Source organism: Eucalyptus grandis, chromosome 8, assembly GCF_016545825.1.
Source record: "Eucalyptus grandis isolate ANBG69807.140 chromosome 8, ASM1654582v1, whole genome shotgun sequence".
Classification (NCBI taxonomy): domain Eukaryota; kingdom Viridiplantae; phylum Streptophyta; class Magnoliopsida; order Myrtales; family Myrtaceae; genus Eucalyptus; species Eucalyptus grandis.
The window spans coordinates 54604465-54674537 of record NC_052619.1 but is presented as its reverse complement, the minus strand read 5'-3'; the positions used below and the strand labels follow the sequence as shown (position 1 = coordinate 54674537).

At 40.5% G+C, this 70073-nt stretch overlaps 7 protein-coding genes and 1 non-coding gene across 10 annotated transcripts in view; 4 read left to right on the top strand and 4 right to left on the bottom strand.

The window, feature by feature from the left end:
* The window catches only part of LOC104438155, a 2730-nt gene extending 1295 nt beyond the window's left edge, over positions 1-1435 (bottom strand). For both annotated transcript variants that reach the window (XR_005545801.1, XM_010051240.3), the window contains exons 1-2: positions 1308-1435; positions 1-883 (exon numbers count right to left, since the gene is read on the bottom strand). The exon at positions 1-883 is cut by the window's left edge. Coding sequence is in view for 1 of the 2 variants with exons in the window: in XM_010051240.3 (XP_010049542.2) it covers positions 1-883 (883 nt within the window). In the remaining variant the exon portion in view is untranslated. The remainder of the gene's footprint in view (positions 884-1307) is intronic.
* A 5023-nt stretch (positions 1436-6458) lies between these two features.
* On the bottom strand, positions 6459-8846 carry LOC104438154 (phenylalanine ammonia-lyase). Its single transcript, XM_010051239.3, has one exon. The coding sequence runs from the start codon at positions 8746-8748 to the stop codon at positions 6637-6639; it is 2112 nt and encodes a 703-aa protein (XP_010049541.2). The 5' UTR covers positions 8749-8846; the 3' UTR covers positions 6459-6636.
* Positions 8847-13910: 5064 nt separating this feature from the next.
* LOC104438152 (PHD finger protein ALFIN-LIKE 4) lies at positions 13911-24880 on the bottom strand. 2 transcript variants are annotated; one of them, XM_039300473.1, is made up of 6 exons: positions 24865-24880; positions 18267-18424; positions 18060-18092; positions 15505-15733; positions 15226-15361; positions 13911-14406 (listed from the first exon to the last, which is right to left on the bottom strand). In XM_039300473.1, exons 2-6 carry the CDS (start codon positions 18361-18363, stop codon positions 14143-14145), a joined length of 759 nt encoding a protein of 252 aa, XP_039156407.1. In that variant the 5' UTR covers positions 18364-18424; positions 24865-24880; the 3' UTR covers positions 13911-14142. The 2 variants fall into 2 exon arrangements, with proteins under 2 accessions (XP_039156407.1, XP_039156406.1); XM_039300472.1 differs by lacking the exon at positions 24865-24880 and having other exon boundaries at positions 18267-18710.
* Positions 23932-24713, bottom strand: LOC104438151 (E3 ubiquitin-protein ligase EL5). The gene has a single exon (XM_010051236.3). The coding sequence runs from the start codon at positions 24523-24525 to the stop codon at positions 24037-24039; it is 489 nt and encodes a 162-aa protein (XP_010049538.2). The 5' UTR covers positions 24526-24713; the 3' UTR covers positions 23932-24036.
* Positions 24881-36883: 12003 nt separating the features above from the next.
* On the top strand, positions 36884-38578 carry LOC120286690 (mechanosensitive ion channel protein 10-like). The gene is made up of 3 exons (XM_039299078.1): positions 36884-37424; positions 37502-37704; positions 38276-38578. Exons 1-3 carry the CDS (start codon positions 37134-37136, stop codon positions 38448-38450), a joined length of 669 nt encoding a protein of 222 aa, XP_039155012.1. The 5' UTR covers positions 36884-37133; the 3' UTR covers positions 38451-38578.
* Positions 38579-41252: 2674 nt separating this feature from the next.
* On the top strand, positions 41253-45881 carry LOC104431806 (mechanosensitive ion channel protein 10-like). The gene is made up of 6 exons (XM_039300136.1): positions 41253-41712; positions 42140-42938; positions 43243-43366; positions 44162-44455; positions 44534-44736; positions 45674-45881. Exons 1-6 carry the CDS (start codon positions 41253-41255, stop codon positions 45879-45881), a joined length of 2088 nt encoding a protein of 695 aa, XP_039156070.1.
* Positions 45882-48427: 2546 nt separating this feature from the next.
* On the top strand, positions 48428-56024 carry LOC104440238. Its single transcript, XR_005545360.1, has 6 exons — positions 48428-49953; positions 50269-50392; positions 51245-51404; positions 51487-51683; positions 55024-55186; positions 55908-56024. It is a non-coding gene; the product is annotated as an uncharacterized LOC104440238 (transcript).
* A 266-nt stretch (positions 56025-56290) lies between these two features.
* On the top strand, positions 56291-59419 carry LOC104431805 (mechanosensitive ion channel protein 10-like). Its single transcript, XM_039299077.1, has 5 exons — positions 56291-57078; positions 57393-57516; positions 57707-58000; positions 58078-58280; positions 58912-59419. Exons 1-5 carry the CDS (start codon positions 56453-56455, stop codon positions 59117-59119), a joined length of 1455 nt encoding a protein of 484 aa, XP_039155011.1. The 5' UTR covers positions 56291-56452; the 3' UTR covers positions 59120-59419.
* Positions 59420-70073: the final 10654 nt, after the last annotated feature.

Genomic DNA, 70073 nt, shown 5'->3' with positions numbered 1-70073 from the left:
CTGAATCCTTGTTCTCTTTCTTCTTCAAGTAACCCCACTTCCTCAGCACCCACACACATAGCCTCACCACATTCCCCATGAATACAATTCCCATCAGGCACAGCCAGCACACCACCGACACATCCGTCACGTCCTTCAGCATCCCCCGTGTGTCAGCCGGCGACATGTTGCGCAGCGCTATGAAGTAGGTGATCGCCTGCCCCGTGATCGCCAGCCACATGATCACCATCTGGGTCCACATCCAGCGTCGCCGCTTTATCGGGAGCCCACTCAAGAGGAGCAGGATGATGCTGAGGGAGGACAGGAAGGCCAGTGTGTTGAAGATCATGAACTGCCCATAGGCGATCCGCTGGATGTGGGCCATGATGGAGGTGCCTGCCATGTGCGGCTCCTTCACCGGGTTGCCATAGGCATCGACCTTGTAGTCGTCCTGCCAGACACCTCCCGGTGGAGTGGTTGCAGCTTGGAACGCCACCGTCGCTAGCAGTGAAGCAACCACCATGAGCGAATTTCTCTTCTGGCTCAGCCAATCGGCTTCCACCGGGGGCCTTTTTAGAGCACTCAGTTTCTTTGACAGGGGTTTCCTTAAACTTCTCCATTTCTTTGATGGGGCTTTCTTGGTGGAGAGTGATGGGGAGTTTTTAGGTGATCTTGAGGTGGTGATGGGGGAGGTCATTCTTGGTGCGTCAAGAATTGGATCATAGTGATATGGGACTGACTGGATGTCTCTGGAGAGTGAAGCTCCTGAGCTTTTAAGGGCGGTCTCAATTTCAAGGTCTCTCAAGCCTCTGGGACTCTGCTCAAGAATGTCTAGTGCTGTCAGGCCACTTGAGTTTGGCGTGTTCACTTCAAGTCCTGGGATTGTAAGCAAGAACTTTATCATCTGCACAGGGATTTTTGGGGACAAATTCTTTGTCAAAATGGAAGTAACTTCTGATGGCCATAAATGCAGAAATCTCAATTGAATTGATATACAGGAAGCTTTCATTTTTCCCATTTGAAAGCCATCTGAATGCTGCGCTAAAAATGGTAACCTTTCTAAGACATAAAGATCTGTCTGAAGTGAATTTTACTGATGATACATGATGCTTATTCAACACAGCTCACACTCAATCTCTAACATCAAGCTTGCCGTCAATTTAAATACGTTTCAAGATGTTTGTCATAGGAAAATTAGCTCACGAAATACGGCAAAAGATTACCTTAACTGGGAAAATGGATTGAATCTTTAAGAAATTTCTCTACCTAAACCTATCTTTGGATCAAGAAAATTCCACTGGCCAGCGAGTTCAAGCCAAAAAAATCACCTCAACTTGCTTCCTGGCCACGGCGATGTGCAGAGCCGTGTTCCCATCACCATCCCTCCTGTTCACCAGCTCCTCCACAACCTCCCTCCCCGCCTCCTCCACCACCGCCCGAAGCGCCTCCACCCGGTTCCTCCCCGCGCACACGTGCAGCACCGTCTCGCCCTGGTCCGTCGCCGCCCGCGCCGCCGACCCGGGGGGCCCGCCCTCACGATCCGCCGCGCCGCCTCGGCCCGGCCCTTCCCGCCGCCGCGTGCAGCGGCGTCCTCCCGTCCCCGTTCCGCCGCGTCGCCATCTCCGGGTCGGCCGACAGCAGCATCCCGACGATCTCCGCGTGGCCCCTGGCGGCCGCGAGGTGGAGGGCCGAGTTGCCGTCCGGGTCCGTCTCGGAGGCGAGCTGCGGGGTCCGGGCCAGGAGGGCGCCCACGAACTCCGCGTGGCCGAGCATGGACGAGGCGAGGAGGGGGTTCCGGGACGTGCATGAGACGACGATCTTGTCGAGAAGGAGCGGGTCTTGATCCAGCAAACCCAGGAGGGTCGTCACGCTCCCGTTCATCGCCGCTTCCGAGAGCTGCTCCTCCATCTCTCTCTCCGCCTGCATGCTTGGATCAAGAATCGCCAAGAACCCTGCTCAGGCCACGGGAACTTCTTTGGAAAGTCAACGAAGTTGAGAAAGAACGCAGCCGCCAGGCCAGGTATTCTGGAATCTGGATCGAGGATTGGAGGAAGCTTCTGCGGTCGTCATCGTTTGTGGAAATCAACGAGTCGAATCATTGAAGACGGAGAAGAAATTGTTTATCGCTTGAGTCAAACGCTTCCTTCTCAGAAGCTTCCCACGCGGAGTTGACTTGTTGACTTCCTGTTCCTGTTCCTGTTCCTGTGTTATTGATCTGTAATCTTAGCCGTTGGTTTGTGCTACCCTGATCATCGAACTCATTATTTAACGGCTGCGATGGAAGAAATGCCGACAAGCTAGTAGGAATGCTGACAGGCTACCAGTTTATTAGGACGAAAGAACGAAGAAATTCGACCAGATTCGTTGGGCCGTGGAGATCAAAATTTGATCCGCCCTTATTTGCATCCGAATGTTTGGTGGAAATTTTCATCTTTATCACAATATGATAATTTTTTTCCTGTAATTTCTTTTAGTAATCCAAAGACTCGCGCGTGAAGACTTATCTGCCCAGACGCTAGTTAGGAAATACCCATCAGGCCCATAAATCGGTTTTTTTTTTTTTTAGTTAGACCATAAACCGGTTTAAAATGTGTTTAGTTGACCTTGCTAGAATGTAAAGTATATAATTTGTGAGATTTTAATAAGAGATCTCCAATTTCGAAACTTGAAACCTCTTGACATCCCATTTAGCGGTACCAACCCTAAAAGGGTTAATAAAGATATTTGCAGAATTTCTTAAAGACGTGATTAGAGGCTGGTGGCATAAGCAACCCGGATCAAAGATCACCTAAGGCTAATGATATCCCAAGCTCAGGTAATTTGCCCGAGCATGCCCTCCATCCATAGAATGAAGCTAAACTTTCTTAAAATTTGATCCGATTGGAAATTAGATCTTTCTTAAAATAAGTTCTTTCATAATCTAGGACTCAACCGCAAATGCTCAGTTCTTTTTCGCTATTGCCAACAATAAAAGTAGAGAAGCTTATAATAACTATTACCATTTATGACCATCGATCAATTCCCAAAGAATTAGTTTTGATGGAAGGTCTCCTAATAATCTATTCGGAAAGGAGAGTAACATTGTGGAGCAGTTGAGTCTCTCTCTTTCTCATGGTCACAGGATTAGGTGAGTCTAAGATGACTCTTCATCTAAACATTCCATTCGACGTGATTATCCAACATCAGCTGACGTCGCTGTTGGCTTCATTAGATCTGGCGAACACTCTCTGGTGTGTAAGCAACATTCATTGTGCTCCTCTTGAATCACATAAGAAATTTCAGTGCTCAAGCGGTCTTATGTTCTTCAATGGAAAAGGTCAGGGAAAGTTCTCTGAACTTTCTTGACTCTTGAGTTTGAGACTTCTTGGTCTACGTGGTTGCAGATGACAGAGAGTCGAAAAGTTGGTAATCTGCACAGGCTGCTGACAGAGGGAGTCGGTGAGTTTTGAAGACGGTCTTCAGCTTGGCCTCCGGCTTCCAGTCTTCCATAGTCAAGCCACCCTGCACATATAGGAGCTAAGTCAAGTAGACATGTTTAAAATTCAACTTAAAGAAAGCCATGTACTAATTAATTAAGATTTATCTACCCGCTATTCGTCTTAGAGACCTCTTCGAAATGTGACTGACAAGCTCCTCTTCTGAGTCAAAATGTCTGCTGTATATTGGCCGACAATCTGGAAGGAGCATCCAATCAGGTAAGAATGTGTTCCCTGAATAACCACAAGCCAATACTACAAAGATAGAAACAGCGTATCTTAATGGCCAGCGTCTGGCCTTTCTTAGCAGTGTCAAACTGGTGTATGATTATTTTCTAAGGAGGCGATCTGACAGACATCGATGAACTCTGCCTGGAGAATAAAAACTGGAGTAACCGATCTGTCCAGGAGAGATGAAAGATTAGGTACTTAAGCACAAAGCTGTGCACTAAATTCATGAGATTATCTTTGAATAAATCTCCTGGCGGATCAGACTCTGAACTGTACCTGTAGTCTTTCATTCCGTCACTGAAGGTACATAAATTGATGAAAGAGGATAAGGGAATGAAAATCTGCAAGCAAATGCAAGAAGATTAAAGTTCTATGTTCTTCTATTAATCTAGGCCTTGGAAAGAATAGGTCAAAAGAACAAGAATGTTTGATTTGGTCGGACTGGTTTGCGGACGATTTGACAAACTCCCTTGAATGCTCAAACTGTAGAAATCAGTGTCAACTCAGTTCGACAATGTAATTTACAATTCTTGAAACAGTGAATTCTTATTTGGGATTCGACAATATCGAACTTAAGCTAAGCCAGGTCCAGATGACATATCAGAAGTGAGGGAAAAGAGAGAATTTCCCTGCCTCAATGATGTTGATCCTTCTCACGCGATTGACTCTAATTGATTCGTGTATCATTTTTATGTCTTTCGCGTAATTATTTCCGACTTTTCCAACAGCAGTAGCTATTGTTTGTACGCGGCCCACGCCACTTCCCTTCCTCCTTCCTCAGTCTCTTCTCATCTTTTCCTTGGCCTCCTTGCGTCTAGCGAGCGCCCCCTGCTCACATGCTTCGGCACTATTCTCATGGCATTGACCTTTGTTTCCCGATTTTCTTCTTTGAGAACAGTTGCCGCCGCCGCTTTCTTCTCCTTTTCCTTCTCTTTTCTTTGCTTCTTCTTAGAAATTTCTGAGGAGTCTTTCACTTTCCTCGCTCACTAAGCAGAGCATCTAGCATAGTCAGAAGGCGATTCTCTTCAACATTAGTGAACCGAAGTCAGAGAAGACTTCAAAAAGAACTAGAAAGAAGAACAGCGATCGTGACGGCAGTTTCCCCACAAGTACTGGTGTCGGCGCAACACGGTGCCGTGCCTTAAAGTACGTTCTCACTTGTATTCCGTGGTGAAACAGTTGCGGCCACGGCGGTCAGTGCTGCTTGCAGAGAGATGGCCGAGACCGAGGGACGGAGACGTCATGTGGAGGAAACCTCTTAGGCATTGAGAAGTTGAGAATCACGCCGGAAACTGAGAGACCGGTCATCTGCACAACTTGGGCTATGAGGCTTGTTTGTTGGGTTTCCGATGTGTCAAGCGATTGGGCTGGGTTTTATAATCAGGACTCCTAACCTAACTAGGAAATCTACAGGGACTAGGAGACTTCTTGCTCTTCCTTCAACTTACTCCATAAGACTAGAGAATCCTCAAAAACACCAAAATCTGTAATCTTTCTTAATCTCATAATCTGTATCTGATCTACATAATGAATGATAATTTTTCTTGTATTGACTACGATGGATTGGTAAGGTGCAGTGATGAAGATTTTGAGCATGAGCTAATTGTCAATGCGAGAGAAGGATAAAACACAAAAAAACCGACGGTCATGCTGGGTTACACCGTGTTATAAGTCTCAAAACACTTAAAACTGCAGATGAAATCAGGCAAAACTACATCTAGTAGAAGGTATTGCGAGACAGCCCGAGGCAGAGAAAAAATTTACGAGGTATGCTCCGAAATTCGTCCTAGAAAGTTACCCAAAAAAGCAAGAAGAAAAAGATTTGATTATTAAGCAAGAACAAAGGATGGGTTCGTGTTCGCGTACAGCGAATGACGACGTGGAACAGCCTCTCCCACTTACTAGATAGAAAAAAGGTGAGGATGGGCCATGTCCTTTCTTGCCTAGTCCATCACTTTCCTTTTTATGGGCATCTTCTTTTGCTGATTGGTTTCCAGGTAATTCAACTATATTTTTAGGTTGGATATTTAATAAGGATAAGTGCATTGGAAGGTTTAAAATTTATCATGAAAATGTAATTAAGTCCTATAACTTTTAAAAAGTACAATTAAGACCTAATACTTGTCACAAAATACAATTAAGTCCTAAATTTTCAAAAAGTGCAATCAAGTCATAAAACTTGTCAAAATAATTCAATCTAAGTCATTCCATTAATTGTATTTTTTGAAAGTTTTAGGACTTGATTCACTTTCGAACAAGTTTTAGGATTTTATTCGACCTTTTGAAAGTTTTAAGACTTAATTAAATTTTTCATGACAAGTTTTAAGATTTAATTGCACTTTTTGAAAGTTGGATGACTCAATTGCATTTTTATGATAAGTTTTAGGATTTTTAATACACTTATCCCTATATAATAATATGACGAGCCAGACATGAAAATCTTCAATAAGGTCAAGTTTGCAGTTTAGATTCTTATGGACGCTGCAGATTTTTGGCTGCTGGGAAAACGCCACTGATGATCAAGTGACAGATTCTCCTGATACATGCGCATCAATTGTTGTGGCTTGGCATGCCATTGATTCAGTGAAAAAAGCTCGAATTGGATCAGCAATTGGAGGCCAGCCTTTATTGGCCTGATTGCTTGAGCTTCAGGACAGAATTCTTAATGGATACAGACTAAAGAGAGAAATAAGCGCATTCTCTCTCTGAATCAGAGGTTTTTACTTGAGATTCTTATGGGAATATGCAAACTCTTACACTCATTGACAGATGTGAATAGAATTTGAAATCTCATCATTTCGTCAATCATAACATCATACAGATTCCAGTTCCGATATTCTCATTAAGATACCAACACCACACAGATCAATACTTTAAGAAAAGAAAGGAAAAAATAAAAACTGGTAAATCCTGATGAATGCAATTTGACCTACTTCGAGAACCAGCAAGTTCATGAACTGCAGTTCTTGAAGCATTGCATCAGAACATCTCCTAGTTTTCCTTCATTGATGGCCTCGTACACCTTCTCTATTTCCTCTCCGGGGCTCACCTTCTTTGCACCACTCAGAAGCTGAGTCCTCATGTCACTCCTCACGAACCTGTATACAGGATAAGTCCTGCAGTTCTTGATCCTATTCTCGACGCCAAATTCCCCACCGTCGAACCTCTCCCTCGCTTTCGGCACCTCCTCCTCAAGCCTGGCTTTCAGTTCCTCGATGAATATCGGGATCCGCTTGAAGATCGAGTATCCATTCTCGCTTGCATCTTCGGTCTTTGGGTCCTTGAGAGCTCTCGTGACAAGTACTTCTTGCAGTTTGGGCAATAGAACGTAGGAAGGATTCGCTGGGTCGTCTAGATAGGAGAAGACGGGCTCATGTTCAACGACCTGCAAGAGCTCTTTCTCGCAGAATCGCGATTCAAGCAGCAAGCCATCTTCTGACATGTAAAGTGTTTTCTTCACTGCTTGGAGGACCGAGCGCTTCACGGCCTCTCTCATGTTCTCCTCCAGGTGCCTGAGGTCAATTGCCTGACAAAGTGCCACCATGTAAGTCGCAGACATGAGCTTCAGGATATCGATGGCCTCTGCACTTTTTCGCGCTGAAATTAGGCCAAGAGAGTTCACATCCTGGTTGTGTTGTTCCGCGCTTTGCACATGCGTTGTGACGGGATTCGCCAAGTATTGGAGCTCGGAGCAGTAAGCTGCCATGGCGATTTCCGCGCCTTTTAGGCCATAGTCGAGGCTGGGATTAGGCCCCGCGCTCAAATTTGAAGGCAACCCGTTGTTGTAATAGTCGCAAACGAGCTCAGAGAATTGTGCAAACAAGAGCTTTCCTATTGCGGCCAGGGCGATCCGGAGATTGTCCATAGAGACACCAATTGGAGTGCCCTGGAAGTTCCCTCCATGGAGGGCAAGATCACGGGCGACATCGATGAGTGGATTGTCGTTCACGGAATTGATTTCTCTCTCGATAGAGTGAGTCGCGGCGCGAATCACTTCGACTTGCGGCCCAAGCCACTGAGGAGAAGTCCGAAGTGCGTAGCGGTCCTGCTTTGGCTTCGTGAGCGGGTCTTTCTCGTGGCGGAGCTTCGCCTCCTTCATGTATTCGCTCCCGTTTAGGAGGTATTCCATGAGGGAAGCCGCTTCGATCTGGCCTGGATGGTGCTTGAGCAGGTGAGTGAGAGGGTCCGTGAATTCGGGCTTTCCGTGCATTGCTTCACAGAACATGGCGGAGAGAGTCTCCGCCAAGAGGGCCAAAATGTTGGCATCGAAGCAGACCGTGGCGGCCACTGCCGACCCGACAGCGGTCCCGTTCACAAGAGCCAAGCCTTCTTTAGCTTGCAGCTCAAATGGACCCGAAATTCCGGCCCTCTTCAATGCTTCCGCTGCTGAAATCTCTTCTCCTTCTGGCGTGACGACCTTCGAGTTGTGCCTGCCGGTCAGCAATCCGGCAATGTAAGACAACGGCACGAGATCGCCCGAGGCGGTGATGGTCCCTCTCAAGGGCATCTTGGGGATCAAGTTCCGGTTCATGAGCTTCGCCATTGCGTCGAGGATCTCCCACCGGATGCCTGAATAGCCCTGCATGAGCGTGTTTGCCCGCACCAGCATCGCCGCCTTGGCATAGCTCGGTGGGAGATTCTCTCTCCCAATCACCCCGGCGTTGAGGAACCGGATGAGCTCGGTCTGCAGGTCCGAGGTTTTGGTGGTCCTCCGGTTGGACGTGGAGCCAAATCCGGTGGTGACACCATAGATGTCCCGGCCGCAGGAGATGGTCTCAGCAACCCAATTGGCGCTCCTCGACACGCGGTCTCGGGCCACGCCCTCGTTGAGCTGGACCTCGACCTCGCTCCGCCGGGCCACGGCGGTGACCTGGGCCACGGAGAGGGCCGTGCCCTCGATGTCAACAATCCGTGCGTTCTCAAACTGGGACAACAGGCTCCTCACCTCCTCGAAGTGGGTGCACCGGAGGGACTGAGCGGCCTTGTCCCAATGGACCGGGGTCGGCACGAAAGCATCGACGACGGCCTCATCGGCGCAGGCATTTCCAACACAGGCGGCCATGTTACAAAGATGGAAAGCTTAAAGATTTGAGAGGAGCAAAGAAGAAGATGCAAGATGGAAAGGGGTCTTTCTCCTTCTTAGAGGAAGTGAGATTTTGATTTGCTTTGAGTTTGGGAGGGAAGTGGGGAGGGAGTGAATGGTATTTATAGCAATGACAACATAGAGATAGAAGAGAGAGAGAGAGAGAGAGAGAATCAGTAAGTGTGAAAGGGGGCTGCGTCACTGTGGTCAAAAGTCATGAGGGAAGGGAGGTGAGAAATTGTGTTGAGTGGGAGTGGATCAAATGAGAGAGCATTGTTGCTTGGAAAGTGAGGGGAAAGTGGCATTAAATTTCTGTGGGGGTCCTCCTAGTCCTAGCTTCCATACTAGTGGACTTACTTTGGTTAGGTTGGGAAAGGAGATGACAGGTTTGACTCCAGAGGCATTGCCACACTCCATTCTGGCACTCCCTCCCATCCATGCGATCCATGCCCATGCCAAAGGGAACGAAAGCACACGAGATGCACGTAGTTTAGTGGCCGGCAGGGGGCGTGCGCTTCGCCGGGACCTTGCCGGCCCAGAGGAAAACAATAAAGAAAGAACAAAAAAAATTCGAAGAAATGTTAAGATATTTCGAAAATTGACTACTTCAGTATTGACCGAACATGTTCACATAGGATGTTTGACGTCTACATTAGTGATTTCTAATCGAAATTGACCGGATGACTCAAATGGCGAAAGATGAAATTGTTTAGGACTCCATTGACAAAGTTAAAAGGGTTAAGGACTAAATTGAAAAAAAAAACGTGATAGGTTTAGACTTTTTTGACAATTTCCCTGGTAGTTATTAGGTTCTTGTAGTTTTGTCCGTAGATTCTTGGGCAGGTCCATAGACCATTTGACCAAATTCTCATAAATCATCTGTCCTGTCTATAAGTCTCGAATTAAGTTTCATTAACCTCGGTCCATGGTCATCCATTGACCATGTAATAATCGCTAGTTTGTTTTAGAAACTGCGTCTCGAGCATGAACCGGCCCCAATGATCAAATCAACCCCGGTTCGTGACTCTTACAAGATAAGGCTCGTAACCTCTGTAATTCGACGTGAATTGCTCGTTTTTTTATCAGCCCAACATATTTTTCCGGTCTTGACATCGAAAAATCGGCCATACGATCTTCTACCGTACTTCGCTCGACGGACAAATTAAGTGTCCTCTTGGTTTGCGCACGGCGTCCGCGTAGAATCAGCTCGCCAAAGTAGTCGAATTTCTACCTGTCGAGCTTCGAACGAGGCTCACGGGATCTTCAGCCAATTGACCTCGATCGCGATAATCACGTGGACCGACGCACATTAGTTGGACGTAATATTATCTGGGCTTAGCTTAACTGACTATTCGTTGACTCAGTTGTAAAGTAAAGGAGACTTGGGGCGGGGGAACTTCCGGCGAAACTGTCTCAGCTCGATTTATTCACTTTTAACCCTTCCTAACTTTTGCAAGTTTTTCTAGTAGTCCCTTTCGTGGGACTTCCATATCTCATTGGGGTGTAATTCTCACTTCCCATGTGGAAAGCACGCGGGTCTTACTTACTAGTGAGCAGGTGGGGTCACGGGGGCACCATCCCGAGTCGCTACATAGATTTTATAGTTTGAGCGCAAATTTTATTCGCAATTTAAACTTGGGCCATGAATAGCTTCTAGGTATATATAATCTATTTTTTGGTAATTGATGATTGTAACAGAAAGGTGCAGACTATGAATTACAATTGAATCCCCATTGCCCCGAATTTAAAGGTGAACTAAGATAAATCTTGTGTCTCGATTTCTTTTTCACTTTTACTCTTTATTTCGTTGCGTTTGAGCACCTAATCCTAATAGTCATGGGACTTGCTTAATCATGCATTTATGGTATCCCTCTTGTGGTGAGACTTCCTAACCCCCGACATCTTCATGAGGCTACAATGACACGCCCACCAACCCTAGATATTCGGTTTGAGGGTGGTGTAGGGTAGCCATGGCTCGAGCCAAACATTTAGTAGTCAATGTAAAGTGTTAGTCGTCTCTCTCCACCCTTTGAACTAGTAGGAAAGCAAGCATCTATACGGCACCATCTTCTAGGGAATTTGGCCCCGGCCCGTCGCCGAGGATGCTTCTCCATACTACAATTCGATCGCTGAGAGGCGCTCGATTCTCATCCCAGGCTCTTCCCGGTTCTCTCGCCATTAATTAGGTTAAAATTCTTGTCAATTTGATTTCCTTCCGCTTATTAATATGCTAAAACTCACGGGTAGCCCTACTTGACCCAATTTCGCGTTGGTAAAGAGTAGATTAATGGAGCGTGCACATGAGCAGCACGCACATGACATTGACGTGGGAACCTAAACTCGTCAACAATCAACTACTTCATACAGTCAGCAAAGGTCGGAGCTGACTGCACCTCAAATTTTCTAAGACTTGCCCTCCTTGGCAAAAGACCCCTGTCCTAGAATAATCTTTCGACCTTGACCGACCTCACCTAACGCGAGGCCACGCCCGCACCTTCCGAGTACTCAACCCGAGAGGGGAAGTCGTCGTTTACCAACAGTTCCCGGTCGCGTGCCTCGTTTGGTCGAGTGTGGAATACGTTGGTGCTGCGTTAGGACAAAAACGGGCCATTGTCACTCGGCTTTTCGCTCGCCCGAGAACGTAAGACTTCTCTCAACGTCGCGGAAATGAAGGGGAGACAGGTGGAGATTCTTGTATGAATCATGCCACTGGAAAGTGACGGCCTCGATTATGGTCCGCTCGAATTTTCCGTAGTCCTTTTTAATTTTTATCGAGCGAATGACTATAGCTTTAAATCCGTATCTAATTCTAACATGACCTGTTATGCATTTAGTTACGGCCTTGTTAAGGGGGCCAATAAAAGGATGTTGGCCTTCCCAAGTGAAGTTGGGAAGAGTGCCCCGGGATGTTAAAGAGTTATTTTCATGAGCTTGTTTTAATCCTTAGTTCTTTTTCTTTTACAAGTAGGGTTAGATGACATTACTAACGAATAGATTGAGTTTCAAATATAATCTCTTCTATAAGACTCGGTCCAACGAGGGCAGGAGTGATCGCCAGGGCCAAAGAGAGCTCGAACAAGATGCAGCTCCAATTTTAGGATGGCATGGAGATAGGAATGAACCGAATCTCACATCACATGAATGTGATAAGATAATATGCTATATAAGAAATAGCAACAATCTTAAATGTCAACAAGGTCTTTTTGCTTGAAGTCCAGAAAAACAAAACCATACAGGCTCCGGCTTAAAGCAAACAATATTGTTGGCAAGTGGGGTGAGAGATCAACCCTTATAATGATATCGAAGCCAATAATCCTATAACAACCCAGTCCAACGATGGCGGGAGTGATCGTTGGGGCTAGAGAGGGCCCGAACAAGATGCCACTCCGACTCTAGATGGTGATCACCTAGGTGTGGTGAGATAATGTCCTATATAAGGAGTGACACTAGTCTTAATCGGCATTTTCTAATCAAAGCTCAGAAGAACAAAACCATGTGAGCTCCAACCCAAAACAAACAATATCATTGACAAGTGGGGATAAGGGTCGCTCCTTACATCTTCCATCATTGAAAATGTATTCTTGCTACCAATGAAATCAATTCCCAACAAGACGGGTTTATAATTGGAAGAGTTGTCCCTAGGCGACAAAAATAGGTACTTCTCTCTTCCAAGACCAAACACCACTAATTGTAGAAGAGCCCCAAAAGATATTTCCACCTAAGTTATACCACTCCATACAATTTCGCCACGTGTCGAGACCCGTCTCGTTTCAATTTTCTTTCGGGTTTTCCTTCCCCTCTTTAGACCATTCTCTGTTCATGAGCCGCTCCTCCCAATGAAATATCAATCCTCCTCCGCACATCTCAGCAAAAGGCCAAAAGGGCATCCCCATTTCTGGGTTACTTCTATTTGCATACGCAATTCATGAGGTGTTATCTCCCAATCGATCCAAAACTCAAGTCATTACGGGCACGATATTCCCATCTGGTGAAACCATCACGCTCGCTTCTATTCGTTTCGATAACTTTGCCATGTGATGATCGACCTTGAATGAATGGAGACGTACATCGTATGCAGTGGCTGGAGATCTATCTTTTGTGTACGAAACCCTCTTCCAGCCAAAAGCCGCCGAGTTCCAGTAAAGTAAGCATAAGAATGGATTCTCTCCTTTTCGATCGGGATCCATGATTGGTTGCGGAAGCATACACGATAAGTCACATTCAAGGAGCGAATCCAAGTGAAAAAATGCCGATGGCTGAGGGCTTTTGAACTTGAAGCGGATATTAGTTCACGAATCCACCAACCATCCCGCACGATGCTTAATGATGTCCGCTATTGACCCATTTGTTAAGCAGCCCTCTGCTTTATATTTTAGTAATAACCCCCAGCAAGTGATGATAAGGCACTTTGTTTTTGTCGTCACGAGATTCGCTATGGTCCTCGTAATGATCGAGGGTTCGAACCTGACGAGCCGAATCTGATCAGATGCTGTGATCCCAGGACGGTAAAACCCATTCTGTTGACTTGAATTGCGTCCTCCGCCATTGTGGCTCGGTGGAAACGAGAATTTCTGAAATGTGCTTCTGGTGCATGACGTTTATACGCTTAGAAAGCTACTAGCTCGATAATGAAGGATACAAACCTTGACTCACTACACCATGCCAAGAACGTCGCTAACAACATTAAAATCACCGGAACCATGCGTTTCATCAGCCCAAATGAAAATTGTAGACAGATCCCTCACATGTTCTGCACCAAAACATGTTTGGAACATTTATTATCACCAACATGTTTCTCCAACAACTCAAGGACGAGGAGTACCAATCGCGCCGATCTAGACAAGGAAGTGGGACCATCAATCATCGTTGAGAAAATAACTATAACTGAGAACCATACCATGTTTATCGACACAGGACATTGACACGGATTCCTTGCCGCATTTAATGTTTTTCCAATGTAACATGCCTTGCGCACATATAATGTGAGTGCCATGGACAATCTCGTAAGGGAATGTACGCCAATAAGACGAGGGAAGATAATTTCATGGGTGCCCACCTCATATTACAGGTTGTCATTGGAGAACCAGCACCAGAAAATATGCGTGTGTGAAAGAGAGAGAGAGAGAGAGAGAGAGAGCATGTTACGCAATGGAAGAACAAACTGTTTTCCAACTGAAAGTACAAATAACTCCTAATCTAGAATTAGGTAAATGCTTAAATCCTGATACCTACAAATGTGAACCACGATGACAAGGTTCCCAACACCAAATGTTTGGTACGATGTGAAAACTTGACGACCTGACAGCAATTAGCATATACCAACCTAACGAAACTACGAGGGGGAGAGAGCTTATGGGCACGGCACCAGCTATATCAAGTACGCACTCTCTTATTGCTGCAGGAGGGACACTTGTACTGCTTGATGTGCTCAGCCCTGGCGGGAGTAATTTTCACGCATTTCCCATGGAACCACTTCTCGCACATGTCACAACAGATCCAGAACTCGTCTGAAGCATAGTTCTCCCCACAGGCCCCACACAAAGTATCCCCGTGCTCTTCTTCATCTTCTCCGTCCACCACGTCATCTTCATCCTTTGCTTGGATAGTCCTTGTGAATTTGCCTGAATCTGATCCTCGCTGTTCCATTCCCATGAAAGTTGGTGAGAGTCAGGTAAAAAGTTTATGTCAACAAATGAAATGATGCACTGAATCATGGAACGCAGTTTCATACATATTAACATCCCATATTTCTTTGGGTTGTAACTCACTCATACTAGGGTTAGGAGTCAACTTTTTCTAGCGGCTAGAAGCAATTTCACAATCAAATAGCAAACCTATTTCAAGCAAAGACTGCCCAAGACTCACAAGCAAGAGGGTAATACCTACAACCAAATCAACACATCCCAGGCACAAGCAAATCAATACACGATTGAAATTTCTCATGATCACCACTCCCCCTCTTAAGTTAAATATCCCCACAACTCGATATGACACTACCATACAGATGTCACAAAGAACAGATTAGAGAACATTTCAAGACCATGAGTATCAACTGAAGAAAGTTTCCAACAGATTCACTAAGGATAAAACTAAGTATAAGAGGTGAATATGGATAAATCATTATAAGTCACAGATTCAATTCACAACCCAGACAACTTACCTTGAAATTTGAAGTACATGAGAAACTAGACCTACCAAGCTAAAATAGAGATGCATATTTGAAAAGAAGATATATTTACCACTTGTCGATGATATATAGTATAATTTAATAGAATGATACTACGTTACTCTCCCTCTTAAACTAAGCGGGAACCACATTCAGTATAAAACCAACACCAAACAAGTAACAAATTGTTGCAGAACAAGTTTGGAAAAAACCTTAAAGAACCACTACAAGTTAGTGGATTTGAAAGATCTTGAAAAAAAAAAAGCGATAGGAGAAAGGAGTCATTTTACCACTTTAGAGCCAGACTTGGATTTGCTGCTACTGTGATTCGAAACCGATATCTTCTCCTTTGTCTGTTTCTTGACAGTTCCAGTTACGACTTCAAATATTGTTGGGAGATCATTAATCATGGCGAACAGGTTCTTCCTGCAACAAATAGTGTTTAGTGAAGGTAAACAAGCAGTGTGATGCAACAAACCAAGTTCTTTTATGAAAGAATAAGAATTAAAAGAAGGTCAAAATTGAAAGAGTGGTACTCTAACAGGTCTGAGGAGAAGAGAAAGACATGCCTGTCAGCCTTGTTAAAACCAAATCTAGCACCAAAATAAAAGGCCACAGAAAGTAACCATGCATCACTGTGTACAGCAACCAGGGATAACCAGTCCTTTTCTTGCATTCCATCCCTAGCAAAGTTAATGCCAAGTGCAGGCTCAGGTAGCTCTGGTGGCACTTCTTCAGCAGGCAAATTAACTTCCCATTTTTCATTAGGGAATCCATACAGGCACAGATTCTCCTTCTCTGAAAGCAAAGACGATGAATATAGGGCTGCTTAGAAGATGCGGCAACTAGCAAAGCATTTCCTCTACTATGAAAAAGACATCTAGACGAACAGTTTATATCAGAAATCTTTGATTACAACATATAGATCATGGTGGATTCACCAGACTTACACCGCCTTATATCCAAACATTAAGCAATATTAGCATGTGGATAAAATACAGTCAATATAGCTAAACATTAAGCAACATTAGCATGTGGAAAATACAGTCAATGCTTCTAAATGGCTAAGACAACAGACATGCTTCTAAGATGGCTAACTAAAAAAAAAGACATGCATTTGCCAAATGACTGCTCCAAGCACCACTCCACACTACTCTTCTGATGAGAATGCTCAAAAGCCTATGAGGCCAATGAAACATCATGGCAACATTATGCCAAAGAACATGATAGCAACTCATTTAATGACTTCCAAGACAAATTTGCAATTAGTAAAGAAAGGATATCCCCTAATGTCTTCAGTTTACTTTATTCCATAAAAAATCTTCAGCTTACTTAAGTGCAGAAGCATATAACTATATGGAGAAGTGGGAAGCTAGAAAGCTAAAGCTCAAACCAGGTAGATTGGGATCAGGGGTAAGCTCGATCGCAAAAGCTTAAACGGGTACTTACACAACAAAAAAGAAATTCAAGGAGCAAAAAATCACCAACCTTGAGTCTCATACAGATAAACATGTCGGAAAGAACAAAATTCCTTTTCAATACCAATGCCCTTGGCTACCAAAGGATAACAATACACATCAAATATATCCAGCATTACCCTTGGACTACACTAAATCAGAAGCCCAAGACAATTTGAACAATTATACCAATTAGACAATTTAGTTGGACCAAATGACCTTATTTCACCATCAATAATTACCAATCAAGTCAGAAAACTAACACATAAAAACTTTAGACAATAGTCGCGAGTTGAGACTATGTCTCTTCAGGATATGGAATGTTATAACTCAATGAAAAATGTAAAATTAATAGAACCTATCTCAAACAACGAAGAAGGAGACTCCAAAACCCAACAATTAAAAAAGGGCTGGCAGATCCAGGAGTCCAATGTAAATACCAAACATACCAGTCAGGGAGAGAAAGAAATACATCGAAATTCCTTTTTTCTAGAGGAGAATCGAATGCCTTTTGTATGGGAAATTTAAAAGCTTTCTTTTCCCTTCCCTACCACAGTTTGCAAATTTAAAAAACTGGCAGTGGCAGGTGGTTCCAAACAAATAGAACAAGGTGACACAACTTCTCATACTACTCGAGTAGCTAGCCAAATGTTTGGAAAGGGAATATATCATAGAAACCCAGTGAATGTGAAAAAATTTTGGCTAAGTGGAATATAACATCCATTTTTGAGGATTAACATTCCTGAAACAGAGCAAAAGGCATGTGCAATTATGTGGCACTGGTAAGCCCCCAGAACTTCCCTGCGAAATCCACTCCTTGCACAAACTGGGCACAAGTATGGAGCGGGGTATACCATTATATTTTATAAGCTACTTCGGTAAATTAGTACCTGATCAGAGGAAACTCTTTGCATATAGCATGAAATAGACAAAAGAGGTCCCAAGCCCAAGAAGTTTGCTCTTATACGAAGCATGATGTAGCAAAGCTGAGAGGGCTTTTCTAGAAGAACAGAGAAAGTATCAGGAGGGAACAAAAGAGGTGGCAACAGTTAGGAAGATGGATGTTCTAGAGTAGTCTAGTAGATCTATAGATAAACTATTCTAAGCAAATCAGGTTGGTAACAGTTAGGAAAGATGGATGCTCTAGAGTAGTCTAGTAGATCTTAAGACGAACAATTCTAAGCAAATCGGGTTTTCTGCCACCCAAATTTGAGAAATTCAGCAATGTCCATCTAAGAAAATTACTAGTCTCATCCGCCAACCAAAGAGAAAACCCGAACAACAAAGCAAGGGCAAGAATTCAACCATGTGAAAAGAGCCAAATCACTTGGGAGTCTGTCGACAGGCTGCAAATTCAAGCTCCTACGGAACAAAAATGCCCAACTCGCAGTTTGCACTAGAAGCTCAACTCGCACATCCCACACCAAACGTCTACTCCCAAACCCAAGAAATGGCGAAACACAGAATTTAAAAAAGACCGATCCCTCGACACTGCTTTACCGCCATAATCACAATGCAACCGTCATAAAATGGAAAACAAATCGCGTCATTAAGCTCAAGAACCAAACTGGTAAAATCCACCGCCGCAGCAAAACGTTCGACATCAAGCAACGCGATACAAGTTCAAAAAAAAATAATGTTAATTAAGCGAAGATTAGAACCCTAACCAGGATCGCACTGCTGATAGAATTCCTCAACATCTGCAAAACAAAGAAACGCAACAACACGATAAACCGTCACCGACCCGTGAATCTCGAAGAAACCCAGAAAGCGAAAACCACCAGGCCGACACTAACGCGAAATCGCAAGACGATATACACACACAAGCTAACGAGCAATCAAACGAGAGAGAGAGAGAGAGAGAGGGGGGAGACCAGTGGTCAGAGCCTTGATCATTCCAGCGCGACGGCCCTTGAAATCCCTAAACACCTCCTCCACAGTCCGAGGGTTGTACTGCCCTCCCCCATCCATCTCTCTCCAACTCCGTCCGCCCGCGCAACAACCTCTCTCTCTCTCTCTCTCTCTCTCTCTCCTCGAAGAAGCGCGAACAGGGGGCGAGCTTTTCTCTCTCGGAGAAGGCCGCCGCGGCGACGGCGAGCGGGGGGTAGATTCGGAATCTCAAAGCCCGAATTCGCGCGTCGAGGAGCGGGGACGGGCGGCGCGGCGGCGGCGGAGCGGGCGGAGGATCGGCATTTCTCGGCGGCGGCGGCGGCGGCGGCGACGGGCGGAACGGAGGAATTTCAGAGAGAGAGGGATTGGGGAAATGTGCGTTTTGAAGAGGAGGGAAGGGAAGGGAGGGACTGAGATTTTCTCTCTCTATTTTGCTTGACCTGGCGGATTAGAATCGGTCGTCAAAGTTCGAGGTGTGTTTCGACACCGATCATTAAAAAAAAATAAAAATCATTATTATTATTTATTAATTAACTTTAATCGCGAAAAATCCTTTTCATTTTTGTTGCGTAATTATAAAGACAAATTATTTACTTCATGACAGGGATCACCATATCAGGATTTGGGTTAAGCTCGTGATTTCCGTATGACGTGGCGGTCGTCGGGGTGGCTGACGTGGCGGGTGGACTTTGGGGTTTGATTTTTATTTTATTTTTCTGTTTTCTTTTAGGCGAGATGAGATGAATCTGGGCCGAAAAGATTGAATAAATTCAAGATCGGAATCAAACGGGTACGGAGGATGAATAGCTTTAAAATTTTCCTTTTTTTTTCCACTTTAATTTTATTTCTATTGATTTTCTTGGGCGACCTAAGTGCCTATGCATATACATATTCAGGCAAACATGCGCAACCAATGATCGATCTACATTTTAATATAAAATTCACAATTCCTATGTATTCGATGGCATATATTACTTAAATGATCAATCTGACATTTTATACTTTGATAATATGCAAGAGGTCTTACATCCCAGGAGGGAGTCCGTGTTGGTGATTTAAAAACTCCTAATTGAATTATCACATCTCATTTACACATGAATACGACTCGACTCATGTAGAATGAATTGAGTGATTAGACATAATGTGAAAGCAAAATGTTTTATTCAAGATGTGTGACTCTAAGATAATTTAGACTCGTGTTCAATCCCATAAGCTAGTGGCGGGGGAGGGGACATCGGAGTGAATCTTAACAAATATAGGTCACAATAACGTCTTCTCACGTTTGTTTATTATCGTTGCAATTGTCCAGCCAATTCCATGTTCATATAAGATGATGACATTGCGAAATCTCACGCATTTGAATAGGAGATTTCAAGTCCCTTTAAGTCTAATCTCTCATGAAATCGCAAGTTCAAAAATCTCTTTCATTTTCAGTCCATCCCCAAACGAAACCAAAGGTTACACAGTTGCCCAGCTTACCTAATCACAAGAATGTTGCTATTGACTCACTAGAAGTCAATTTTTGGATAGTTGATATGTACTTTCTCATTCTGTGAAGTATGGGCAGGGCCGTCAGTCCTAGTCCAGTCATCCTAGAAGTTGGATAGTCCTTTTATAATTTCTTGAAATTTGAATAAAGTTTTGAAATTTTTTTAAAATTTCAAGAAGTTGCTTTTAGTCTCTCTTCTTTCGAGTAAAAAAAAAACACTATTTAAAGAAAAAAAATAACACAAATAATTTATGAATTTTGATACTATTTGTAACGTGATCCTAAATTTTAATTTATTCAATATGATATATGAAATTTAACTCAATATATAATGTTGTTTCCGAACTAAGTTCGCGAATTTTTTTATGCATATATAATCTAGTCTCTAAGTTATATGAAAATATTTAATGCTATTCTTAAACTTGAATTAATATAATGATAACATTGAATATTTCATGTTAAATAAATTAAAAGTTAATCAACTACATTACACATTGGTTCGAAGTTTTAAGAATTATTTGTATTATTATTCCTAAAAGAAATGGGACATTTCCGGTGGACCTTAGAGGATTTGTTTTGCAACTAACCCTCCTTTTTTATTTCTAAAAGTATTAGATCACCACGCCATGTAAATTTTACTTTTTTTCATTTTTTATTACCGGGATAATTTTTTTTTTTTTACGTTTCTGTTCTAAAAAAAAAATTCTAGATTTATTTCTAAAAGTATAAGATCATATACCAATTAAGTTTCTATCTTTTTCAATTTGGTCAAATTAGTTCTAAATCCTTTGATATTTTGCCAATGTAGTTATTTCAACTAAAAATCACTAATGTAAGCATCAACCATTATATATGACATGACGAGTAGTGAAGTGAACAAATTTGTTTCAATATTTATAAACAATTCTGAATTTTTTGTTTTTCGTTTTGTAATTTTTCTTTCATTCTTTTTCTTTGTTTCTACTAAGTTTGGCACACAAAAGAAAGAAAGAAAAATAAAATAAAAAAAATTTTTTGAATAATCGATAAAATCTAAAAATAATGTAAAAATTGTCCATGTTAGTATTAATTGTGCCATGTAAGATGACTAACATATACGTCAACGATTGCCGGCCAAAGTTGGTCGAAATGATTAGCAAATTATCAAAAGATTTATGACTAAATTGATTAAATTGAGAAATTTAAAATTAAATTGGCATCTATATTATAGATTTAAGATTTATTTATAATATTTCCTTCTTCTTTTTTGTCAAACAAATAGCCGTAGTTTGTAGTTTCATTTACTCAAGAATACTTTACGTTCTTGCATGAACTTATTATTTTTCTTTGAGTTACTTTCAATTTAGAAATGGCCTACGACAGCTCGGTTTGCGTAAATCAAAACCATCAGTGTAAAGAAGGGTTATCATCCTAAAAGTGAATTAGTAAACTTTATAACCAATTTTACATAATAATTGGCTTAAGTAGCTGGAGATATTGTGCTCTAAATAAACTAATATATTTTTTATCTTCCAGATTGAAGATATTCATTAAAACATATCATATATTTATAACGGAAGATTGATCAACATATTTAACTGCTTATGACCTCGGACCTCAATGATTTAGGGCTATTTGTTAAAAATTATTTATGTTCCCTAGAACAAAATTTTCTGTTTTTTTGTTCATCGGAACAAAAAAAACAAAAACGCGTTTGTTTGCGTTTTTGTTCCAAAATTATTTTTTTTTTCCTAGAAACACATCTGGAACAGAAACAATAAACAAAAAAAAAAAGTTATTTCTTGTTTATGGAACACATTTTAAGAACACTTTTTTCTCTCTTTTTTCTTATTCTTTTCTTATTCTTTTTTCTTTCTTTTTTCTTTGGCGGGTCACCGGCCTCGGCCATGGCCGGCGGCCGGCGACCTCACCTCGCCGAGAGTCACCGACCCCAGCGAGGCTCGGCCTCGCGCCGGGCTGGTGAGCTCGATCTCACCCAAATCCGGCGATGAGGCCGAGCTCACCCGGCGGCCGGTGAGGCTCGGCGTCGCCGGCCGGCCGGGCAAGTTCGGCCTCGCCGGATTTGGGCGAGCTCGAGCTCCCCGGCCAAGGCGAGGCCGAGCCTCACCGAGGGCCGGCAAGCCTCACCATGGTTGGGCGAGGCCGCCGCCATGGCCAAGGCCAACGACCGGCCAAAACAAGAAAAAAAAAATAAAAAATAAAATAAGAAAATAAGAAAAAAATAAAAAAATAAAATAAAAATATTAAAAAATTAAAAGAAATAAAAAAAAATATACAAATTTACCAAACGTGTTTCTATTATTTTTATATTTCTGGAACAGTTTTACCAAATGCGTTTTTTTTTGTTCAAAAATTGTTCCCCGACGAAATACTTTTTTCTATTTCTGTTCTTAGAAACAATTTTTAAACAAAAATGTTACCAAACGCACTCTTAATGCTGGTATTAGGGCAAGACTATGTGAACTTAACTACAATGTGTTTTACTATAAATATAGTCACGTATGAGAATACTGTTTACCGAGTAATGTTTGAAATGAAGGACTTTGATGTCATTTTTCTATTTATGCAGTAATTTTTCATTTCGGAAATAGATTTGAAACAAAAATCGGAAGTAAAATCTTTTATTTTTTCATTTTTAAAATAAAAATGAGAAATAAAAACTCATTTCATTGTTCGCCCTCACTACTAGTCGACCGTTGCCTGTCCGAGAGAGAAATTTTGTGTTGTTATTAAATGAATTTCTATTTCAATAACATAAATTTTATATTGTTATCAAAAGCATAATATTGTTTAGAAATTTGTCTGAGAAAAAAAAATAGAACAATCAATTTTTGGCTAAAAATTGATTTCTAAAACAATATAGTTGTAACTCATGCCTTAACCTTTTTCCCAAACCTTTTTTTTAATCAAACCTAGTCCCAAACTTGTCTCCTCACTCTTTATCGTTTTTCAAACTCAACATAATTCCATTATTGGTTTTTGATATAAGAACCCAAACCCCTCTCGTCAAAGTTGTGGGGCTCCTTTATTGAGTAAGAGTAGATTGGTGAATGATTCATGGAGCTTAGGTTTTAATTTATCTGTCAAGAAAGTCTAAAAATCGATTCAAACTTTGGTAGAGTTGAAATAGTCAAGTACATCTACTATGTAGCCAACCTAAAGACTTGCTGACTCCAAAAAAAAAAATAAAAAAATAAAGATGAAAAGGAAATCAAGTAATTAAAACATATCGGGATATTGAATTTCCTACTTATAGAATTCCAAATCCATCTCAAACCTTATAAAGATTTTGACAATTAATCTCAAACTCGCCTCATTGTTTGAAATTCATATCACGTTTATGTCCCGTATTCGATTATACCCACCCCATTTCCATCCCTAAATTTAGTGTGACATAAAAATGTTGGAAAATTGTTACAACTAACTTATAGATCTAAGATAGACATGACTAAATTCTTAAAAGGCTCGAGAGAGAAGAAATAGATGAAAGATTCGTTATGGGGTGAGAAATCCCTTAACATCACCTTTCGTATTTCCTCTCATCCTAGAAGAAAAGTTTAGATGGAAATAAAGGGATCTATCAATAGGGAAGGTAAGTATCATGTCAATATCCTGAAGCTGGTTATTGTCGGATAGTGACTAAATTAATTCTCTACGCTTAAAACGGAATAGAGTAGGTCCAAAAATCCACTCTCGAGCCTATTAAACGGCTACTCACATTCTACCATAGTCGATAGCCTTGAGCGAAGGTCAGGAAATTCACATAATTCAATACGTCAATTTCAAAAGGGTCGTTAGCCAAACAAAAGTTGAATTGATTGATTGAGAGAGGGAGAGAGGAGGGAGAGGGAGATGCATTATCCTTCTCTCGCCATCATCCTATTTTTTTCCCTTTCCCTCGTTTCCTGGGCGGGCGGGGAAAGTGAAATTTTACGAATTTTGTATGACGGGGTAAATTTTACGAATCTTTTCCTTATTTATTTCCTCAAAACAAATTCACCCTTTGCAAAAAAAAAAAAAATATTACAAATTTACTTTAATTACCGATATAAAAATTGGCCCACTCGTAACAAATAATGTGCTGTCAATTTTCTTCGTAATCATCGTTTTTAGCCCCCACTGGATTCCCATCAGCAGCAAGAAATGGACCCACAGCCGCATATCAACAATATTTTATCATTTATCGAGCGGAAAAAAAAGAACAAAAATTTCATTTTCTACAATGGGAAGAGAAAAAAGACAAAACCTACAAAAATACAGGGACCTCAAACTGACACGCCCGACTCCAACAACCCCTCCCGGGAATTCTCCGGCGCGCTCTCCAGCGGCGGCGGCGGCGGCGGCGGCGGCTGCAACCGAGGCTGCAGCGACAGCGGGTGCGCCGGCGAGCGGCAGAGCGGGCAGTCGGAGTGAGAATACAGCCACATATCGATACACGACACGTGATACAAATGCTTGCACCGCGGCAATTGCCTCACTTCTTCGCCCTCCTCGAAAGCCGACAAGCAGACCGCGCACTCGTACTCGCTCCCCGGTCCTTGAGCCCCCGCCGCCGCGTCCTTCTTGTACTTGAAGCTCGACGGGAGGTTCCGGTGAGGGTTCTCAAAGCTCCGGCTCGCTGCCATGACCTCGACGAGCCGCTCGCCTCTCCGACTGATCCGGTACCGGCTGGTGCACCACCTGATGATGATGAGGTTGTACAGGGCCAGCACGATGGCAGCCGTCCCCACCACGACTAGGCCGTAGTACAGCATCGGCAAGTTGGACTTTGAAGGCGGGGAGGCGGTGGCGGCGGCAGCGGTGGGTAGGGAGGCTGGGCATCTCGCATGGTGGTCGGGGGTAGGAAGGGATTTCGGATATGACGATGATGTATGAGGAGCTTATAAGAGTGTAAAAGCGGGTGTAGATTAAATTATATTTTTGCCTATCGTGTAGCTGATGTGGTGTTATTATATACGATTATTATAAATTTTGGTAGTTTATCTAAAAGCCGTGGTGGTTATGGAATCGTAGAATTGAGCTAAGGACAAATAAAGGTACAATCGCCAGTAGCGTGGTGAACAATGCTATGCGTGACTTTGAGAATTATCGACTCTCTCTCTCTCTCTCTCTCTCTCTCTCTCTTCTCACACATAATACAATTTTCCTTTTGTCATTTGATGGGACTTTTGCATAAAATCCAATCAAGCAAGTGATCTGGCAGCTCACCCACATCGATACTATCGTGTACAGCAAGTTGCGGATAAATGTCATTACATGAGGACAATCTTGTTTTCAAATCACAATATTATAATTAGCAAAACCAGAATCTTCTTCTTATACCATCTGCATATGCTGTAAAGAAATTGGAATTTACCTTAAGGGGACGGTTAAAGATGGCTTCGAGAAGCATAGTATTGGGTACCTATCGCCTCAACATGAGTTTTTGACTCAAGAGTTAAGATAATCAAAATTTAAACACATATGTGTTTTTTTTTTTTTTTTTTGACTCGGGAATCATTGTACAGCTGGCAGTTAGTGACGTAAACCCGAGGTGACCCGAGCGGACTCACCTCCCTCGGACCATGGGTGAGTCGCACAAGCGACCACGAGGATTTGAACCCGCTTCCTTCCGAAAGATGGGTTGAGCACAAACCACACGACCATCAATGGGGTGGGTTTAAACACGTGTTGATTCTTATACAACCCATAATTATCAATGAAAAAATGATTAGCTTGATTTATCACACCAATAAGACGAAAGAGACCATGCTAGATATCTTGTAAACACATGTGTTGATTCTTGTACAACCCATAATTATCAATGAAAAATTGATTAGCTTGATTTGTCATACCAATAAGACGAAAGAGACTGTGCTAGATATCTTGTAACTGTGAATCACCGGAGTTGAAACAACAATTTATTGCTCTTAAAGAACACTAAGCCGGCCCACAAAATTTGATTGGGGATGTTTAGAATTGAATAATTAGTCGATCAGTGGAAAATTTTCCAAGCTTAAACATTAGTCCTGTACAATTATTTTCTTGTCCTTTTGTAACAACTCGCACACATGCTCGAATTCGAGCTTATCTCAACAAAGCACAAAGGCGAAGGTTGGCTATTGCCACGTGGGTTGATTAGGTATACCTTAATGATGGGTCAATTGTGTTAAGCACAACATGAGACATTTCAAATCGTGAGAGGCCGTAAGCTAATCGAGCACGTCGCAATACTCTAATCTGGACGGCGGGTTGCCCTAATTATCTTACATGCGACATAAACTTAGGATGGCGACGTCATTGAATTTTCATGCATGCAACTGCGAGAGTGGACAAGTGTGCTGTGTTATGATTTTATGAGTTGACGTCAACGCAACGTCTCTACTGGGGACGTTCTTGTCAACGCATTAATCACCCATCGAATGGAATATGAATAGAGATGAGGCAGTGATTGGTCAAGATTTATACAATGCCGAAAATAGGTTGACTGTATTTGATGAGAAAGAGGGAGGGAGAGAGAGGTTCTCCCAAAAGCGGAGTCGAAAACTCAATCCAAGGCCACTCGAGGGCACTGTTGTAGTTCTTGTTGACAACCCAACCGGGGCAACCGTTGCATGTTATGTAAATAAAGGTAGGTCAAGATAAGCACAATTGATAGTTGAAAGAAAAATAAATTTGGTAGCTAACTTACGTAAGAATCGGTAACCTGAAATAAATGGGTAATGTAATAAAAAAATTGATAATTCTCTTAAATGAAGGTTAATTTTTTCTGTTAAAAAAGAGTTGGTAGATTTAAGGCATTTCTAATAAAAACAATAAAAGTTTGTAAACGATAGGAAAGAATTGGAAAATTAAAAGGAAATGGTCAATAAATGTTGGGAAGTAATTTGAATGAGAATTGATGCCGCTATTACTAGATGCAATGTTTTAAAACCCGTACCAAATGACATAAAGGCGAGGCGAACCGTGTGCAATTAGACCGGAATTATAAGGTGGCTTGAAAATAACTGACGAGTAAAATATTGTGTATGCCTGACAAGTCTTCACCCAAAGTTGAGTTGGTATGGTCCCATCCAATTATTTTTGAGGTCATGAGGTTGAGTCTCACCAAGTGCTGATTGAGACCTTCCTTTCAGAAAGATGAAATGAATTGTTTGCCATTTATGGAAGAAAAGCTCCTCATAGTTTTGATGGTAAAATGAATGAATAGTGTCTAAGAGTTTAGAGGTTTGAACCATGCCCTCTACAACACAACTTTTGGTGTGACAAAGTTTGATAATTATTCAAAATGACCGGTATAACCTGGTTCAAACCGAAGTGATTTGACTGGCAAGGCTAGATCTGACCTGTTTGGTTGGTTTTTGATTGGCTTTGACCATCCACAATATAATGGTGTCAACCAGACTACCACCTAGTCGGCACCGAGTTGAACCAATCAGTTTGCTTTGGTTTTTTAGAATATTGACTATATGGTAATCTAATGAGAGATAAATTGGCCAGTCAAGCTAATTTAAGTCGGTAATCTCTTAAAAGAAGTTAGAAAATATAAATAGTTGCTAACTGAGACAAAAAGAAGTTGATAACGCTAAAAAATTGTAGGCTAGTAAAATTAGCCATTTGCAAACCATAAAAATAGTAAATAATTTCATAATGTTCGGTAACTTACAAACAAGTTTCTTAAAAAACCGGCCATAGTGGTGAATTTTGAGCACATCCAATGATAAATCAACCAACATATTACCCCAAATGAGTTATTGTATTTTTTTTAGAATTTATGAGAAGAAAATTCACTCCAAAATAAAACTTCGAAATGGACTGCCATTTACTGGAATCGAAGTCTTATTTTCTGGGATAGATTTTGACCTCTTGACAGGATTATCAAGGACATGAGATTACAACAAGCAAAAACCAAATAAAAAGGAATGAGATTCCCACAAAATTCGTGACATATAATTCCCTAGCTTAAGGGGCTTTTCTGATTGATAGGGAGTAAGAACTGAACCCCACAGATAAATAAATAGATGTCATTACATGAGGACAATTTTGTTTTCAAATCAGATAAAATTATGTTTTCAAATAATGGAACTTATCTTAATGAGACAATTAAAGACAACTCCAAGAAGCATACTTCCGTATCGGGTGTGGCCCGTCACCTCAATGAGAATTTTTGTCCAGACAGTAATAATAATTATAGTTCAAAGAGTATATTTGTTGATTCTTATATAACACATAATTATTAATCAACAAAATGATTGGCTTGACTTGTCAGGTCGGTAGGACGGTAGAGATCATGCCAGCTATCTTGTAATTGCCAAAAACCGGAGTTAAAATAATGATACACACACTTAAAGAATTTCTAAACATATGAAAATTAGTTTGTATGTTAAAGTCAAGCTTATAATTCGTCGAATGTTATATACTAAGCTGGCTTACAAAATTTGACGGGGTTGTTTGAAATTGAATTATTAGCGAATCAATAGAATTTTTTCTTCTCGTCTAAACATTAATCCTATACAATTATTTTCTTGTCATCTCGCAACAACCTGCGCACATGCTTGAATTCGAGCTTATCTGATCAAAGCACAAAGGTGAAGGTTGGCTATTGCCATGCAGGTTAACTTTTTTTATTTTATTTTATAATTTTTTAAATCTAAAGAATTATAATTATTGCTCAAAAGAATATATTAGAAATACATAGACTTCCATAATGAAGAAAATCAAAGCAAAGCAAAACTCAAAATACTACAAAATAAAGCAAAATTCAGAAAACAATGAGGATTAATTGCACCTACAAGGTTAAGCATAAACTTATTTTATGAGAACGGATGTGTCAAATAAAATAATTGATGGCCAATCTCTGGATTGATGAGCACATGTGAGAATTACTTTTTCTAGTAATTATGGCATTGCAAGTTGGCAATGTGCATAAATGTGCAGCTTTTTCTACACTCTAGCCATATGGAGACAACTAAAATAGGTTAAACAAATATGACTGTAACATTTGGAAGTGAATTTTCATAGTTTAGCGAGACATGAAATTGGAGAAAAAGAACCTGTATATGAATATGGACGGGAGAGATTTTAAATCATGAGAGCCGTGAGCTAATCAAGTACATCAGGGTACCCTAATTTGGACAGCGGAGGACCATAATTATCTATACGCAACACGACAGTGTCGTCATTAATTCGTGCATGCAAGTACGAGAGAGAACAAGCATGTTATGTACAATATTACGATTTGATGTTAACGCAACGTTTGTACAAATCTGACGAAGTACATCGCTCTGTGTACCATTGTTTCTAGAGACGGACGTCCTCATTAAGATATTTATCACCAACCTAGGAGATTGTCTATGCTAGTTAAGAATATTGCGGAAGAAAGAAATAGAGAATCATGTATATTTCGATGTATTCATAATGAGGATTATATCAACCTATTTATAGATTTTATGAAATGACTAAGTAAGATAACATATCAATCAAAATATGCATAATCATAGAAGATATTTACACAACCTTAAGATATATCAAAATCATCATAATTCTCCTAAATATCTCTAATAGTGCTAATGATGGACCAATGTATATACGATGTTGAAAATAGGTTGACCATATATGACAAGGCAAAAGAGGGAGGTGAACCTTCAGACGTTACCGAGAGATTTCTCTCGCTCAAGCATGTGAGGCAAAGAGCGCTGATAAGGAATCCAGAAAGCGGGCCGAAAATTCGATCCGACGACATTCGAGGGCAGCGTTTAATTCTTGTCGACTTCGAGGGCAGTTGTTACACTTGAGGTAAATAAATGTTGGTAAAGATAAGCATAATTGGTAATCAGACAAGAGTGGTTAACCTTAAACGGATGGGCAATTTAATCAGAGTAAAATTGGTAGGTTGTTACCATTGTAGTTGGCAATTTCTAAAAAAAAAGGCAAATTTAGGGCGTTTCTGGAAATACATATAAAAATTTGTAAATGAGGAGAAAGTTTGCAAATTAAAACCAAAATACCAAATAGTTGTTAAGAAGTAACTCAAATAAAAGTTGATAATTCTGCACAGGATGTATATATTCTAAAACCTATACCGGTGGTCGCACAAGCGAGGTAAATGGTATGTTGTTCAATCAGAAAAATCAGGTGGTGTAGTGCAGAACTTGGCAAAGTATTTGCTCAAAGTTAAGTTGGTAGAGTCGCATCCAATTATTTTGGAAGTCATGGGGTCGAATCTCACCACAAGCTTGTTTGAACCCTTTTTGAGAAAGAAAATATACTATTTGCCATTAGGACAAGTGCAGTGAAAATCTTAAAATTTACAAAAAGTATAATAAAATCTTAAAACTTGTAAAGTTGATCAATCGAGTCATTCGTTAATTTTGTTTAATTCGCAAATAAAAAATACTCACATTATTAACTTTTTTCTAATTTATTGTGGCGATCACCGGGAAGGATCGATGAGGTGGGGATGGCCAGTGGGGTTTGCCAACGTCAAGTGAGGACTTGTAGGCCCCCCTTTGATTGAGTGAGAGGTTGCAAGCTGAGGGTTGTCAACCCTCACCTGCTCATTAGCTAGGGTCCTGCCCTTGATAAGGCCCAACGGCCCTCGTTGGCCATCCCCCATCGTCACCAACCCTTCTTGGTGATGGTGGGGCAGTAATGGCAAGAGCTTGCAGCCCATATCGCTTAGTTTCTCTCTCTTTTTTTTAGCTTATTTTTTAAAATTTAATTTAAATAAATATTGCATTAAAAATAAGTTTTGGACCAAAACGATATAGTCTTAGTTTTATATTTCATGATTAGTCACGTTATTGCCACGTGGGAGAGAGAAAATATTAAAAAAAAGAAGTCATGGCAGCATTTTTTGTTAGCCAAAGTGAAGGTAGAGTTAATGGAATGACTAGATTGTACTCATTTGGCAATTTTTAAGACTTATTGTTTTTTATAATACTTTCATGATAAGTTTTAAAACTTATAATAAATTTATTCTGCTTTCCATTTCTATAGTTAAAGATCCTCCTAGTTTTTAGGGTGATGTGGTGAATGGTATCTAAGAGGTAAGAGGTTCCCACTCTACAATACAATTCAGCTTTGAATAAGTTCAACAGTTATTCAAAATAGACCGATGTGACTCAGTTCAAATTGAAGTGGGTCGATGGGCAAGCTTTTTTTTTTATTGGTTCTTGACCGCCTCTGACCATCCACAATATAAAATTGTGAACTCGATTGGTCACCTAGCCGATACCTAGTTGAATCAACTAGTCCGATCCGATTTTTAAAATATCGGCAAGGTGGTAATTTATTGGGAGATAAGTTAGTGAGTCACACTAATTTAGGTTAGTAATCCCTAAATAGAATTAGTAAATTGCTAACTAAGACCGGTAAAAAAGGGTAACTCAATAAAAAAAAGTCGGTAAGTTCAAAAACAATTAGAACATCGATAATTAACTCAAATGAGAATTGGTATTGGAAAATTAGTTGATAATTTACTTTGACAAAGTTAATAAATCGCTCTAATCTTGAATAGTGATTTTATGTAACAGTTGATAAATTTGAAAAGGTGGTAAATTATGCAAATAAAAGTCGGTTAGTTAAATGCAAAATGTACTAATTTGCAAACTATAAAAAAAGTTAATAATTTCATAAAAGTTAGAAAGGTTACCAACAAAATACTTAAAAATCGGTCGTTTTCATCAACAGTATCAGTGACTCTTACTAATTGAGATTAGCTGGCATGGGAAGAAAAACCCGTATTGTTTGGGCACGGGACAATAGAATTTTGCGCCCATCCTACGTTCAAGGAGGCGAACCATACTTAGCTTGTCGTTTGTTTACAATTAGCCCGACCAATTTCAACTGAATCCCATGTGCAAATCCCATATACCAGCGGCTTCGCCAGCAAAACCACCAAACCGATAGAATCTCAAGAATCTAGGGTCCGTTTGTCTGAGGTATAACTGTTTTTTGGGAGATTGATTTCCGACCTTCCGGTATTGGGATAACGGAAAATTAATCAATCTAGGGAAAATGTTTTCAATGGACTGGAAACAACATGATTAGATTTAGAGAAAACGACTTTCCCTTTTGATAGGAAAGAAATTGCTTCCTCTCCTTACTTTCCCTAAATCACCAAATAAATAAAAATTAACCATTAATCTCCATGAAAAATACTTTTTTGTATTACGAAATTTTCAGTAAAATAAATATAGCCATACATATTGCTCTTCACCAGGCAAAACGACCAAACCATTTTCCGGATAATCTCAAGAATCTCACAATTCCATCTTCATGTTCCTAAACGAGCAAATATCCGCAAATGAGAACTGCAGTCTTGAGCGAAGACAGTGAATGAATTCCTGAAACCACGAATATTGCTCTTCTATTTCTTGTTAATTTCATGATTAGTCCACTTCATGATCCCTAAATTCTGCGTCTCATTTCTATTGTTTTGCAGCAATAGCTAAATAAGTGATTTGGCTATAGTGAGGACCTTATCTTACAGAACAATGAAAACACAAACCTGGGTCATACCAGCGAAGTTTGCGCAAAATCCATTAGAAACACTGCTAAGAAAACCAATATATTCTGATAAATCGACCAACCAGAATTGGAAGCATATCACCACAAATGACATAGCATAATTTTGTCAAATTTATGCGAAGAAAAGACGTGTGTACTGTACCTTTCCCCTAAAGTTTGTGCGAAATCCATTAGAAACACTGCTAAGAAAACCAACATATTCTGATAAATCGATTAAGCAGAATCGGAAGCACATTACCGTATCGTAATTTTGTCGAATTTATGCGAAGAAAAGGCGTGTGCATTGTACCTTTCCCTCGAAGTGTGTGTAAAATCCATTAAAAACAGTGCTAAGAAAACCAACATATTTTGATAAATCAACTAACCAGAATCGGAAGCACATCACCACAAATGACGTATTGTAATTTTTGTCGAATTTATGTGAAGAAAAGGCTTTTGTACTGTACCTTTCCCTAAAGTTTGTGCGAAATTCATTAGAAATACTGCTAAGAAAACCAACATATTCTGATAAATCCACTAACCAGAATCGGAAGCACATCACCGTAGATAACGCATTATAATTTCGTCGAATTTATGCGAAGAAACGGCATGTGCATTGTACCTTTCCCTCGAAGTTTGTGCAAAATCCACTAGAAACACTGCTAAGAAAATCAACATATTATGATAAATCGACTAACTAGAATCAGAAGTACATCACCACAAATGACGTATCATAGTTTTCGTCGAATTTATGTGAATAAAAAGTGTGTGTGCTGTACCACCGGCCATAGTAACTCTGCTTGGTAGGCTCCTGACCTTTGAAGGGAAAGGTTAGGAGTTCGAAACCCCTGCAACGCAAGTTGCAGGGAGGCTAGCAGGCCATTAGGTGATTTACGTGTGGCGTCCTAGTAGTGGGTCATAGCTAGCGTCAAAAAGTAGTTTCTCCAACACTGAAAAAAGAAAAAGGAAAAAAAAGTATGTATGGTGGCTGTCGGTCAAGTAGTTCCTCCAAGACCGAAAAAAAAAAAAGAAAAAAAAAGTGTGTGCGCTGTACCTTTCCCCTCAAGTCTAATGCACTCTGAAATAAGAGTTCGGAATGGACTGCCATCCATCGGAATTGAATTCCCATTCTTTGGGATAGGATTTAACCTCCGTGTAGGATTGTCAAGGAAATGGGACTCCAAAAAGCAAAACCCAGATATAAGGAATGAGGTTCCGACAAAACTATGACATATAGGCCTATTTGGTTAAGCTTTGCAAATGAGCTTTGGGACTCTACAGTGCTTTGGCCAAATGCAAATGCGTTTGGTTCGTTTTTTTGCGCGACTTTGACAAGATGCAATTGCATCTCCAAAGAAGTCTAAAGGCCTTTAGCCCAATGGAGCTTTTGAGGTGCATTGGCAAGTTGCATCCTGAGAATGCAAGTCGGTACTGTTCATCTTCTCCAAGCCACCGCTGATTGGAGGCCAACGACCGCCGGCCAAGGGGTTGTGCACACCGCGACATGCCGGCGATTGCCGCCTAAGGGTAGCTCGACCTCGCGACCCCGGTGATTGCCACTGGGTTTGCGCGGCCTCGGCGGCCGTCGCCTAGGTTCGCTCGACTCCGGCGACCATCTGGAGGCTAGATCCGCCATCCGGCCATCGGATCCGGTGGCGAGATGGGCGGGCTTCAAAAAAAATAAAATAAATAAAATAAATAAATAAAAATATATATATTTTTTTTAATTTAATAAAAATTAATTACAAATGCAAATTTTACCAAACGATATTTTGGCAAAAGTTGTTTCACAATGTAAATTTTACCAAACAATATTTGTATTTCGGAAAACCCCATTTGCTCAAAGGTATTTACATTTTTGCAAATGCATTCCCTAAAGCTGAACCAAACGGGTCCATAATTCCCTAGATTTGAGGGGCTCGTTTGATTTGTAGGAATGGGAAGAAGGCATGAAAATTCCACAGATAGGATTATCAAGGGAATGGGATCACAGCTAGCAAAACCCAATAAAAAGGAATGAGATTTCGACAAAGTTGTGTCATATGATTCCCATGGATTTGAGGAGCTCGTGAGATTAGAAATTTGAGTATCATTCCTCTTCAATTACTTCAATCGACTCAGGAATAAAGGAGGAAGGCCATTCCAACATCACCACATATCCTCTATAGGACGGACTAGAAGGTTTGCATCAGCTAGTTTGTAAAATTGCAGTTTTCGTAAACGAGTGGATGCAGGAACACAGGACTAGAATGGCAACGATCGCCCAAGTTGAGGCCATGGTGATCAACAGAAAGTGCAAAGTCTCTGAATTTTTTCTGCGCTCTCCCAACAGAGGGAGAGATGCAAAGTATGTGGAAGTGAGATTAAGAAGTGGAGCTTGTGCATATATAAAACACATTTTGAGAAAAGTAAGGTCAAAACAAAATGTGAGAAAATGGGACTCCAGCCTTTAGCAAAGCCATAAGGTTTTTTATTTGGCGCATTTCACAAGGCTTTTACATTTGATTATTTTATTTTATATTTTAGTTCGGCTGGGACACTGTAACATTGCAAAACAAATATAAAACACATTTTGAGACTTTTTATGGCATTCTTGCACTTAGTAACGATAACACACGTCGTAACATTTTATGGTACAACTGTTGTAGATGCTCAATATAATATTTCATTAGAATAATTCTGAAAAGTGGTTTTGAACATCCAAAATCCTCTGATCAAAAGCTTTAACATTTATTATAAATTATGTTCGGCTCATAATCTTGTAATTTCAGATTCCAACCTGAGCTACTTCCGCTCAAAGTTGGAAGGTGCTTCGAAAAGTTTTCCTGAACTGTTCCGTGTTTTTTTTACTGAAACCTTCTTAGATAAATTTCCTTTTCACTGAAAAGTAGTTTTCTCAAAGAACCGGGAAGCTATACTGAACAAGAAACCCCCTCTCATCATTGTTAATCCACTCCTTGCAAAATCCCACTCATTTTACCATGTCTTGCTCTTCCTGATTCACTCTTTTGCTCTTGCTCCTTTGCCTTCCCAATTTTTGTGTTGATTTTGCATTGAATTCAGCTAAGGCATTCACTTTCGTTACCAAGTCCATCTTTTCCCCTTAGAGAAGCTCTCAGCTGATAAGCTTCTTATATTTGCGCAGCTTTCATGGAGGTCAATGCAAGTTCGTTAGAGAAGAAAGAAGCAAATGAAGTTGTCCTTCTGATTCCAGGCGTTGAATGTCAAAGAAGAGGTTCTTCACCAAAACCAAACACTGAGCCAATAGAGCTTGAAAATCCTCCATCAAGTTCACGAAACAGAGAGTCGATCTCATTGTCTTTGCTCGGGAAGCTGAAATGTAGATTCATGGAACTGCGGCATCCTAGTGATGCAAGTGCTAGTGCATCAACGCCTAGGATATATCCAATCGGTTCAGTTCCATCACCAGCTGCAGAGGAGGAAGATGATGAGGATGTGTGCGAGACTGTGAATCCCAAGTCCCGAGTTGTGTTAGGCAAAAGGAAGGTTGTTTTGGCCCAGTGGGTTGCGTTTGTATGCATCACTGGGCTCCTGATTGCGAGTTTAACCATTCGTGTTCTGCGAAATACCGTTATTTGGCATGTGCATTTGTGGGGATGGTGTTTGCTGATGTTGGCAATCTTTTGTGGTAGGTTGGTGACTTACTGGTTGATCACATTATTAATTTCCTTGATTGAGAGGAAGTATCTGCTCAAAAGGAATGTTTTGTACTTTCTCGTTGCACTCAAGGACAGTGCCGAGGTGTTCGCATGGTTGGGTCTGGTTTTTTCAGCCTGGGTTTGGCTGATAGACCATAGAGTGAAACGATCAAGACCGACGACTGGGATTCTGAACAGGGTAACGAGGGCGCTTGCTTCTTGTCTCCTAGGAGCTGCCTTATGGCTGATCAAAACATTTCTGATAAAATTGCTTGCTGCTTCTTTTCAATGCAAGAGATTCTTTGATCGCATTCAAGATGACATCTTTCAATAATACTACGTGATAAGGAAACTTTCCAACCCCGTGGGTAAAAAGATGAGTCTCGAGGTGAACATAGAGAAGCTAACAACGATGAAGGCGGATAAAGTTTCTGCTAGGACAACGAAAAATTTGATTAAGTTCATCAAGCACCGGGAGCCATCGACTCTTACCCATTCCCTTGGTGAGGCACAGCAACAAGATAAGGAGATCACCGATGAACAAAAAGCCAAGGATGCTGCCAAAGCTATATTCAAGAACGTTGCCAAGTCAGGGAGCCAGTGAGAGCGCTAACTTCCAAAACTCTTTCCTACTCTAGCAAATGATGATGTTGCTTCAAAGCTCCAGGATTAGCGCAGTTGGTTGGGACTTTGGAGATTACCCTTTCGAATCTCACCAACTGCATGCAAATTGCTCTATATCTAGGCATTTTGCACAGGTCAAAGCCTGGATTTAATAATTCCTGGGGCTGCCTTTAGATAGCCATGTGTCCAACCCACGCCCTTGGGTTATTAAAAAAGATGTTATTGCTCCAGAGTATATTACTGATTCCTGTTTTCTACATTTTACTAGGTTTATCGAGGAGAATGAGCTTTTGGACTTCATGACGAAGGAGCACGTCGAGAAATTATTTGCTTTCTTTCCCGAAGCAAAAGAAACTCGGAAAATCAGAAAGTCATTTTTCAAGAGGTGGCTGGTAAGTGCATATCAGATCTCTTTGCTGACTCTTATCTCGCTTCCAAGCCAAATCTTCTATGGAGCTTTTTTCTAACAAACTGAAATTAGGGAGATTTTTGGAACCTGAAAGAACTGTTGGCTGGGCATGCATATTGACCGACAGACAAACATAGACATAAGGACATGATAGGAATTATATAGTTCACGTCTGCAGGTGATGTTCAGTCGTGAACAAAAATCATTCATTCGCGTCTTAAAGGATACGAAAACAGCCATCAAGGAGCTGGACAACCTTGCTTCAGCAGTTTTGCTCGTCATGGTCATCATTCTGTGGTTGCTTCAGACAGGATTATTGACGACGCAAGTTCTCATCTTTATTTCGTCGCAGCTTTTGCTTTTACAGTTCATTTTTGGGGACTCTGCCAAACGCGTGTTTGGAGCTATCGTGTTTGTATTCGTGATGCATCCATTCGATGTGGGTGACCACTGCCTTGTCGATGGGGACAAGGTCAATGACTAAGCCTATGACTATGATGACTGGTTTGTACAAATTCCATATTATTCTGACTTTCTGATTCATGACAGTTGGAGGTTGAGGAAATGAATATCATGACTACTGTCTTCCTGACAAAGGACGGTGAAAAGAAATCTTACCCAAATTCAGTTCTGGCCTCTAAACCCATCAGCAACTACAGCCGGAGCGCAAACATGAGCGAATCTTTGGAGTTCGTTGTCGATCTCTCCACTTCAGTCGAGAGCCTTGAAGCTTTGACAAATAAAATAAGAGAGTGCGCCATCTGCTTTTCCTGAATCTCCCTTTATAGGCTGTTAAAAATTTGACTGGACAGAAGCACGTTTTGGATATCAATGATAGTTTGCGGTTTGAATTTGTGCAAATATATGTGCATATGGCATAGATGAGAGTATTCAATAGATAGGTTATGGAATATGGAAATATAGTTTAATAGTTTTTATATGGAGCACATATGGGGCTAGTTGGAACGGTGAGGGAGCTAGGGGATATGCACATCAGAACATGCACAAGTTTAGCCAATTCTTTTGTCCTTTTGCAGCCACATTTCGACCCACTTTCTTTTCTTCATTAATAAGCTTTTTGCACCCCCGGTTAAGGTTAAGGTTATACCTCACTGCGAACTATTGACTTTCTTCTCTTTTTTAATAAGCTTATTCACATATGTGTCATGTGAACTCAGACCCGTCATAAACATCCTCTCTTTTTGGGTTTTGAAGCTGTTGCTTGGGGTACAAGAAACTCTGGTGTATGTGTGCATGTGCGCTTTCATTTTAGCAATGCCGAGTATTTTACGAGGTGCAAATTCTGATTGAATAAGCCTTCAGGTACATAGAAAGGAAGCCGAAACACTGGCATCGGGATCACAGTATTGAGTTTAAGGGGATTGCGGAAGTTGACAACTCGAAGGTCTTGAAGATGGCTCTCCATGTCACCCACACATTGGATTTCCAGGAGGTCATGGAAAGGACCAACGGAGATCCGAGCTCGTGCTGGAGCTGAAGAAAATTTTCGAAGAACTCCATCTCAAGTAACGCGTGCTTCCTCAGTAATATTCATCTCAGTTAGAATGGGTCAGCGGCAGCTACTGTGCATGGTTGTGACGACTCCAGGAGCGAGGCGTTCCCAGTAATCTGCAAACATACGAGAATGGCACTTCATATCTGCTTTTTTTTTTCCTGCTTTTCTTTCTTGTTTGGCTAAGAAAGCGTGCGACTATGTTCTTCGCTTGATCATAAATGACATATTGCATAAGAATTACAATGTTCCTCTATGAATTGGCTGAAAATCTATAAGAACAGAATCAAATAAGTGGAGGACTGACCAGATTTCACGATAGCTTTGCTCTGATCATTTAATTCTGCTTTAGTTTTCTCCTTAGCTGGTCAGCCTTTTAACTTCTAGTGACCAGCAAACCTGCACATGCTAATATAAAACCCTGACGAAATAAGATAGTCTAAGACTTAATTCTCGTATGAACTCGAGACAAACTCAACAACAGGAATGTTTTATGAAAAGCGATGATTGTACATGACCATGAGCTGAGTCTCCATATAAACCCCAATGCTATCCTCCCTTTGACTTTTCATTACGTAATTGACTGCACTGAGGCCGATCCAAATGGATCTACGGATGACATAAACATTGAGGCTTCCTTAATCATGTGATGTTTATTGGTACTTTACTTTATTAATTATTGACAACATGGATCGAATATTCACTGAGTTTTAGGATTGAGCCATCGTGCCCCTTTCGGAGAACGTTCGGATTGATTGCTCTTTCCAAATCTGTAGCATTTTCTTGTGGGGTCGATCTCTCTGACTTATAATTAGCAAATCAGGAGTCTTCTTCACATGAAGATTACACCATTTCTATATGCTAGTTAATGAATGGAATTCGTCTTGATATGAAGTGATAATGACACAAATGGTCCTTGAAATTATTCTAAGGAGTGCATGGAAGAAAATCAAATCAATTTTTTCATATCAATGGCGGAAAATAATTTCTAGTTCATTTTCAAGTTTCAACCGAACACTAAAAAAAAGTGTAATTTTTCTGGAAAATATTTTTCAAAAACACCACATTTTCTACTAAATGAATGGAGCCTAAATTCCATTTTCATTTTCCTAAATGAACAAATATTTCCAAATGAAAACTGCAGTCTTGAGCGAAGAGAGTTCATGAATTCCTGAACTTACAAATATTGCTCTTCTATTTCTTGTTAAATTCAGGAATCGTGTTAAATTCAGGAATAGTCCACTTCACGATTCCTATATTATGCATCTCATTTCCCTTGTTTTGCAGCAAAAGCTTCCCCGGAAAATGCATGAAATAAGTGATTTGGCTACGGTGATGACCTAATGTTTTAGAACAATGAAACGCAAACTTGGGTCATAGCAGCGAAGTTTGTGCAAAATCCATAAGAAATCCTTCTAAGAAAACCGACACATTCTGATAAACAGAGCAACCAGAATCACAAGCACATCACCACAAATGACGTATCGTAATTTTCATCGAATTTATGCGAAGAAGAGGCACGTGGACCGTAACTTTCCCTCTTATTTTTGGTTCGCTCTGAAAAGAGAGTTCGTATTGGACTCCAATTCATCGGAATTGAATTCCCATTGTCTAGGATAGAATTTAATCTTTGTGGAGGATTGTCAAGGAAACGTGACTCCAACAAGCAAAAACCCAGATAACACGGAATGAGGTTCCGACAGAACCGTGGCATATAATTACCTAGCTTTGAGGGCTCGTTTGATTTGTAGGAATGTGAAGAAGGCGTGGAATTTCCGCAGATAGGATGATCAAGGGAATGGGATTACAGCTAGCGAAACCCCATCAACTTTGTCGGAAGGTTTGCTTCATATCATCCATTGATTTGGTGATTGGGTTGCACTGTAGGACAGGACAGGAAGGTTTGCATCAGCGAGTTCATAAAATTGCAGTTTTCGTAAACGAGTGGATGTAGGAACAGAGGATTAGAATGGCAATGATGGCGCAAGTTCAGACCATGGTGATCAACAGAAAGTGCAAAGTCTCTGAATTTTTTCTTCGCTCCCAACAGAGAGAGGAACTCCAGCCCTTAGCAAAGCCATAAGGTATTTTCATTTCACAAGGCTTTTACATCTGATTACCACGAGACATTGTAACATTGCAAAACATAAATAAAATCATATTTTAAGACTTTTTATGGCATTCTTGCACTTAGTAATGGCAACGCACGTCATAACATTCTATGGTACAACTGTTGTAGATGCTCAATATAATTATTTCATAAGAATAATTCTGAAAAGTGGTTTTGAGCATCCAAAATCCTCTGATCAAATGCTTTAATATTTATTATAAATTATGTTCGGCTCCTAATCCTGTAATTTCAGATTCCAACCTGAGCTACTTCCGCTCAAAGTTGGAAGATGCTTAGCAAAATTTTCCTAAACTGTTCTAACTGTGTTTTTTTTTTCAACTGAAACCTTCTTAGATTTTCCTTTTCCCTGAAAAGTAGTTTTCTCAAAGCAAATTCATGCTCTCTTCTTTAAGAGCCCTTTAAATAGGGCCTCCCGTGAACCTATACTGAACCAAAAACCCCCTCTCATCATTGTTAATCCACTCCCTGCAAAAATCCACTCATTTTACCATGTTCTGCTCTTCCTGATTTACTCTTTTGCTCTTGCTCCTCTGCCTTTCGACTTCTTCTGCTGATTTTGCGTTGAATTCAGCTAAGCCGTTCACTTTCGTGATAGAGTCTATCTTTTTACTCAGAGAAGCTCTCGGCTGAGAAGCTTTTATATTTGTGCATCACTCATGGAGGTCAATGCGAGTCCGTTAGAGAAGAAAGAAGCAAATGAAGTTGTCCTTATGATTTCAGGCGTTGAATGTCAAAGCAGAGGTTCTTCACCAAAACCGAACACTGAGCCAATAGAGCTTGAAAATCCTCTGTCAAGTTCACAAATCTCCAATTTGACAAGCCCCTCTGCTATGGAGCTCACTCAGTCGATCCCGACTCCGAGTGAGCTTCTGAATATCCAGGCCGGAAAGTCCATCTCAAGTTCCACATACGCGAAGCTGAAATCGAGATCCATGGAACTGCCGCATCCTAGTGATACGAGTGCTACTGCATCTAAGGACGCTGTGGAACTGGAGCCGAGCACGTTTCCAGTCGGTCCGGTGCCATCACCGGCTGCAGAGGAGGAAGACAATGAGCATGTGTCTGTTAAAGAAGCTGACTTGAAGACTGTATCTGTGGCAATGCATCGCATCTGTGGCAATGCATAAGAAACGAAGAAACATTTGAAGATAATTCAAGACTGACTTGAAGAGAGAGTTTGCTCATCACACGTGTTTGCAGAGCTGGAAGACTTAAAACAAAAGTAAATACACGTGTCATAATTCATTAGAGCGGTTAGTCTGTTATATGTAAAACCGAAGTTGTTAAACCGGTGTTGAGTCGGTTGATTCGTTTTTCATCATCTTCCTTGAGTATAAAACTACAGAGGATAGCATAGATAGAAGGTGGGGAGAAAAGCAAGAAGTGTAATTGAAGAACAGATAGAGAAAGCTCTCAGTTGAATGTATGCTTTTGCTCCTTTTGATTCGAGAAGAAAAGAAATCCTTCCTCTTCATCTTGTGTTCTCTGTTCTTCATTCTCTATTCTCTGTTCTTTGTTTTCTCTGTTCTTCGTTTCTTCACAGTGTCTGAGACTTTGAATTCCAAGTCCCAAGTGATGTCGGGCAAAATGAAGTTTGTTTTGGCTCAGCTGGTCATGTTTGTGTGCATCACTGGGCTCCTGATTGCGAGTTTAACCATTCGTGTTCTGCGAAATACCGTTATTTGGCATGTGCATTTGTGGGGATGGTGTTTGCTGATGTTGGCAATCTTTTGTGGTAGGTTGCTGACTCACTGGTTGATCACATTATTAATTTCCTTGATTGAGAGGAAGTATCTGCTCAAAAGGAATGTTTTGTACTTTCTCGTTGAACTCAAGAACAGTGCCAAGGCGTTCGCATGGTTGGGTCTGGTTTTTTTAGCCTGGGTTTGGCTGATAGACCATAGAGTGAAAGGATCAAGACTGACGACTGGGATTCTGAACAGGGTAACGAGGGCGCTTGCTTCTTGTCTCCCAGGAGCTGCCTTATGGCTGATCAAAACATTCCTCATACAATTGCTTGCTGCTTCTTTTCAACACAAGAGATTCTTTTATCGCATTCAAGATGACATCTTCCAATACTACATGATAGGGATACTTTCCAACCCCATGGATCCAAAGAAAAGTCTCAAGGTGAACGTAGAGAATCTAAGAAGGATGAAGCCGGATAAAGTTTCTGCTTGGACGATAAAACAATTGATTAAAGTCATTAAGGGCTGGGATTTATCGACTCTTACCCAGTCCCTCGATGAGGCAGAGCAACAAGATGAGGAGATCACCGATGAACAAAAAGCCAAGAATGTTGCTAAAGCTATATTCAAGAACGTAGCCAAGTCAGGGAACAAGTGAGAGCTCTAACTTCCTTGCATCTAGCAAATTATGCTGTTGCTTAGCATCTTCAGGATTGGCACAGTTGGTTGGGTTTTTGGGGGGTTTCTAGCTCAGGAATAGAGGTTACCCCTTCGAATCTCACTAATTGCAAGCACATTGCTTTATATCCGGGCAATTTGGACAGGCTAACAAAGGACTGGATTTAATAGTTCATGAGGATGCCTTTAGATAGCCGGGCGTCCAACCTTGCCCTTGGGTTATTGAAAAAAATCTTATTGCTCCAGAGCGCTACTGATGCCTGTTTTCTGCTTTTACTAGGTATATCGAGGAGGATGACCTTTTGCGCTTCATGCCGAAGGAATACGTGGAGAAATTCTTCTCTTTGATTCCCGCATCGGCAGAAACTCGGAAGATCGATGAGTCGTCTTTGAAGAGCTGGCTAGTAAGTGCCTATTGGATCATTAAGGTTTTGACTTGTGCAGAGCAGTTCTTATCTCGCTTCCTAACCGAATATTCTATGGAGCTTGTTTCTAACAAGCTGAAATTAAGGAGATTTTTGGAAGTTGAAAGAACTAAAAAACCATGTATAAGGACAGACAGATAAATACAGACATAAGTGTTAGAAGAATTAAACAAGTTTTGCAAGATCAGAAGTGCATAGAAGTCAGCATCAGTAGAAAAGCCAAACCTGAAGAAGCAACTGAAACAGAGGAAGCTGAAACAGAGGAAAGTCGTGAGTTGGCGATCCAATTGAACTAATGAGCTGGCGATCCGTGACAACAGGAGTTGATCCATGAGCTGGCAATCCGTGGCAACAGGAGCTGGTGATCCATGAGAGTAAAACTGAATCACAGAAGCAGGTCAAGTGAATCAGAAAGAAGCTACACAGTCAGAAGAAATACACGTGTATTGCTTATCTTCTGTTGTAACAATTTGATAACAGAAAACAGTTGAGCTAGTGAGTTAGTATAAAAGGAAAATAGAGAACGAGAGAGAGAAGGGGGAATTCATTGTTAGTTCTGAGTTGCTGAGCTCTTTCTGTTCTTCATCAGAAGCTTTTTCTTCGTTCTCTGTATTTTGGAATTGATGAAAGATTGTGTAAAGAAGAACTCGAAGTTCTGAAGAAGAAATATAACAGAAGTCTGAGGTATTTTCATTGATTGCTCGAAGATCTTGTTCTGTATTCGATTTCTTCTCAATAAGGACATGATCAAAATTATATAGTTCACGTCTGCAGGTGAATGTCAATCATGAACGGGAATCGCTCACGCTCGTCCTCAAGAGGGTGCGAAAAACCATGGAGGAGCTGAACAAACTCGCTTCAGCAGTTACGCTCATTGTAGTCATCATTATGTGGTTGCTTCTGATGGGATTGTTGACAACGCAAGTGCTCATCTTCATTTCGTCTCAGATTTTACTTTTCACGTTTATTTATGGGGATGCTGCCAAAAAGTGGTTCGAATCCATTGTGTTTGTCTACGCGATGCATCCGTTCGATGTGAAAGACCGCTGTATTATCGATGGGGTAGAGGTGAATGACTAAGCCTACGACTCTGCATGACTGCATTGTACAGATTCCACATCTGTCTTACTTTTTGATTCATGACAGGTAGAGGTTGAGGAGACGAATACCCTGAGTACCATCTTCTCGAGAAACGACGGTGAAAGGATATTTTACCCGAATTCAGTTCTTGCCTCTAAAGCAATCAGCAATGTCAAGAGGAGCTTGACCACGAGTGACTCCGTGGAGTTCACGGTCGATTTCTCCACTTCAGTCGAAATCCTTGAAGCTTTCAAAGATAAAATAAGAGAGTGAGCCATCTGCTTTTCCTGAATCTCTCTTTTTAGGCATTGTTTTGGTTTGTGTGGAAGCGTGTGTGCAAGCGTGTGTTTGGTATTCACGGCAAAGAGCAAGGGCCAAGAGACCAGGGAATAATATAGTTTTAAAATTGACACAAACAATCTCTAAAAGTTTGGAATCCTACCGAACAAATTGAAAATTCATGGATCATAAATTAAAGCGATGATTATATTAAATAAATTAAAAATTCAAAGATGACATTACATGTTAAGTCAAAATTTAGAAATAATTTATGTTATTATCTCATACACTTTTTATCGAGTGAAAAATGGTTATAAGGCTATGAGACTACTTCGTAGGCTGAAAAGAATGGTTAATGAAAAAAAGTTAGTACAAAGTTTGAGCCTTTGAGGGGTGCGTGGGCAGAGGCTGTTTGGTCTCAGCTTTATTCTGCTTTATGCCTAGCGCTTGAAGACCAATTTATTGGCCTCTTCCGCCGCTAGAGTGGATAAACAATCTCCGCTGAGTCAGAGATTTTTAATTTTTGATTCAACAATGTTCACGGCCCTAATGTCCACCACGATACTTGCAGATATACTTCCAAGACAATAATTTCGCTAGACACATCTAGACTTTTCTACAAATGTTTTTCCTAGAATGCTCCCGAAATTGGATCAACATTTTAACACATTGATTGTCTCACCTCTCAAACCGTAAGTGTGGATACAGAAATTTGTGTACGAGGAGTTTCTCCATTATGTTCCAACGATGAGCTTGTTGACTTATGCATCATGTGAACTCAGACCCATCACAAATGTCCTCTGCTTTTGGGTTTTTGAATGTGTTGCTTGGAGTTCTAGAAATTCTGGTCTATGCGTGTGCGTGGCTTTCATTTTAGAAATGCCAAGCGTTTTACAAGGTGCGAGTTCTGACTGAATAAGCCTCCAGGTACTTAAAAAGCAAGCCCAAACACTGGCAACTGGATCACAGCGTTGTGTTTAAGGAGATTGCGGACGTTGACAACTCGAAGGTCTTGAAGATGGCTCTCCACGTCAACCACACGGCGAATTTCCAAGAGGCCCTGGAAAGGACCAAGCGGAAATCCGAACTCGTGTTGGAGCTGAAGAAAATTTTCGATGAACTCCATCTCAAGTAACGCGTGCTTCCTCAGTTGGTTCGTCACAGTTAGAATGGGTCGGTGGCCTTTACTGTGCACGGTTATGACGACTCCAGGAGCACGGCGTTCCTAGTAATCTGCAAATATGCGAGACTGGGACTTCATATCTGCCTTTTTTCTTTCCTGCTTTTCTTTCGTGTTTGGCTAAGAAAGTGTGTGACTATGTTCTTCGTTTGATCATAAATGACATATTGCATAAGAATTACAATGTATAGGCTGAACCTATAAGAACAGCATCAAATAAGTGGAGCAGTGACCAGATTTCACGATGGTTTTGCTCTGATCATTTAATTCTGCTTTAGTTTTCTCCTTAGCTGGTCAATCTTTTAACTTCTACTGACCAGCAAACGTGCACATGCTAATAATACACCCTGACTAGATAAGATAGTCTAAGACTTAATTCTCGTATGGACTCAAGACAAACTCAACAACAGGAATGTTTTATGAAAAGCGATGACCATGAGCTGTGTCTCCATATAAACTTTAATGCTATCCTCCCTTTGACTTTTCAATACGTAATCGACTGCACTGAGGCCGATCCAAATGGATCTCCGGATGACATAAACATTGAGGCTTCCTTAATCATGTGATTTTTATTGTACTTTATTAATTATTAACAACATGGATCGATTATTCACCGAATTTTAGGATTGAGCCATTGTGTCCCTTTCGGAGCAAGTTCGGATTGCTCTTTCCAAATCTGTAGCATTTTATTGTGGGACCGACCTCCCTGACTTGTAATTAGCAAGTCAGGAATCTTCTTCACATGAAGATTACACCATTTCTATATACTAGCTAATGAATGGATTTTGTCTTAATATGAAGTGATGATGACACAAATAGTCCCTGAAATTATTCAAAGGAGTGCATGAAAGAAAATCAAATCAAAATTTTCATACCAAATGGAAAAAAATATTTTCTAGTCCATTTTCAGGTATTAGCCAAAACCAGAAAATATTTTAATTTTTTTGGAAAATATTTTTCAGAAACACCATGTTTTTTACGAAAAGAACAGAGCCTGAATTCCATCTTCATTTTCCTAAATGAACAAATATTTCCAAATGAAAACTGCAGTCTTGAGCGAAGAGAGTTCATGAATTCCTGAAGTTACAAATATTGATTCCTAAATCATGCGTCTCATTCATGAACAGTCCACTTCATGATTCCTAAATTCTGCTTTTCATTCCCCTTGATTTGCAGGAACAGCTTGCCTGGAAAATGCATGAAATTAGTGATTTGGCTACGGCGATGACCTAATGTTTTAGAACAATGGAAACACAAACCCAGGTCATAGCGGCGAAGTTTGTGCAAAATCCATAAGAGACCCTTCTATGAAAACAGATATGTTCTGATAAATCGAGCAACCAGAATCGGAAGCACATCACTACAAATGACGTATCATAATTTTCGTTGAACTTATGCGAAGAAGAGGCATGTGGACTGTAACTTTCCCCCTGATGTTTGGTTCGCTCTGAAAAGAGAGTTTGAATTGGACTCCGATTCATTGGAATCGAATTCCCATTGTCTGGGATAGAATTTAATCTCTGTGGAGGATTGTCAAGGAAACGTGACTCCAACAAGCAAAAACCCAGATAACACGGAATGAGGTTCCAACAAAATCGTGGCATATAATTCCCTTGCTTTGAGGGGCTCGTTTGATTTGTATGAATGTGAAGAAGGCGTGGAATTTCCGCAGATAGGATGATAAAGGCAATGGGATTACAGCTAGCAAAACCCAATATAAAGGAATGAGATTCAGCCAAAGTTGTGTCATATGATTCCCTGGGCTTCGAGGGGCTCGTTTCATCAGCAATTTGAGTATCATTCTTCTTCAATTACTTCAATCGACTTAGGAATAAAGGAGAAATGCCATTCCATTATTGCGTTATATCATCCATTGATTCGGTGATTGGGTTGTACTATAGGACAGGACAGGAAGGTTTGCATCAACGAGTTCATAAAATTGCAGTTTTTGTAAACGAGTGGATGCAGGAACACAGGATTATAATGGCAACGATCGCCCAAGTTGAGGCCATGGTGATCAACAGAAAGTGCAAAGTCTGAATTTTTTATGCGTTCTCCCAACAGAGAGAGAGAGATGCAAAGTATGTGGAAGTGAGATTAAGAAGTGGAGCTTGTGCTAGAGAAAAGTAAGGTCAGTGAGAGGGACTCCAGCCTTTAGCAAAGCCATAAGGTTTTTTCATTTCACAAGACTTTTACATTTGATTACGGCTGGGACACTGTAACATTGCAAAACATATATAAAACACATTTTGAGACTTTTTATGGCATTCTTACACTTAGTAACGACAACACCCGTCGTAACATTTTATGGTACAACTGTTTTAGATGCTCAATATAATATTTCATAAGAATAATTCTGAAAAGTGGTTTTGAGCATCCAAAATCCTCTGATCAAAAGCTTTAATATATAGTATAAATTATGTTTAACTCCTAATCCTGTAATTTCAAAGTCCAACCTGAGCTACTTCCGCTCAAAGTTGGAAGATGCTTAGCAAAATTTTCCTAAACTGTTCTAACTGTGTTTTTTTTTTCAACTGAAACCTTCTTAGATTTTCCTTTTCCCCGAAAAGTAGTTTTCTCAAAGCAAATTCATGCTCTCTTCTTTAAGAGCCCTTTAAAATGGAGCCTCCCGTGAACCTATACTGAACCAAAACCCCCTCTCATTGTTAATCCGCTCCCTGCAAAACCCCACTCATTTTACCATGTTTTGCTCATCCTGATTCACTCTTTTCCTCTCGCTCCTTTGCCTTTCGACTTCTTCTGCTGATTTTGCGTTGAATTCAGCTAAGGCGTTCACTTTCGTAATAAAGTCCATCTTTTCCTCAGAGAAGCTCTCAGCTGAGAAGCTTTTATATTTGTGTAGCACTCATGGAGGTCAAAGTAAGTTCGTTAGAGAAGAAAGAAGCAAATGAAGTTGTCCTTATGATTTCAGGCGTTGAATGTCAAGGCAGAGGTTCTTCACCAAAACCGAACACTGAGCCAATAGAGCTTGAAAATCCTCTATCAAGTTCACAAATCTCCAATTTGACAAGCCCCTCTGCTCTGGAGCTCACTCAGTCGATCCCGACTCCGAGTGAGCTTCTGAATATCCAGACCAGAAAGTCCATCTCAAGCTCTACAAATGAGAAGCTGAAATAGAGATCCATGGAACCGCCGCATCCTAGTGATACAAGTGCTAGTGCATCTAAGGGCGCTGTGGAACTGGCGCTGAGCAAGTCTCCAGTCGCTTCGGTTCCATCACCGGCTGTAGAGGAGGAAGACGATGAGGATGTGTGCGAGACTGTGAATCCCAAGTCCCAGGTGATGTCAGGCAGAATGAAGTTTATTTTGGCTCAGCTGGTCATGTTTGTGTGCATCACAGTGCTTCTGATTGCAAGTTTAACCATTCGTAATCTGCGAAATATAGTTATTTGGCATGTGCATTTGTGGAGATGGTGTTTGCTGATGTGGGCAATCTTTTGTGGCAAGCTGGCGACAGATTGGTTGGTCACATTAATGGTTTGGTTGATTGAGGAGAAGTATCTGCTAAAAAAAAATGTTTTGTACTTTCTAATTGCATTAAAGCACAGTGCTGAGGTGTCCCCTGGTTGTGTCTGGTCATTTTAGCTTGGTTTTTGCTGATAAATCATGGAGTGAAATGCTCGAGACACACGACCAAGATTCTGAACTGGGTCGCGAGGGCCCTCTTGTCTTGTCTTGTAGGAGCTGCCTTATGGCTAATCAAATCAGTCCTGATAACGTCGCTTTGTGTTTCTTTTCAACACAAAATATTCTTTAATCGCGTGCGAGATTGCTTCTTTCAACACTATGTGATAAGGCAACTTTCCGGCCCCGTGGTTCCAAGTCTCAAAGTGAATATAGAGAAGCTTATAAAGATGAAGCTGGATAAAGTTTCTCCTTGGAAGATTATAAATCTTGCCGATTCCCTAGATGAGGCAGAGCAACGACATAAGGAGAGGACTGATGGACAAGAAGCCAAGGATGCTGCTAAAAAGATATTAAAAAACGTAGCCAAGTCAGGGAGCCAGTGAGAGCACTAACTTCCTTAAACTCTCTTCTACTCTAGCAAATGATGCTGTTGCTTCGAAGGTCCAGGATTGGTGCAGTTGGTTGGGACTTCGGGGGGTTTCCAGCTGAGAAAATAGAGTTTAACCTTTTGAATTTCACCAACTGCATGCAGATTGCTCTAGATTTGAGAAATTTGCACAGGCCAAAGACTGGATTTAATAGTTCATGGGGCTGCCTTTAGATAGCCGGGTGTCCCACCCATGCCCTTGGGTTATTTAAAAAGATCTTATTGCTCCAGAGTATATTACTGATTCTGTTTTCCACATTTTACTAGGTTTATCGAGGGGAATGAGCTTTTGCGCTTCATGCCGAAGGAACACGTAGAGAAATTATTTGCTTTCTTTCCCAAAGCAAAAGAAACTCGAAAAATCAGGAAGTTGTTTTTCAAGAGCTGGCTGGTAAGTGCATATCAGATCTCTTTGCTGACTCTTATCTCGCTTCCAAGCCAAATGTTCTATGGAGCTTTTTTCTAACAAACTGAAATTAGGGAGATTTTTGGAAGCTGAAAGAACTGTTGGCTGGGCATGCATATTGACCGACAGACAAACATAGACATAAGGACATGATCTTGTTAAAATATTTTGGATGTGTGCGCTGCGGAAGCATGATTTTGATATTAGTTATAGTTTTTTATTAGAGATGTGTGCAAGTGTATGGTATATTTTGTAGAGGATGGACAAGGGACAAGATAGGATAATTAAAGGACAAAGAACATGGGATATAATTTATCTAATTATCTAATTGATGAAAATTGATAGTACAAGATATTTTGATATAATGGAGGAGTATTTCATAACATAGAAACCATCTTAACTCTACTCCTCCACACACGGTGGAGGTCTAAACCTCGCGCACACAAATGAATGAACTACAAGCCTATTTATAAGCATGATCACTGCCTTAGTGCAACATTCTAGATTTCTATAGAATGTTGTCTATGTAGGCTTCATCTAGGAAATTCTAGATTGTAGTTCTTCTAGAGACTTCTCCTGAACATTTTTCCACTTTCTTCCAAAAACTTCATCTAGGAAATTTTAGAATTTTAGCAACTCTAGGAAATTCTAGAAAATGGATCACTATTTCCAATATATCTAAACTATATAGTTCACGTCTGCAGGTAGATGTCTATCGTAAACAAAAATCACTCACTAACGCTTTCAAGGGTATGAAAAGTGCCATCAAGGAGCTGAACAACCTCGCTTCAGCAGTTTCGCTCGTCGTGATCATCATTCTGTGGTTGCTTCTGACAGGATTATTGACGACGCCAGTGCAAATCTTCATTTCGTCGCAGCTTTTGCTTTTTGAGTACATTTTTGGAACGCTGCCAAAGACTTGCTCGAAGCTATCTTGTTTGTATTCGTGAAGCATCCGTTCGATGTGGGTGACTGCTGCGTTGTCGATGGGGTTGAGGTGAATGACAGCCTATGACTCTGCATGACTGGTTTGTACAGATTCCATATTGGTCTGACTTTTTGATTCATCACATATGCAGGTTGAGGAAATGAATATCATGACTACTGTCTTCCTGACAAACGACGGCGAAAAGATATCTTACCCAAATTCAGCTCTGGCCTCTAAATGCATCAGCAATTTCGACAGGAGCCCGCACACGAGCGAATCTGTGGAGTTCATAGTCGATTTCTCCGCTTCAGACAAGAGCCTTCAAGCTTTGAAAGATGAAATAAAAACGTACGCCGTCTCCTCCTCCTGAATCTCTCTTTTAATGCATCTAATGCTGCACCTCACACAAACGATTGCTTGTGTACGTCGCATTGAAACTGTTGCGACTTATCCTTCCCGTCCGAAGGGGAAAGGACAACAGAATTTAGGAGTATATCCTTGCCAGCCCATGACTCTCAATTAGGCGCTGGCTCTCCCCTCACATTAAGTTAGACATTCAATTTTGGACTCATCTCACTCTAGATAGCTATGTCGAAGTCAACGAGCTGCAAAAGAGAGATTATGGTGGCGGGTCTGGGTCTAGTAACAAGGAGACAACAGGCAACAACGAGCTGGGTTGTGTTCCTACGGCACACCAACAAGTGGCAAATCGGCTAATAATGATGGTGGCGACTGGCGAGGGTGTGGTAAATCTAGGGTTGTTGGATGTAAGCTTGCTGTATAAAGAGGGTTCTTGCGAATTGCAGGCTGCAATTGAGAGAGAGAGAGAGAGAGAGTGCAGAGGATCGCACAAGCTTGAAGAGAGACTGAGAGAGAGAGGTTGGTACGCTTAGGTTACGTTTGGTCGTATTAAAGTCGAATATGTTCACATCATATACATTTTTTATTTATTTATATAAATGTCATATCATTATAAATGAACCTAAATCTTCATAAATGAAGATGGTGAAAATATCTCGTAACACTATTCCTTAAATTATTTATTTTTTATTTTATTTTTCCTCTTTTTTATATTATTTTCATTATTATTTCTTTTTTTCCCTTTCATCATTCTTTAATAAAAATTTATCAAATAGTAAACTGTACTAACATATTTAAAATACAAAAATACCTAAAATATATAATAAATATAAATATTTAATATAGATTGAATGTTTATTATAAAATAGAATTAAAATTGAATATAGAAATTAAAATAAGATTAATTAAAAATAAATTTTAATTTTTTTAATTTTTATTTTCTTAAATTAGAATTCAAATATAATTTATATTGAAATATAATTTCAATTTTGTTAATTTAATAAGTTTGTTATTCAAGAAAAATAATTTAAAAATCCTATCCACCTTTATCCTACCTCCCCCATGGGATAATTTTATCCTGTTTATATCCTCCTTATATCCGACTTTAGCTTATCCCGAGTGAGCACCAAACGTAGGATAGAATAAATTATATCATATCCCGAATTTTATCCTGACTGCCAAACGGAGCCTTAGGGTCTTCCTTTTTAAATTATATCTAAAAATCAGTTCCAAAATCGGTCCGGTTCTAGTGGGTTTTCATTCGGAGTCAAGAATAGGATCGGTTCCAACCGGTTCCCAAAAATTGGAATCGATTCCCAGCCCTTTTTTTTCGGGTGATTTGGTTCGGATTTCGAGTAAATCTGGTTCGGTTGCATACCGCTAGTACCAGCGTCCTCGTCACACTGCAGGGAAGTGAGGGAAAGAGAGGAAAAGGAGGAAAGGGCTGGGCCGAGGAGAAGAAAAATGGGAAAGGGGTTGGGCCCAAGTGGGGGAAGGAACAAGGAAAAGAAGAAGGGGCTCTCCAGGCCTAACCATAGCCCGGCCCCACTCTCTTTTTAATTAATAATTAATATATAATTTAAAATAATAAAAATGAATTTTTTTAAATAAATTCTATTGCTATCGATGCAAATGTAATACTTATATGCTTATGCAATTTAATTAAAAATTGTTTTTTAGGGGTTAAAAATAAATACCTAATTTTCTATGTAATTAAATCTTAAATGAGAAGGTAAACTTGGGTGTTAATAGAAACCTGCACTGTCTAAAAAGGCAAGAATTCGGAAGAAACGCTAGTGTGGATACAGAATTTTGTGTGTGGAGAAGTTTGTCAATTATGGTTATAATGATGACTTATGCATCATATGAACTCAAGCCCATCACAAACAATCTCTGCTTTTGGCTGTTGAAGCTGTAGCCTGGAGTTCAATAAATTCTTGTCCGTGTGTGCGCTTTCATTTTAGCACTGCCACGTATTTTACAAGGTGCAATTCTGATTGAATAAGCCTTCAGGTATTCACCTAATTTTAGGATTGAGCCATTGTGTCCCTTTCGGAGCAAGTTCGGATTGCTCTTTCCAAACCTGTAGCATTTTATTGTGGGACCGATCTCCCTGACTTGCTAATTACAAGTCAGGAATCTTGTTCACATGAAGATTACACCATTTCTATATGCTAGCTAATGAATGGATTTCGTCTTAATATGAAGTGATGATGACACAAATAGTCCCTGAAATTATTAAGGAGTGCATGAAATAAAATCAAATCAAAATTTTCATACCAAATGGAAAAAAAAAATATTTTCTAGTCCATTTTCAGGTATTAACATCAGAAAATATTTTAATTTTTCTGGAAAATATTTTTCAAAAACACCACGTTTTCTACGAAACGAACGGAGCCTAAATTCCATCTTCATTTTCCTAAATGACCAAATATTTGCAAATGAAAACTGCAGTCTTGAGCGAAGAGAGTTCATGAATTCCTGAACTTACAAATATCGATTCCTAAATTCTGCGTCTCATTCCCCTTGATTTGCAGCAATAGCTTGCCCGGAATATGCATGAAATAAGTGATTTGGCTACGGTGATGACCTAATGTTTTAGAATAATGAAAACGCAAACCCAGGTCATAGCGTCGAAGTTTTTGCAAAATCCATAAGAAACCCTTCCAAGAAAACCAACATATTCTGATAAATCGAGCAACCAGAATCGGAAGCACGTTAATACAAATGACGTATCGTAATTTTCGTTGAACTTATGCGAAGACAAGGCGTGTGGACCATAACTTTCGCCCTGATGTTTGGTTCGCTCTGCAAAGAGAGTTCGAATTGGACTCCAATTCATCGGAATCGAATTCCCATTATCTGGGATAGAATATATTCTCTGTGGAGGGTTGTCAAGGAAACGCGTGACTCCAACAAGCAAAAACCACGATAACACGGAATGAGGTTCCCAAAAAATCGTGGTGTATACTTCCCTAGCTTTGAGGGGCTATGATTTGTAGGAATGTGAAGAAGGCGTGGAATTCCCGCAGATAGGATGATCAAGGCAATGGGATTACAGCTAGCAAAACCCAATAAAAAGGAATGAGATTCCGCCAAAGTTGTGTCATATGATTCCCTGGGCTTCGAGGGGCTCGTTTTATTGGAAATTTGAGTATCATTCCTCTTCAATTACTTCAATCGACTTAGGAATAAAGGAGAAACGCCATTCCATTATTGTGTCATATCATCCATTGATTCGGTGATTGGGTTGTAGAATAGGACAGGACAGGAAGTTTTGCATCAACGAGTTCATAAAATTGCAGTTTTCGTAAACGAGTGGATGCAGGAACACAGGATTAGAATGGCAAGGATTGCCCAAGTTCAAGCCATGGTGATCAACAGAAAGTGCAAAGTCTCTGAATTTTTTATGCGTTCTCCCAACAGAGAGAGAGATGCAAAGTATGTGGAAGTGAGATTAAGAAGTGGAGCTTGTGCTAGAGAAAAGTAAGGTCAGTGAGAGGGACTCCAGCCTTTAGCAAAGCCATAAGGTTTTTTCATTTCACAAGCCTTTTACATTTGATTACGGCTGAGACATTGTAACATTGCAAAACATATATAAAACACATTTTGAGACTTTTTATGGCATTCTTGCACTTAGTAACGACGACACACGTCGTAACATTCTATGGTACAGCTGTTGTGGATGCTCAATATAATATTTCATAAGAAACTCTGAAAAGTGGTTTTGAACACCCAACATCCACTGATCAAAAGCTTTGATATTTATTATAAATTATGTTCGGCTCCTAATCTTGTAATTTCGAAGTCCACTTCCGCTCAAAGTTGGAAGATGCTTAGTAAAGTTTTCCTAAACTGTCCTGTGTTTTTTATACTGAAACCTTCTTAAATGAATTTCCTTTTCACTGAAAAGTAGTTTTCTCAAAGAAAATCCTTGCTCTCTTCTTTAAGAGCCCTTTCAATAGAGCCTCCCGTGAAGCTATACTGAGCAAGAAACCCCCTCTCATCATTGTTTATCCACTCCTTGCAAAATCCCACTCATTTGACCATGTCTTGCTCTTCCTGATTCACTCTTTTGCTCTTGCTCCTTTGCCTTTCCACTTTTTGTGTTGATTTTGCATTGACTTCAGCTAAGGCAATCACTTTCGTTACCAAGTCCATCTTTTCCCCTTAGAGAAGCTCTGAGCTGATAAGCTTCTTATATTTGTGCAGCTTTCATGGAGGTCAATGCAAGTTCGTTAGAGAAGAAAGAAGCAAATGAAGTTGTCCTTCTGATTCCAGAGGTTGAATGTCAAAGAAGAGGTTCTTCACCAAAACCAAACACTGAGCCAATAGAGCTTGCAAATCCTCCATCTAGTTCACGAATCTCCAATTTGACAAGCCCCTCTGCTCTGGAGCTCACTCAGTCGATCCCGACTCCGAGGGAGCTACCAATTATCCAGAACAGAAAGCCGATCTCATTGTCTTTGCTCGGGAAACTGAAATGTAGATTCAGGGAACTGCGGGTCAGTGCATCAACGCCTAAGATATATCCAATCGATTCAGTTCCATCACCAGCTGCGGAGGAGGAAGATGATGAGGATGTGTGCGAGACTGTGAATCCCAAGTCCCAAGTTGTGTTGGGCAAAAGGAAGGTTGTTTTGGCCCAGTGGGTTGCGTTTGTGTGCATCACTGGGCTCCTGATTGCGAGTTTAACCATTCGTGTTCTGCGAAATACCGTTATTTGGCATGTGCATTTGTGGGGATGGTGTTTGCTGATGTTGGCAATCTTTTGTGGTAGGTTGCTGACTCACTGGTTGATCACGTTATTAATTTCCTTGATTGAGAGGAAGTATCTGCTCAAAAGGAATGTTTTGTACTTTCTCGTTGCACTCAAGGACAGTGCCGAGGTGTTCGCATGGTTGGGTCTGCTTTTTTTAGCCTGGGTTTGGCTGATAGACCATAGAGTGAAACGATCAAGACCGACGACTGGGATTCTGAACAGGGTAACGAGGGCGCTTGCTTCTTGTCTCCTAGGAGCTGCCTTATGGCTGATCAAAACATTTCTGATAAAATTGCTTGCTGCTTCTTTTCAATGCAAGAGATTCTTTGATCGCATTCACGATGAAATCTTCCAATGCCACGTGATAAGGAAACTTTCCAACCCCGTGGGTAAAAAGATAAGTCCCGAGGTGAACATAGAGAAGCTAGGAAGGATGAAGCCGAGTAAAGTTTCTGCTTGGAAAACGAAAAAATTGATTAACATCATCAAGGGCCGGGAGCTATCGACTCTTACCCATTCCCTCGGTGAGGCACAGCAACAAGATAAGGGGATCACCGATGAACAAAAAGCCAAGAATGCTGCCAAAGCTATATTCAAGAACGTTGCCAAGTCAGGGAGCCAGTGAGAGTGCTAACTTCCAAAACTCTTTCCTACTCTAGCAAATGATGCTGTTGCTTCAAAGCTCCAGGATTAGCGCGGTTGGTTGGGACTTTGGGGATTTCCAATTCAGGAAATAGAGATTACCCTTTCGAATCTCACCAACTGCATGCAAATTGCTCTATATCTAGGCATTTTGCACAGGTCAAAGCCTGGATTTAATAATTCCTGGGGCTGCCTTTAGATAGCCATGTGTCCAACCCATGCTCTTGGGTTATTAAAAAAGATCTTATTGCTCCAGAGTATATTACTGATTCCTGTTTTCTACATTTTGCTAGGTTTATCGAGGAGAATGAGCTTTTGGGCTTCATGACGAAGGAGCACGTCGAGAGATTATTTGCTTTCTTTCCCGAAGCAAAAGAAACTCGGAAAATCAGAAAGTCGTTTTTCAAGAGGTGGATGGTAAGTGCATATCAGATCTCTTTGCTGACTCTTATCTCGCTTCCAAGAACATTATGGAGCTTTTTTCTAACAAACTGAAATTAGGGAGATTTTTGGAAGCTGAAAGAACTGTTGGCTGGGCATGCATAATGACCGACAGACAAACATAGACATAAGGACATGATCTAAACTATATAGTTCACGTCTGCAGGTGATGGTCAGTCGTGAACAAAAATCACTCATTCGCGCCTTAAAGGATACGAAAACAGCCATCAAGGAGCTGGACAACCTTGCTTCAGCAGTTTTGCTCGTCGTGGTCATCATTCTGTGGTTACTTCTGACAGGATTATTGACGACGCAAGTGCTCATCTTTATTTTGTCGCAGCTTTTGCTTTTACAGTTCATTTTTGGGAACGCTGCCAAAGACTTGTTCGAAGCCATCGTGTTTGTATTCGTGAAGCATCCGTTCGATGTGAGTGACCGCTGCCTTGTCGATGGGGACAAGGTTAATGACTAAGCCTATGACTATGATGACTGGTTTCTACAAATTCCATATTATTCTGACTTTCTGATTGATCACAGTTGGAGGTTGAGGAAATGAATATCATGACTACTGTCTTCCTGACAGAGGACGGTGAAAAGAAATCTTACCCAAATTCAGTTCTGGCCTCTAAACCCATCATCAACTCCAGCCGGAGCGAAAACATGAACGAATCTGTGGAATTCATGGTCAATTTCTCCGCTTCAGACGAGAGCCTTGAAGCTTTGACAAATAAAATAAGAGAGTGCGCCATCTGCTTTTCCTGAATCTCCCTTTTAAGGCTGCTAAAAATTTGACTGGACAGAAGCACGTTTTGGATATCAATGATAGTTTGTGGTTTGACATTGTGCAAATATATGTGCATATGGTATAGATGAGAGTATTCAATAGATAGGTTATGGAATATGGAAATATGGTTTGAATTTGTGCAAATATATGTGCATATGGTATAGACGAGAGTATTCAATAGATAGTTATGGAATATGGAAATATAGTTTAATAGTTTTTATATGGAAGAGTACATGTGGGGTTAGTTGGAACGGTGAGGGAGCTAAGGGATATGCACATCAGAACATGCACAGGTTTAGCCAATTCTTTTGTCCTTTTGCAGCCATATTTCGACCGACTTTCTTTTTTTCATTGATAAGCTTATTGCACCCCTCATTGCGAACTATTGACTTTCTTCTCTTTTTTAATAAGCTTATTCACATATGTGTCATGTGAACTCAGACCCGTCATAAACATCCTCTCTCTTTTGGGTTTTGAAGCTGTTGCTTGGGGTACAAGAAACTCTGGTGTATGTGTGCATGTGCGCTTTCATTTTAGCAATGCTGAGTATTTTACGAGGTGCAAATTCTGATTGAATAAGCCTTCAGGTACATAGAAAGGAAGCCGAAACACTGGCATCGGGATCACAGTGTTGCGTTTAAGGAGATTGCGGAAGCTGACAACTCGAAGGTCTTGAAGATGGCTCTCCATGTCACCCACACATTGGATTTCCAGGAGGCCAAGGAAAGGACCAAACGGAGATCCGAGCTCCTGCTGGAGCTGAAGAAAATTTTCGAAGAACTCCATCTCAAGTAACGCGTGCTTCCTCAGTAATATTTATCTCAGTTAGTATGGGTCGGCGGCAGCTACTGTGCATGGTTATGACGACTCCAGGAGCACGGCGTTCCTAGTAATCTGCAAATATACGAGAATGGGACTTCATATCTGCCCTTTTTTTTTCCTGCTTTTCTTTCTTGTCTGGCTAAGAAAGTGTGCGACTATGTTCTTCGCTTGATCATAAATGACATATTGCATAAGAATTACAATGTACCTCTATGAATAGGCTGAATATATAAGAACAGTATCAAATAAGTGAAGCAGTGACCAGATTTCGCGGTAGTTTTGCTCTGATCATTTAATTCTGCTTTAGTTTTCTCCTTAGCTGGTCAGCCTTTTAACTTCTAGCGACCAGCATGTTAAGTATAAAGGAACAAAATATGCTGTAGAAGAACGGAAACAGCACGTGTTGGAAAAACGGAAACAGAGGACTTGGCAATACAGCAAAAGCAGAGGACTTGGCGATACAGCAAATGACTTGGATCGCCAAGTCATAAGAGTTAATCAACGGCAAAGATCTTATAAGGAAGACCAGCCTGGATCGACATCAATGAATGAGATGCTCAAATAATAAATGACTTGGATCACTAAGTCATAAGCGTAGTCAATTAGGCTTTTCTGTTAAGTAGTTGTTGTATTCGGTTTTCCCTTGTAACCGAGTTCTGTTAAATTCTTAGATATAAATACTCTTCTTGCTTTACATAAGAGGATATAGAAAAACATATTGAGGAAAAAGAGAAGAGAAAAGTATAGAGAAGAGAGAATCAGGATCATCAACAAATGCTGAGGAATCCCTGTATTGAAGAGGAAGATTCGAAGAATAGTTGACAGCTGAAGATCAAAGTGCTGAAGCAAATCAAGTAAGATTGTTCTTAGAAGATAGAACAGAGGAATTGTATTCTTTTCTGTTTCAAATGTACTGAGTTACAATGATACAATCACCATACTGGAATACAAATGTTCTTCAGAGTCGATAGCTTGATCTTGTTTGAGTTCTTCATCTTTCTTATGGTATCAGAGCTGTAGGTTGATTGTCTGATAGCTTGTTTTGAACTGGAAGTTTGCGGCAATGGCAATAAAAAAACCAAAATATCCTTTTCCAATCCACGTAAACATTTCGAATTTTGTCACAATCAAGCTTGCCGAAGATAATTTTCTGTTATGGCAAGCTCAAATCCAAAGGTTTCTGAAGAGTCAAGACCTCTTTGGTTTTGTTAATGGTGATGTTATTTCTCCTCCTTCACGAATGTTGCAAAATGATGATGAAGGATGTGACTCAGAACTTGTTAATCCTGATTACGCTGATTGGACAAGAACAGATCAGTTGATATCATCATGGATTAGTGGGGCTGTTACTGAGAACATTTTGAGTCTAATCATTGGTTTAGAGACATCCTTTGAGGTATGGCAGTCTCTTCTAAAACGATTTACACAAAAATCAATAGCAAAGGAGTTCGAACTTAGAGGAAAATTACAGTCTCGCCGAAACTTGATCAAACCCTCTCTACTTATCTCGTAGAATACAAATCTATATGTGATCGCTTGAATGCTATTGGTAAACCAAAGGATGAAATAACCAAAATCTTTGGTATATGGAAGGATTGGGTCCAATATGAGAATCTTCGAACCACCATATATTGTTTGAAGCCTCAACCCGATTATGATGAAGTTATAGCTCAATTGGAGAGATTTGAATCAAGGATGAAGACTTATTCTAGAAGTCAGTTCAATCCCAGTTTGGCCTATCTCGGGCAAAGAAAGTCTCAAATGTACCCTAAAGAGAATGCTGATGGAGAATACCTTTCACAAACTTCTGGTTTTCTAGCTCAGAGAGGAAGTTATAGGGGTGGCCGTAGCTTTGGTCGAGGCAGAGCTATTAGTAATAGAGGACGAGGTTTTGGTTATGTTGAAAGAAATCTGAATTACAGAGAAGATGCAGCAATTCAAGGGCAAGGAGATCAATATCTAAGACAAAGGAATGTCTCCTCTACAGCAACTCAGGGTTTTCGACCTTATGCCACATACTCTCAAAGGTATCAAAACAACAAATCTTATCCTCCTCTTCTGTTAAACTCAAGGAAAAGTTTGCAGGATGAGAAAGACACAGGGGTTGCTAGATTGGAATGTCAAATATGTAAACGACCGGGCATGATGCTCTCCGCCGTTGGTACCGCTTGACAATTCTTATCAAGTAGAGGATATTCCAGCTCGACAGCAATTCATATCGAAGATCCAAAAGGAAGCGAATGGTACCCTGATACAGGAGCTATTGCTCACATCAGTGCGAATCTTGGTATTCTTCATACTCTTTCTAAATATCAAGGTCTCGATACAGTGATGGTTGGAAATGGATCTTGTTTACCTGTTACACATATTTGTAACACTTACCTAAAAACAAAAGTAAATACATTACCTCTTAATGATGTTCTTATAGTACCGGATATAAAGAAGAATCTTCTTTCTGTGTCTAAACTCACTGATGACTATCCCTGCACATTTATCTTTGATAAACTTGGTGTTTATGTAAAGGACAACAATACCAAGGTGACAATTCAGCTCGGAAGGAAGACTAAGGGCCTTTATCAAGTCGATACACGGACTGCAGCAGCCTTTTTCACTCAAAGACAGAGAATAGTCAATACAGAAATATGGCACCAAAGACTGGCTCATGCCAATACTCAAATAGTGGATCACCTACATCATCAGAAACTGATTCATGTTAATTCAGTTTCTTCAAAAATTTGCAGCAGCTGTCAAATAGCAAAAAGTACAGCTCTATCATTTCCTTTATCAAACTCTATATCAACTTTGTCATTAGAAAAGATCCACTGTGATATTTGGGGGCCTTCACCAGTTATTTCATTTCAAAAGTTTAGATACTATGTGATTTTTGTTGACAGTTTCTCACGATATAGTTGGTTATATCCAATGAAGTTGAAATCTGAGTTCTTTGATATCTTTGTTCGATTCCAGACGTTAGTTGAAAGACAATACAGTCACAAGATCAAAATTTTCCAAAGTGATGGAGGAGGAGAGTTTGTAAGTAGGAGATTTCAAAAACATCTGCAAAGCTGTGGAATAAAACAACATCTATCTTGTCCCCACACTCCCGAACAGAATGGAGTCTCATAAAGGAAACATAGACATATTGTCGAATTGGATAATAAAAAGCCCTGACGAGATAAGATAGTCTAAGACTTAATTCTCGTATGAATACGAGACAAACTCAACAACAGGAGTGTTTTATGAAAAGCGATGATTGTACGATGGCCATGAGCTGAGTCTCCATATAAACCCCACTGCTATCCTCCCTTTGACTATTGATTTCGTAATTGACTGCACTGAGGCCGATCCAAATGGATCTACGGATGACATAAACATTCAGGCTTCCTTAATCATGTGATGTTTGTTGGTACTTTACTTTATTAATTATCGACAACATGGATCGAATTTCACTGAGTTTCACGATTGAGCCATCGTGCCCCTTTCGGAGAATGTTCGGATTGCTCTTTCCAAATCTGTAGCATTTTCTTGTGGGGTTTGTCGCGACCTAAATTTCGGGTACACCACCTAAAACTAGGTTAATGGACTACTAAGTCTTTAAACTTAACTCGGGCTCTCCCAAGCCCATACCAATTCGTGACTTAAGATTCAAATATTTAATATGCAAATGATTATTATCTAGGAGTCGCCACTAATCGGTTTACGGTAGGTCAATTAGACACCTAAGTAAAATAATGGGAGAATTATTTTCCTTCTACGAACCAGAGACTAAGGGTACGGGGACTTGGTTACACTAGAATTTTCTAATGCCCTTTCGGTACCATTTCTTTTTAATTTTCAAAAATGTTTTTTACAGGCAGCTAATTTATTTTAACCTAAATTACCAAAATTTCTAATTAAATGATCCTATTATGCAAACTAGTTAATATGCACCTTTATGACCTAATTTTACTAGTAAATAAATTCTAATCAAATGATCCTATTATGCAAACTACTTAATATGCATCTCATATTTTTTTTTTGTATTTTTCAGAATTAATAAAAACCCTAATTAAACTATCTAAAGGATAATTTTCTAATTTATTCTAGGGATTAATTTGACTTAAACCCTATCCTATCTTAGAAAATTATTTTTTGAAAAATGAGATAATTAAAATGTGCGATCATTATCTAAAAAATTAATTTAGGTCAAACCCTAACTTATTTCTAAAAGTGCAACCCTAAAAATGTAATCCTAAAAAAAAAAATTCTAATTTACTAAACCTACATGTCTGATTCACTAAGCCTATATGCTCATGCGGAATTTTGATTTTTTTTTATATTTTAATTATTAAATAAATATTAAATCTAAACTATCAACAAAAATAAAGGATTAAAATAATCGAAAAATAATCATTGTCTCACAGTCAAATTAACGATTATTCTAACCCAAATTATCACGCAAAGATGTCAAAATAATTAAAAATCTGATCCGAAGTCTTACGGATCAAATTAATAATTATAATGATTTAACAATTAAAATTCTATCAAAAAGCCCAAAATTAATATAATTAAAAAAATAATCCGATGTCTCTCGGATCAAATTAATAATTATAATAATCCCGAACAAAATCCTTGTGGATAATGCCTACAAAATGCACAAATATTAACATTGACAAATCACATTCTAACTTAAACAATAATAACGAAACTTAAAATAAGTAAAATAAAATAAAAATAAAAATAAAAATAAAAATAAACCACCTAAGGACTCGACGCTTCTCGCTGCTGGTGGAGCGGCTATGACGTGGGCGCTCAAGCTGTGACGCAGGCGCTTTGGCGGAGGGGCGGCTTGCTGAACGGCGAGGGCGCGGGATCGCGGCTACGCGGAGTTGATGTAGGCACGGGTGAGGAGCGGATGCGTAGTGGTGAGCGGCGCGGAGACAGCGCGGGCTATTGACGCAGGCGTCGGGGGTGACAAGAGGATTGGCAATAGCAGGAGTGAGTAGAGGTCCAGGTGTAGGGGTGACGCAGGGGGAGCTTAAGCAACGGTGACCGGTGCGGGGGTTGATTGGCAGCATCGGCGGTGGCGTGGCGAGTAGATGTCGTGGGTGTCGCTTGTGGCCTCGATTTGCAGGACGATGGGCTACTGTGGGTGTCGGGCGTTGGTTGTCGCAGGGCAACGGCGTTCGAACGGAGCGAAGGTGGCGCAAGCGTTGGCGTTGGCAGCGAGCTCGTGGGTGAGAGAGATCTCCGGTGGTTGGTGGGACGCCGTGACCGACGCGGGGGCGGCTTTGACACGGTGGTGGCTGGCGCGATGGAACAAGCAGTAGCGGCAGGCTTCGGAGCTCCGGCATCGAGTCGGGCAGCAGCAGGTCGCAGGTGCAGAGGTGCGGCGATGGGCGTCAACTCGGGCAGCAAGGGTCACCGGCGGGGGAGGCCTGCGAAGAAGAAGAACAACTGTTCTTTTTTTTTTTCTTTTTCTCTCACTTCGGTTGCCCTATCTCCTCACACGTCCCTCTCTGCTGTTTTTCTCAGAATTTCGAAAGGGAAAAGCCAGACTCCTTTCTGCTGACTTTTAAGAATGGAAAACGAAAATTCACAAAAGACGAAATACCATCCCCTTTCTCACGAATTCTTTTACTGTACGAATTTTTCTCTCTGATTTTTTTTGAAAATCACCCCCCCACTAGTCACGAAAAATGCAGCTCTCTTTATAGTGATTCCAGACGGCCGCTTTGTATGGTATTTTCCGAGTCTCCATCTTTTGTCGTATTAAATCAAGCTTGCAAATTAGAGCATGATTTCGCAATCAGCTCGATTTTGCTTGATTCCTTTCATTTTATCGAAATCATTGCCATTTATTCGTCTGATTTTTCAATTGTTTATGCATTTATCAAAATCTGAATACTCATCGAATTTCAAACTTCAATACATAATCAATCAAATCAATTTTCCTTTTTCTTTTCCATTTTTTCATTTTATTTGTTCTAATGCATTTTTTAGGGGTTAAAATTAATCCATAATTTTTATGCAAAAAAATCAATGATCGGGTCACCAAAATTTAGATGTCAACAGCTGCCCCTTCTTTGAAGGTGAGCTTGTAGAGATTGCCTTCAAAGACAAATTGAGACCTAAATTTTGATCATGCACATGCACTGAGTGACTTTTTTTTTTTTGAAAATGAATCCCATTTTGAAATGAAATTTATATGATGCATGGAAATGCTAATGCAAATGATAATGGAACTTACCCGGAAGTACTTACCTTCGGGGATGGTAGAGTAACTCAAGATAGATTAGTGTTACATGGCCAGACTCGTACCATACTACGGTCGCCCAGAATAGTAACGTGACTTCGCAAAGTGACTGCTTTCCCAGGACACATACCATTCTACGGTCGCCTAATATGGCATTGTTTGGTTGTGTCTAGGACCCATACTATTCTATGGTCGCCTAAACGAAAAAAAAAAATGGTTTTCCAGGACTCGTACCATTCTACGATCGCCTGAATGAAAAAAATGATTTTCCAAGACCTGTACCATTCTACGGTCACCGAACCGAGGTTGTCTAGGACCCGTACCATTCTACGGTCGCTTAAACGGGGATCTGTCGCCTGAATTGAGGCTGTCTAGGACCCATACCATTCTACGGTCGCCTGAACTAAGGTTGTCTAAGACACATACTATTCTACGATCGCCTAAACGGAGATTTATTTTCCAAGACCCGTACCATTCTACGGTTGCCTGAATGTTGTCAAGGACCTGTACCATTCTATGGTCGCCTTAACGAAAAAAATGATTTTCCAGGACCCGTACCATTCTATGGTCGCTTGAACTGAGGTTGTTTAGGACCCATACCATTCTACGGTCGCCTAAACTGAGATTCATTTTTCAGGACCCGTACTATTCTACGGTCGCCTGGATAGGTGTTGTCTAGGACCCGTACCACTCTACGGTCACCTAAACTGGGATTCATTTTCGGGACCCGTACCATTCTACGGTGGCCTGCATAGGTGTCATCTAGGACCCGTACCATTCTACGGTCGCCTGAATAGGTGTCATCTAGGACCCGTACCATTCTACGGTCGCCTGAATAAGTGTTGTCTAGGACCCGTACCATTCTACGGTCACCTAAACTGAGATTAATTTTTCAGAACTCATACCATTCTACGGTCGCCTAACGAATCTGGGAAAAATTCTTTGGGGGGAAACTCCATCGAGTGCTGGTGCTTGAAAATGAATACATGTACAATGACAAGTATTTAAGATATAGATAGAGATATACTTACTTGGTGACATCTCTGTTTCTTGGGGATGCATTTCATGCAAAACACAGTTGTAGGAAAAGCAATATACATTCACAGACATGCATTAATTCAAATGAGGTTCATGCGTGATGATTTCTCTCAATCTTGCATCACTTAATTTCCATTGGGAGATATCTCAAAAGAATATTCCAATCTGAACATATGAGTGTCATGGATGTGTCAAATGAAGGATCTTTCAGTCTGAAAGGACTTTGCACTCATCCTCATTAAAAATGGTTGTTTCATCCTGACCTTTGATGCAGTATTTTGAAAATCACTCTATCTCACTGTCATCATGCCAAACAAGGTTTTGTGCAATCTCGCAAGTGGTACGATCTTACCAATCTGAGAGGTCTTTAACAGGAACCGTAATGTGGGCCTGGTCAACGGCTTAACAAAAGTGACTCTTTGAGTCGAGGCTTTTGAAAGAATGAGTGATATTCTGTAATCATCTCTGGGTTTACAAGTCAAGAACCCTGCAAAATGATAAAGGAATAATCTTGCTCGCACTTCTTCGACCGATGCTTAAAACATGTGAACCCTAGGTTAATTCAAGTGCTCTAATCAGAAGAGACTTTACAAGGGACGTAACGTAGGTTTGGTTCACGGGTTGAGAAATGAAATGATCATTAGGCTCAAAAGTGTTTAAGGGAGGGTCAAAGTTGGTGATCATCTTGACATTTCCACCACTTTCCTTCTTCACTATCGAAGATTTTTTTATCACAACTCCATTGATTGCAACAGCATTTTAGATTTTTTTTTTGTACCACCTTGTTGGGGATACGACTCAAGTGTTTGATTTTTCTTTTTGGGCATTGGCCTTGTTTTTACCAGACACACTGCTTTTTTATGCCCCTATTTTGCACTTCTTCTCTTTGGACTTACACAGTCTTCTTTTATGAGTATTTTAGACCATGCTACTTGAATGATTGTCTTTCATCTTGCCCTAGTGTGAGGGATGATCACCAACTGGGTTTGATATGAAATGAATTTATAGGCTCAAGTGGGTTATGCAATAGTCAAAAGTGTGTAGGATAAAGAAAGAACTGCTCTTTGTCATCCTAAGGCACTTGAATTATCGCGTAAGTTGCACTGCAAAAGCAATGCTCGAAGATTGATGCAAGTGTGACAAAAAAGACTCCTACTATTCATTTTAAATTTGCACCAGTATGGGATGATCCTTGACAGGGGTAATTTTAAAAAAATCTCCATAAGTGTATGGGGCTCAAAGGGGTAGAGCAATGGATCACCTGTAGTGTTTGGGATAGAGAAAAGAATGCCTCTCATCACCTTGGTTGACGTACCTTTTGCGAGATAGCCCTTTTCCTTGCGGGCATGAAATTTTTCACACAATTCACTAGGGGTTAGTGTATGAAACACTGTATGGAACAAGGTTTTGCCTTTCATCATTCTAAAGTACCTCATTTGACACATTCAATTCATCTCACATAATTCATTAGGGAAAATATGCAAAATTTGCAACGATTCAACTTGTTGAAGTAATTTACTCATCATAGAAATGCTTGCAGTTCAAAGCATGACATGGCAAATTCTATCACGGATAATACTTATTGGCAACATCAGAATTAGTTGGAGTGGAAAACTCATGATCATGCATTTTTGCCAAGATCAAGGCACCTTCAGGAAGTATCTTCTTTACCACATACGGGCCACTGTAATTCGGAGCGAACTTGCCCCCAGGATCGGATTGGACCATTTCCACACATTTACATGTTATAAGACCATCTCCAAAACAAAAAGTAGATGGGTCAAGAAGACAAATAGAGTAAATTAAGTTTTATTTTTTTGAAATTTTTTTGAAATTTTTTTTAAAGCATTTGGAAAAGCATTTTTTGAAACATTTTGACACGAGAAAGCATGATGAAGCCTGTGTCTCGAATTCTCCTTGGATTTTTCCTTTCTTTATCGGTTGGATATCATCACCAGGCTAGTTTGGTGTATCTCATCATGCCCTCAAAATAAAACTTGTAATTTCATTGAAACTCATCAATCAATTACATTTATTGAATGGAAAAAAAATGCAACACTCAATCACTAAAAGAAAGAAGAAACTGAAAACATTATTAAGAAAATAATAAAAATTCCCACGTAGGGGAATGTGCAAAAGCAGTAAAAGTGTTACTCTTCTGGGCCAAGGCCCATCTCTTCAGAGGGTCCTTCATTAATGGCTCCTATGATGAGGTCGTCGAACAAGTTTGTAACTCCTTCCAGAGCATCATCAGGGTTCTCTGTCTTCGGGGGTGTCGGATCATCCATGCCATCCCATCCATGTGGGACTATCTCACGAGGATCAATTCAGTAGCTAGGAGGAGCCGAATACTTCACCAGGTAATCAAACTTGCCATTAGGCTGTCCCAGAGTGTCTATCACTTCCGCTTCATCCTGCATCATTCTTGGAGGACCGGGGAATGTCTCGTGAATGCTCGGGGGTAGTGGGTTTTGCCTCCCTCGCCCTTGGTTAGGTGGCGAGTTTCGCCTTTCCTGTCTTCATCCTTCAGAACTTCCCCCACCTCTTCCATGGTGCCCTAATTCAGTAGAACGAGACCTCCGAGGGGCTTCGATAGGGTTCCGAATGCCTTGACCTCTTCTTTCAAGGCCATATGACATCATCTTGAAACCCCAAAAGTGGAAATGAATGGTACGACGATTTTCCCTAAAGCATATAAGACAAGATGAAAGACGAAACATTGTCATGGACCGACGAAAATTGCAACAAAGTAAGTGAATTGCAAAGTGAGAGTCCAGACAACTTACTTTCAGCGGAAAGGGATGACAATCACATAGACACACGCATGAAGTGTGAGGCTCGATTTCTATCTAGACGGCTTAACAAAGTGGAGCTAAGAGGATGATTTGACCATTGCTGTCTTGCATTAACGTGTTAGGTCCCCTTAACTCCGGCTCAGTCGAATGGAATGTCCAATAGTCACGCAGTCTCACGGATATGGACAAACACATTCGACACCATGAAAAGACTTTTGGGGAAGAGAAGGCCAACCTCTACATAGCAGTCTCGCTTTGGAGGACTCAACGCTATCCTAGAAATCCTATCGCAGCCTAGGTCCGGCCACAGGTTGTGTGTGCAATAGTGTAGTGCTAAAAACAATAAAACATGCACAATAATTTAAATGCAAACAACACTTCTAATCATGGAAAAATAAATTATTAATCACACACTCCAACCTGCAAGACAAAGGTTAGCATAGACTACTCCCATTATACCTCCCATATGCAAAAACATTTAACATCTTAGATATGTTAGGGACGTACCTGAGATCCTCGCTGCCAAATAAAAATATTTTTTAAAAGAAAAAGAAAAATTGGCCTAAGTCCACTAAATGTTTTAACACAAGTCCCCAGCGGAATCGCCAAGCTGTCGCGACCTAAATTCCGGGTACACCACCTAAAACTAGGTTAATGGACTACTAAGTCTTTAAACTTAGCTCGGGCTCTCCCAAGCCCATACTAATTCGCGACTTAAGATTCAAATATTTAACATGCAAATTATTATTATCTAGGAGTCACCACTAATCGGTTTACGGTAGGTCAATTAGACACCTAAGTTAAATAATGGGAGAATGATTTTACTTCTACGAACCGAGACTAAGGGTACGGGGACTTG

Excerpts from the sequence above, each read along its gene's own strand:
- LOC104438154 (XM_010051239.3), bottom strand. The coding sequence starts at position 8,748 with ATGGCCGCCTGTGTTGGAAATGCCTGCGCCGATGAGGCCGTCGTCGAT.
- LOC104438152 (XM_039300473.1), bottom strand. The coding sequence starts at position 18,363 with ATGGATGGGGGAGGGCAGTACAACCCTCGGACTGTGGAGGAGGTGTTT. Across the intron at positions 18,093-18,266 it reads GATCAAGGCTCTGACCACTG|ATGTTGAGGAATTCTATCAG; the intron begins GTCTCCCCCCTC and ends TTTGTTTTGCAG. Across the intron at positions 15,734-18,059 it reads CTATCAGCAGTGCGATCCTG|AGAAGGAGAATCTGTGCCTG; the intron begins GTTAGGGTTCTA and ends CTTTGCTTTCAG.
- LOC104438151 (XM_010051236.3), bottom strand. The coding sequence starts at position 24,525 with ATGCTGTACTACGGCCTAGTCGTGGTGGGGACGGCTGCCATCGTGCTG.
- LOC120286690 (XM_039299078.1), top strand. The coding sequence starts at position 37,134 with ATGTTCAGTCGTGAACAAAAATCATTCATTCGCGTCTTAAAGGATACG. Across the intron at positions 37,425-37,501 it reads GCCTTGTCGATGGGGACAAG|TTGGAGGTTGAGGAAATGAA; the intron begins GTCAATGACTAA and ends GATTCATGACAG. Across the intron at positions 37,705-38,275 it reads TTGACAAATAAAATAAGAGA|GTACATAGAAAGGAAGCCGA; the intron begins GTGCGCCATCTG and ends ATAAGCCTTCAG.
- LOC104431806 (XM_039300136.1), top strand. The coding sequence starts at position 41,253 with ATGGAGGTCAATGCGAGTCCGTTAGAGAAGAAAGAAGCAAATGAAGTT. Across the intron at positions 41,713-42,139 it reads GGCAATGCATCGCATCTGTG|TGTCTGAGACTTTGAATTCC; the intron begins GCAATGCATAAG and ends GTTTCTTCACAG. Across the intron at positions 44,456-44,533 it reads GTATTATCGATGGGGTAGAG|GTAGAGGTTGAGGAGACGAA; the intron begins GTGAATGACTAA and ends GATTCATGACAG.
- LOC104431805 (XM_039299077.1), top strand. The coding sequence starts at position 56,453 with ATGTTGGCAATCTTTTGTGGTAGGTTGCTGACTCACTGGTTGATCACG. Across the intron at positions 57,079-57,392 it reads GTTGCCAAGTCAGGGAGCCA|GTTTATCGAGGAGAATGAGC; the intron begins GTGAGAGTGCTA and ends ACATTTTGCTAG. Across the intron at positions 57,517-57,706 it reads CGTTTTTCAAGAGGTGGATG|GTGATGGTCAGTCGTGAACA; the intron begins GTAAGTGCATAT and ends TCACGTCTGCAG.